We start from the raw sequence: 72,089 nt of genomic DNA, 5'->3' as shown, positions 1-72,089 counted from the left end.
TTTGATTTAAATTACCCCCTAATACAATTTGTCATTTTCATTTCTTCATGCATAGGTGGATTTTTAAGTTGAAATTTTACAAGATGATAACACATATCATAACACATGTTAGAAAAAATATATCATAATTTGTTATTATTATTTTGATAGGTTAAGATATTTAATAATGTATTAATCATTGGAGTTCAAAATTATATGAAAAATAATGATAAAAAATTATAACAAATTTTTGAATATACATTGTGATGTCCACTACTCTTCTACAAAATTTGAAATTAAAATTCAAATTGTGTATGGAGAAACAAAAAATACAAATTGTATTATAGGGGTAAAATGAACTAAATAGCATAATTTAGGGAATAAATTGAACCAAATTATAGTTTAGGAGGTGATTCAGACTTTGGCTATACTTGACGAGAGTAAATTGAATTTTTTCCAATAGCAAATTTACCGGATGGAATCCGGATGCCGGAAACAAACACTGGAGAGCAGCAGGCCAGAGCCAAGCACAAGCAGAAAGGGTGGTGCAGCCGTGCAGGTGATTGGTCATATCTCCTTCCATCCATGCCCTGTCTGTCGGTCCTGCTTCACCTTCTGGCCTTCTGTGCTGGGCGCTCATCATTGCAAGGCCCACAGGCAGCGACAGAAAGCTTCCCTTCCCTCCGCCGCCAGCCCACGCATCGGCGCACGCCCCGTCCATCCGCAACGGGCCCCACCTGCCAGGACCCTGGACGCCCGCGCCGCGACGGCCCATGCGCGCACCGTCGCCTGGGCCCTGGGCCCTCGACCCGTAGCCGCACGCCGCGGGCCCACGCGCAGCTCAGCGGCTCGTCCTCTCGGGGCTCTCTGGCAGGTGAGGAGGTCGTAGCTTCTCAGTTTTCACCTCGGAGATTTTTTTTGAAGAAATTTGCAGGAGAACTGCACTGTCATTTAAGGAGAGAGAAGCAAGCAGAATGTTTCACAAAGTTGATATTACATAAAAGATCTGAAACTCGAACACCGAAATAAAAGTAGAAAACAAGTAATTAAACATTAAAAGAACTAGATAACTCTGGCCTTCCGCAGGCCAATCTTATTGCCTCCACTTCATTCTTAATCTCGTGTAGCACGTTAGCTGGTGTTCCTTGTTTGTTCTCGAATATTCCAGGCACTGTACATCATGAACGCAGCCTTTGTTCTTCTTATTTTTTTTGGTAGATGTGTTAGTTCTTTTTGCCACCAATCATTGATTTGTAGCCCTCCCTGCGGTGGATGCACCAGCTCTCTTGTCCAATCTTCCATTTGCTCCCACACCAAACGTGCAAAGGGGCAATGTAGTATGAGGTGTGCTGCCGTTTCTTGCTCATGGTTGCACAGCACGCAAACTGGGTTGCAGGGCCATTGCCTGTCCATCAATTTATCTGCTGTCAGTATTTTGCATTGTACCAGTAGCCATGCAAAAAATTTATGTTTGCCTTTGGATTCTGCCTTCCAAATAGAGTTTGCATTGAAATCACTGAAAGAACCCAAGAATTGTGTGTTGTAAGACGATTTTGCAGTGTAGACTCCATCTGCAGTCCACCTCCATGTAATCTTATCGGGCTCATTACTGAGTTGCACATCGTGTACTAGGTCCCAGAGCTTCACAAAGTTTGCCATCTCTTCGATTGTCTGCATCTTCCACAATCCTCTTGTCCAGTTTAGGTTGACTAATTCTTCTTGAACTCTTTTATTTTTGCGCCATGCTAGCTTGAACAGATCAGGAAAGAGATCCATTGGCGCCTGCCCTTGTAGCCATGAAGATTGCCAAAAGCTGGCCTTAGCTCCATCTCCTAGGGTCACTATAGTGCTTGCTCGGAAGAGTTGTCTATCAATAGCGTTTACTGGTGGTTCAGTGCCTACCCACGGCCTATCTGGTGAAGTCCATTCATACCAAAGCCAATGCAGAGCTCTACTGAATAAGTCCAGGTCCAAAATCCCCAGCCCTCCAAAACACTTTGGTCTCATTGTTTTGCTCCACTTAACCAGGCAGTGACCTCCATTTGTTTCTGCTGACCCTTTCCAAAGAAAGCTTCGTCTCAGTTTGTCTATCTTCTTGATTGCCCACTTCTGTAATCTGAATATTGTCAAAAAAAATATGTAGGTATTGTTGTTAAAACTGAATTGATCATTCTTAGTCTTCCTGCTCGGTTGAGTAGTCTTCCCTTCCAAGTTTGCAGTCTTTTCCCCACTTTGTCGATCAAAGGTTGTATATCTACTCTTCTGATATTTTTCACATGCAAAGGCAAACCCAGATAGGTGCATGGAAAAGATTTAATTGGGCACTGGAAAGGTTCCATGATATGTTGCAGATCAAGCCCTTCACACTGGACTGGGTAAACTGCACTCTTGTTTGTATTTGTGATCAAACCTGAAACACTTGCAAAGGCATTGAGAATGTTCTTCACTACTTCCACCTCTGCAGTTATTGGGTTAAGGAAAATTGCTGCATCATTGGCAAATAAACTGATTCTGAACTTGGCTTTTCTATTGCAGATTGGTGTTAGCTTCCCTTCTTCTGTAGCTTTGTTAAGCATTAGCTGTAATGGTTCCATGGCTAAAATGAAAAGCATTGGAGATAAAGGATCTCCCTGCCTTAACCCTGTCATGTGCTTGAACCATTTGCCCCTTGCTCCATTTAGAAGAATTGATGAAATTGAAGTTGCTAGCAAAGTTGTCACCCAAGCTCTCCATCTGTGTCCAAACCCATATTGTTGTAGCACTTCTTGTAGATTCTTCGGATGTTTTTGACAGTTTGGGGTCAATCAGTACCAAATTTACCTTATGGCTGTGCAGACTACTAGAGAGCAGCAGTGCAGGGCGCGGCCAGGGCCTCGCCGCTATGGTTTTTCACTGTGCGAGCCTGACGAAAACAGGCAGACAGCAAGTTCATTCAGTGGTAAAAACAGTGATTGGGTACACTATACGGATAGAAGGAAGACCGGGGATTTTTCAAGCTCTGAACATTGTGATGTGCTAATTTAGTTCTTTTCAGGAAAAAAAATCGAAAGGAATTGACAGTTGTCGATCTAGAACATACAATCGGCAAACTTAGTATATATTGATTGGTGGGGTCAGCAATTTGATTGCACAATATAATCTTGCCCCTCCATCTCCATATACATGTGTTCCTGCAAGTCTGCAATAATTGAACTATATGATATGCATGCATTGAGCTAAGAGCTACTAGAGTCTACTAGATCCTAAACATGCAGTATGCTATGCCACCTGCCACAGTGCTCCACTAGTGCACTGCTCTCAGGCTCAGGGTGTGACAAGATGCATCCACCCCACGCGCGGAACCAGCAGGCCTCGGACACACACGCGCGCGCACAGACATCCATCGCCATCAGAGATCGCAGGCCGAGGACTGTTCAGGGGTAAGCGAGGCGGCCTGCCCGGCTGGCCATTGTCAACTGCTTGCCGCAGCTGGTGCGCAAGAGAGGCAAGACCACACGCAAAGCGCAGCGCAGCGCGCGCGGCCGCGGCAGGCCGGGAAAAGAACAATCACTGGGAACGGCATGCGGCGCGGGGCTATTTAAGGAAACCCCCTTGACCTCGCCGGCGTGTTGCCGCGCTGGGGTTGGTGGTGGTGGTGGTGGTGAAAGTGGAGCGCTCCGATCTATCATCTCCCGTCGCCTGGGCTGCTGGCCGGGCCTTTGCTTGGCCGGGGACTGGACGAGGTGGTAGGGCACGCAGTGTTTACAGCGAAGAAAGGAGGGAGCCAGCAGCCGGTGCTGCAAAGGGAGCTGCCAAGTACTGGTACTGTGATTTGAGGCTTCAGGGTTCTTTGGCACCCCTCCAGCAGCAGCTTTCGCCGGGCCACCTTTTCAATCAGTTTTCTTTTCGTTCAGAAAGCTGTGCTCTCTCCCACTCTCCCATAAGATAAACTGTAATAATAATTAGTAGAGTAGTGAACAGACACAGTAAGAATGAAATAAGAACATGAGCAATTCGTAGTAGATATGGCACTGCAAGTATTTTGTGTTTTTTTTTCAAAAAAAAGGAAGTCCTTTGAAAATTCCAGGGCCATATGGAATCTTGAGTAATCTAGCTTAGTCAGTCCATGCGTTATCAAGTGACATTGTAGATATTATGAAAATTAAAGGAGCATGAACTACCCTTACATAAACTGTTTAAGTGAACCTACCTTTAGTGGTAAAATTGTACTACATGTGTCCCAAAATAAGTTCAAGAAGGAGGCAGTAAAAATTAGCAGTAAACAAATATATAAATAAGGGAAAACAGCAGCAGTAGTAATATACAAACATGCTGCAAGTACCGTGTGTTTTTATTAAAAAAATGACTCGTAAAAATTTTGATTCAGTATATGTGAAATATTGAGTAATCTAGCCATGCATTATCAAGTAACATTGGTTGAGAAAAAGGAGCATGGACACTGCCTTTACAAAAACATTGATTTCTTTGAACTTAGAGGAATTTGTGAATGCTTGTTGGTCCTTGTGGTCTAATTGCTCCACCTCTCCCTGCTTGGTTCAGCTAGTCTGCGGTGGCGTGATTTTCCCGGAGCTCGTTAAGATGTGACTTTTCAATGAAATGCCCAATGGGAGAATCTTAAAGTAGAACTGACATTTACTACCTCCCTCCTGGAATAGAGCTGTTTTTAGGTTTTCTCCAAGTCAAATCCTTTAAACTTTGACTGTAGATGGTAAAAAACTATAAAGATTGACAACATAAAAGTGATATCGGTTTATTCAGAAATCAACTATCACAACATGTAACATTCTCTATTTGAAAGTAATTATTTTTTAAGATGTTATTGATCAAAGATGAAAATATTTGGCTTTGACCAAGTCTAAAGAGTTGTTATATTTTTTGAATGGAGGTAGTAGTTTCTTTTCCTTTTTTTATTTTTTTATTTGGTTATAAACACCTTCTTCCTGTCTTAAATAATGACAAGCAAGTCTCATACTAGTTCGAGGTTTCCAAAACAAAACTGTCACTGCTCCCAATAAGTAAGAGAAAAATAATCATTGGAGAAAAATAAACAGAAGAACATGAACGTACTTCTCATTACTCTATTGGCATGAACATGAATTAACAAAGCAGAACTTCATAGAGGAAAAACGCCATTATCAAACGAACACGAATAAACTGAAAAACTGCTAGTTCCCCCCTACAAAAAGATGAAGAAGAAACATCAAAAGCATGGAGGAAAGCAAGCCATGGCAGGAGAGTACACATGAAACTAGATCTTGCCTATCACCGAATTGGAGAGACACACAAGACACATCTCCATCGGTGCGTAAACCTTCCCATGCAAGAGGCAGAGAGCTTATATTCTCTCCGGGCACCATGCGTCTGCAAGCGGCTGAAGAGTGCTCCACCAGGCATGCTGCGCAATTGGCCTCTCTCTGCAGTTTCCCACAGCTTTATTGAACTGCACGTGTTCATGCAAGTAGAAGGCGCATCCCTTTTGCAGATGCAGTTCAAGAAAGCTGTGGAAGATCACAGAGGAGGCCATTCAGTCAGTGCGAAAGAGAGGAGGAAGAAGCAACACTGCTTCTTGTAGAGTGTCAAGTGGGTGGAGGAGGAAGAGGGCCGGGGAGAGCAAGGGCTATTTATACAGGAAGAAAGCTGGTGAGAGAAAGGAGGGGGGCAACTGGTGAGAGCAAGAGCAGGCCGGGGTTTGGTTGGGTTGGTGCGGGAGGCTAAGGACCCCAATCCCAAGAAGAATATAGAACCTGAACACTACTCCAAGCCAGCCACGCTGTGCGTGGACCCAGGAGCTGAGGGAGACTTTTGGGGGCAGATCAATCCAAGGAGCTTTGTTCATGGTAGGGGAGACAAAGGGCAAATTCTTTAATTCACACTTGTAGCAAACGCACCAGTGTGTGTGTGTGTGTGTTTAGGCTTTACTGTTGGTGGTGGCTTCGCGTTTTTTCACATACAAAAACATGCTTGTTCTGCGGTTAGGGACGATGCCGAAAGCGGTGGAACGAAAGACGGGGCTTTTATTCCAAATCCCCGGTGGCCGATCATCGGCGGCGGCAGCAGCGGCGAGTGGGATACAGTTCAGCTGCGTGGAGTGACCCGATCGACGGGACAGCGTTTCCACGGGCAATTCTGAAGCGCGAGATTTCTGCATGGGGCCTCGGCCGATCCTGCTGGGCCAGAGAGGGACCGTGTGAGGCCTTGTTTGGTTAGCCCCGTTCCGGGTTATTGCAGGCTTGGAACAGTTCCACACTGGTATAGGTTAGACCTTGTTCGGTTAAACATAGATTTATTTATTACATGCTGGAAATAATAGGAACGATAAGAGAGGCGTGGAAACAATTTCGGTCTCTTGTATCTATTAGTATGAGTTATTTTGTTGCAATTAGCAGTTCCCAATGCGGAATAAATTCTCACCTAAAATGATTTTTTATTATACCAATTATTTTCGATTGGGAATAAATTCTACAAAATTGAACAATCTCGGAAAGCTCTCTCTCCTCCCGGAATGTCTGTGGCTTGGCTTGGCTTGGCTGGTTCGTTTCCGGCAACGGGGAGGACTGTGGGGATGGCCGGCCGGTGGGTGGGTTGATCAGCTTGTTTCCCGGAAAAGGTCGCGAAGAGACGCCCGCTGCCGGCCACATCGATCCTCCTCCTCGGGGCCTGCCAACCTCAAAAGCAGCAGGCTCTTGGTGATCTGCCACCAACGCGAATCGCCAAGATCGCGATCGATCGCGATCTTCATCTCCGGGGACTGGCATCCGAGAAGCTGAACAGCTAGTTTCCTTGGCTCTCTTTGATGTGTTGTTGTCCTGGGTGGACCAGGCCAGCATGCGGACGAGAATAGCACCAGGATGCAAGCGGACGCGCCGCGCCGGTCCAACCGTGCTGCCGCGGCGCGCTCGGTGGACGCCGCGCCCGCGAAACTTGGCTACTCTCGCGGCATCGATCAGAGCGCGGCGAGCTCGTCCGGCTGCATGGCGCCGCGCGTGCGCGGTCAAGCTAGCTTCTTCCTCCCCGTTCCGAGGCCGGCCGGTGGCAGCACGGTGTCAGTCAGAGCCGGCGGGGCGTTCGGGCTCGGGCGGGCGGCCGGCGGCCTCGATCGGGAAGGCAGCGCGCGGACCGGCGTGCCCGGACGGAGGGCCACGCCGCGCGCGCGCGCCCGGATCAGACGCCGGCCGGCGCGGCGCCTCATCTCGCCGCGCGGGCTGTCAGGTGGCCTGTCAGCTAACTTACGTTGTTTGGAAGCAAGTTAGCCGGACAGTCGTGTCAGGCCCCCGCCATCGTCGTCCGTGCGAGCGTGCATGGCCACTGACACGCAGCGTTTGCTTCTAGTACACCGCAGGCCGGCCGGCTGCAGCAGAGGCGTCGTTTGTTTACTCCAACCAATTACACATCGCTCGGGCTCCAAGCGTGTCAGCTTAATAATCGGACGATACTTGATACGTGCCGCCCATGGAGTTTGTACCCGTGACGGGGTGCGGCGCGGTACACGGTTCCGCGGCGACGCGGGCCACATGGGCCCGGCGCGCGGTGCTGCGCGGGCATGCCCACCCAAAGTCCGCGTGATGTGATTGGGCAACCGAAAAAGGTGTGGATCTCGTTTCGTCCGTGTCCGACGCGAGGGAGTAGAGTAGTCGACGCCTGGAGGGATGGACTGGGCGGCGGGCGCGCGGGCAGCAGGGATCGCGGTGGGTGGGGGAGCAGGCCGACCCCGCCCGCCCGTGCGACCAATCTTGGACGCTTGCGGGGGGCGTTGCCTGCCGCGGCGGGTGTCCAGCGTGGCGTACTGGCATGGCATGGAGCAAGCGCGCGAGTGCGATATCTGGCGCGGCCGCTCGCGTCGCGCCCCCCGGCATGGCGCGCACGGGCGCCTGCTCCTCCGATCGGGGGCACACGGTCGCCGCGGGGAATCAGTGATCCCGGAACGTGTCTACGGCGGCCAGGGCAGATCCCCGATCCTGGGTGCTCTGCTCATCCACAAACAAAACCGGCTGCATCGCCAGAATTTGCTAGGAAGGATGGAAGGAATCGCCAGAATTTCCCCGTGTTGGGACGGTGAGCGAGCGTGCAGAAACAATCCTCTGTTGCGGCTCGCGGGCTCGAAGCTGCACGTATAGAGGACAGGAAAAAAAAAATGGGTCAGTTGGATCCATGCCACTCCAATTTCTTAAAATTGGATCTCATGTTGAAAATCACGTCATTGAGTGGCGTGATTTTCAACATGACACCCAATTTCACGGAGTTGTGGTGGCATGAATCGAATTTTCCCAAAAAAAATCGCTAGAACGTCCTAACGGAGACGGGCCCAATACATTCGTAAACCCAAATGAAACCACTATCGGGCCCAATACGGCCGCCGCTGCTCCGGCGTTTTTTTATTTTTATATTTTTTAAAATCGTTTTTTACAGAAATATATTTTCGGATTCATAATTTACAGTTTTGTACCCCTACCGCCCGGCTGCGGGGCGGCCGGCCCCCTGCCACCCTGCTGCCGGGCGGTAGGGACCTGAATGTAAATAAAATTTATTTTAATTGCATTTTGGCCCCTGGGGAGGCCGCCGGGCGGCCGGTACCCGGCACCGGCAGGGGGCGGCAGCCCCCCCTCTATATAAAAGGCTGAGCTCTCCCCTCATTTGCTTCCCACGACATCCAGAGAGGAGGGGGTGAGGGAGGGAGTTGCAGCGGCGAAGCCTTGTCGGATTTTGGATCCGAACAGCAGGTAATAAATATTTCTCAACTTTCTTATTCTAAATTTTTTATATGTTTAATTCTATAATTAATGTATGCAGCAGTAATGATATTTTAGCGATTTAAGTACTGTTTTTATTATAATTTATGTAGAATTAGGATTAGTTTTTAGAAAAACCATTTAGGTTTACCAACCAATTTTGTGGTATTGATTAGTTGTTTAATGCGAGAAATTTTTTTAAAAAATGCTCAGAAATTGTAGAAAATGCTAGAAAAGTATATGAAAAATTCAGATAAATTGTAGAAAATACAGAAAAATTGTAGAAAATATCAGAAAAATTTATTTATATAAATTTATTGTACAAAAATTGTAGGAAATGCTAGAAAAGTTTATGAAAATTTCAGATAAATTGTAGAAAATGCAGAAAACTTATATTTTTTGTGTTAGGTATGGTGGAAGATACGCCAGCTCTACTTGACCGAGTCATAGACTCGTCGCACCGGTCCTTCCTTGCAGTGGTTCGGCGTGTGAAACTTAACGTGCTGCGTCCACGTCCACCAGCGGAGTTGATTCCTGTTGACCCACGATGGGTGCCCAGGTGATATGTCGTCGGATTATGTTTCTGAGAATGCGTTTGTTTCGTATACGTTTCCTACATAATGTACTTACCTTTGATTGTTCTACTTTTCAGGTTGAGTGATGCTGATCTTCTTACTATAGGCTGTCTTGCTGAGAGTGGTTTGGCAAATCTGGACAGGTCCCTACTGACGGCACTAGTTGATAGATGGACGCCTGAGACACACACATTCCATCTCCCTTGTGGGGAGATGGCACCGACCCTACAGGACGTTGCGATGCTGCTGGGTCTTCCCATCAGTGGGGATGCCGTAGGGCCTCGCGTTGTCTCGTCTACGTGGTTGGACGATGTAGAAGAGCGTTTTGCAAATATTGACATCGCGATTGATGTAGAGGAGCACCCAAAACCAACAGGGCCTGCCAAGTCATGGATTCTGCAGTTCCAGGTACATACCTCGTTTTGTTATGAGTAATGTTAGAGTTATGCTTTTGACTAGTGCAGTTATGGTTTTATTTTATAATTGATCTTGTACTCATAAATATTCATCTTTTCTATGCAGTCCGACAATTTGGCACATGATGCTGATGAGGATAGCGTCTGTGGCAGCCCCGCCTAAATTAATCCGTCTTAAGTGCGCTAACCATCACCGAAACAGTAACTAGGGTTAACACACACTTAAAATGGAGTAATCCGGCAGTGCTGTCGGGTAAAATCCCGATTAAACTACTTGAAACAGGATCGACAAAGCAGTCCAGAGAATGTAACATTCCGCAAATTTTACAGCACAGAGTATAAAATTGAATTATTATTACAAACCGAGTTTGAATTTATAAAAGGCAACAGAGTTCAAGAGTGACGGAAAACGAACGATAGTCTAGCGACGAAACAAGACGTCATGATGAAGCCCGTACATGACGTCAGCCACATCCTCAGATGTACCACCTGAAAAACAAAGTCACAAGCAAGGCTTACCCGACTAAGGGTATACTTAGCCCTTTATCTAGACATGCAAGGCTTTTGGCTCGAGGGGTTTGTTTTGCCGAAAAGCAGTAAAGAGTAGATCCTTAATTTCAGGTTTTAGGTTTTAGGTTCTAGTTCAATTAACCATTCTAGGTGAGCATCTATCCAATAGCATACATGGTGGAAACAATTATCTTTCATCATCCAACCAGCCAAATTCATCATCATCATCTTTCACTTCTTTCTCTATGTAGCAGAAGGGTTAAGCAGTCCCAAACCGTGAGAAGCGGACGATTCGAATCGAATTTGTTAACCTGGCCAGGCAGACCTAACACACACGTATGGGAACCAAGTCACCCACACGACTTTTCCCCTTTCTTTCCGGGTTATGGATCAGGGACACCGTCCTCGACTACAGAGTACGACGACTCTGCACCCGCATGTGCGCGCATGAGAAACGACGTTCAAAGAAGGTGAGAGTAAAGTCCACTTGCCGGGCCAATCAGGTACTTAAGCTTACCGATTACCATATTTCTCGGCATGTGGTTAGTACGTTCAAAAGCTTAATCACCACTACCACACACTACGGCCTTAACCATTTTCACTAAACAGACGGGGCATCACAAGTACCACAACCCCGCCCGTGAGCCTTATAGTTGCAGTATGTAGTAGACATTCAACTCCTATAATTCTCGCGAGTGACAGGAAATCACTCGACTTCTACCGAACCAATAGCCTAGCCATCTAGCGACCTACACATACTAGTGTTCAAGCATAGGTACCTAGGAATTATGCAGCTAAGGTTCCAAGCAACTCCTTTAAACTTAAATGCGCAAGTAGATATGAGTAATAAGTTGCATAAATTTAAAATAGATAGGTCATGCTCCGGGGCTTGCCTGAGAATAACACTAGGTCAGTGTTAGTTAGAGGCTGCTGGAGTCGGGTTCGAATTCTCAACGGCGTCTGCGAAATTCACTTGAGCTTCTCCGGGACCAGCTTCGGCTTCAGACACCAACTTGTATGTACCGTCGGCGAGAGTAGTCGTGTCTACATGAAATGCACATGCATGAGTGGATGATGATCACAAGTTAAGATTAAGACATTATAGAGTTGTAATCCAACAACTCAGGTTAAGTGGTACAACATCATACTCTCTGTTTCATTGGGCAACCATTTATAGAGTAGAATCTAACATTTCTAACTACACAAGGCATCATGATCAACGGCACAAAAGATGCTTACTAACTTTATAAACAAATGGTAGTTATTTCCGAAAGCAAGTAAATCATGGTTTGTTAATAAATTAACAACTCAGATGAAAAACAGTAATAAATTTAGAAAAAATTACATTAAATAGAATACGAACAGAACAAGCTATCCTATAAATTTCATGCCAAAACATGTAGCTATTTAATCAAAACAATTCATTCATTTAGACAACACCTAGAAAAAGATTGAATTATATAGATTAAACCAGAGCATAACAGAAGCTCAAAATTTAACAGTAGACTTACACAGGGATGAATTAGCTAATGTGAATTTTCAAGATTTTATCTACACAAAATTAATTCTTAGAAAACAAACAAAACAGACATCAGATTAACAAGATTCATTTTTATTTCCTGTTCTAGTTACGAACTGGGTCTCAAACTTTATGTAGAAGATAAAATATTCAAAAATATCACTCATAAATATTTTCATAATTTATCATCAATACAAACTATTTATCATAATTAAAGTCTACTAAACAAGGATTAAATCAAAGAAATAGCTACTCATGAGAACTGACGACGAAATTTTTATAGTAACACTAGAGTCACATGAGCACCTCACCATCAAAATTTCACAGCAAGACATGGCTTCAAACAATAGTTAAGGAAAAGATAAAACAATTAGTCTTTATGTACCTAGTGACACAAATCAATTTGTACAACAAAAACTTTCAACAAACACCCATCATATTTTGATTCTACTGCATAGAGCCTTTCATAAGGATTCAAGAACAACTAGATTTGCTATTTTAAGAATTTTCTACGAATTTACATTGAATTTCAAAGTTTACAGCTAGAAATAACAAAGAGGTCCTTAAAGCACTATTCATCTGAGTCATAGGCTATTCAAACAACCCCTTGGATTTTCTTAAATTTCAACCCGAGGTCCCTGGCCGGTTTTGGTAAAACAGAGGACCGGCGGCGGCCGGATTTCCGGCGTGTTTGCTCGCCGGCGGCGAGGGTTAGGATGGGGAAAAGGTAAAGGGGACTGAGCCGCACCTCTGGGTGCCCTTGGTTCGCGGGGAGGAGGTCCGAGGCGGTGGCTCCACAGGCGCCGGCGGTCGGCGGCGACGCTTCACGGCGGAGGCGGCGCTCCGGCGGCCGATTCGGGGCAGGCTCGAGCCTAGGAGGACCAGTGTGGACCGGTGGAGCTCACTAGGGGTTTGGATTTGGCGGAGGAAGACCGGAGCTAGGGGCTCCATGACGACCTAGGGGCGGCGGCGGCGCTCCGAAGGGTTAGGACGGCGAAGAGCGGGCTTGGGAGGATCAGTGAGCCGAGAGGGACTCGTTCCCGGGGGTGGCTCGGGTCGAGGGAGGACAGAGGAGGGGCTCCGCGTGGAGGCCGTGGGCGGCGGCGCTCATGGCGGGCGACGGCGAGCTCGTCCGCGAGCAACTGGGGGCAGGGACCGGGTTGCCGTGTCGAGGGAGAGGAGGAGAGCGAGATGGGGACGCAAGCAAGCCGAGAAGGTACTAGGCGGGTCGTGGACGAGGTGCCCGGGTTGAGCGGCGCGTGGCTGGCCATCCTCGGCGTCGTGGCCAGCAGAGGGTGGTGGGGCGCGTGGCGAGCGTGGGAGGGTGCCAGGGCGAGCGGTTTCGAGCTAAACCAGGGGCGCGAAGGCGGGTTTGGTCGGGGGCGCGACGCCTGGGGCAGCCGGCGGCAGTACCGGCGTGACGGCGGCGGCGACGGCGATGAATGGCGTGAGCAGAGAAGGGAGATGGAGTGAGGGTAGTTTAGTAAATAAAGCGAAGTTCAAAACTCCAGTTTGAAAACTCAAATTTTCTCCTTCTACATGACCTCAAATGAAAAACTTTTGAATACCAAACTTGCTTAAAATTTCGAGATCTACAACTTTCGTTTTAGGCAAAAGTTCATTTGAAGCTTCGTTTGAAAGATAAAATTTAAAACTTGAGTGCATTTGAAAAGGTTCTATACGCTTTGAAATTTAAAATTTTCTCCCATTTTTGTGTGGCGACTCAAAAAACTTTGAACACAAAAGTTGTTCGTATTTTGAAAACCTACAACTTTAGTTTTGGACAAAAATTCATTTGAGCTATATTTTAAAAATTATTTTCAAAGCATATTTGTTTAAAATTTGAAAGATTGTTTAAAACATCGAATACTATGGTTCATTTGACCTGTCATTTTATGTGCAAAATTTCATATACACATAAACACACACACACACATACACATGCATATTCATACATACACATATATTATTTTCCCAAAAGAAATACATAATTTGAGTTTTTCTTGTTTATTAAGCATGAAATCATATTTAATATTTCTTGCTTAGCATCTTAAAACTCTGGGATGTCAGAGCCTACCCCCCTTAAAAAGAATCTCGTCCCGAGATTCCGATGAAAGGGTACCTTAAAATTGGCATAAGTGAGGTCCGGTTCTACTAATATTTCCGTTTGTTCAACGATCTCGGTGGAAATCATCAATGTGAGGTACTCAAATGAATAACTACACCGACAAATGCATAGCATGGAAAGTGGTAGGATCAAATTTACTACAACAGGAGATTTTTCTTTTCTAGGCTTTAGACCTTAATCTTTGGCACAACAAAGTTTTCTCAAGATATTCTTGCTCAAGATTGCTTTTATTTGAAGAAGTTGGTATTTGAAAGATGCACACTTGTTCAATGCCATGATGTATTATGGAAATGCATTCGTGTCACGAGACTGAGGATGTAATGTAACGACTTATGGTGCAGATGTGTTGTTGCATTTAGTTAACGCACCAAATGAGATGTATATCTGCGATGATGGAATACGCAGATGAGATGACCCATGCATTGATAAATGATGCATATGGCGTGATGCATTTGTCATGATGCCCGTTGAATAATGATAATGCACATGGTTATATGTATGATGTGCATATGGGCATATGGTGCACATGTTGCAATGCAGGTTAGTGACCCAAAAGGATATACCAAAAACTCACGGTTTTTGTTGGCCGAATAAGAACCCCAAGTCAACACAATATTCAGGTCGCGAAAAATGGATTGTCGTGGTATTTCTTACACGTACCAAGATACCAGCGCACTCCTAGTGGCACAAACGTATGGCTGCAGCACACACGAGGCCCTAGGTCCCGTCGCGGCACCATTGGTCAGTGACAGACACCACGACAAGATAAAAATATAGCAACCTAATAATGTGCATGGCTAGAAGGAAAGACGGAGGGCTAGGTGATAAACACAAAACCTTTCCTAGATGCATATGATGTTAATTCTAATTGAGCCCCATGATGCACAGGTTTAAGTAATGGCCATGCAACAACCATGCAAGTAGTGATCCTGCGTGTTATTCTAGTATTCTTGATTGCTGCTCTTTTTAGTTTTTAAGGAGAGTTATACGAGTAAGGAGGGTAATGAGATTTCCCTTTGATATGCAAAGTATGGGCTAGACGGTTTGGGAATAGAGAATATACCCGTCATATCCGGTGCACCTTTAGGAAAATCGGCAAGTGGGGTGCCTCCAACCCTTCCTTGTAAACTAGCATGTCTCTTGCCCTTATTTTTGTTGTTCTGTACAGAATCTTGACCCTGTTTTGGTTGTCTAGGCTAGGAGCAGTCTCGAGCGAAGTGGTTAGGATTCCCACAATTGAAGCAATGTTTTATTTTACCTGAACCACCGGGCGGTTTAATAACTAAGGGTGCAATGACTGGCACACCTACTGAACCTTTCGTGGGTGTAGTGCATCTACCAGGGTTCATCAGTTCCCGGACAGGCGAGCGAGTTCTTGCTCGTAAGACTGTATTGACATTGATAGTTTTGCTAGTCTGCCCTCTATCACGTGGGACGAATTCTGTGCAGGTAATTTCCCATCCAGTCAAGTCTATGTCGCTTGAGCCATGCTTGAGAGTCCGACTCTTTGCTTGGTGAGCCTTGAGTTTCATCGGAGGTTGTGATGGTGGCGTTAGGGAGTCTAAGTAAACATCCCTCGTCTCCTTTATTTCTTCATTGAGCTCTTGATATTCTGCAACCAGAGGTTGGGGAACATTATACCCATCCCCTAGCTGGTGTTGCTGCTGTAGGAGTTGATAAATCTCTTGCTGTCTCTGAGCAAGTTGCTGGAGTAGTTCGGTCTGGGCAGCCACGAGATCAGCCAGGTTGGACAGTAGTGGCTGTCCGCTATCACTAGCAGTTCCCAACCCTGCAGGAGCATTGTGTGTCCCTTGCACCATCTGCAATGTGTAATTCTTTCATTAACTAGGGAAATTTAATAGCAGCTAGAAAACACATTTTCGAACAAAACTTTCCACAGGATCAACTATAGATCAGGTCACATACTAGGCCAATAAATTTTGTTTTTCCCAGATACAACAGAAAGGCAGATTTCTGGATAGATGTTAGGCGATCAAATGGACAGTGCTCTTGTGTAACCCTAGAATTTCCAACTATTCGTACTCAATTTTTGGTTTAGTTTCAGTTTATGATCATGATGCATGCACGTCCTATACGTCCTTACAAAACAAAACAACTGCCAAATAGCTTTGGACTCGCGGGGTTAGCGCCGGTGGCTTGGCACAAATTACGTCTCTCCCTATATATATTTAGCCGAATTCTATTCGTTCTTAACCTATCAAAATCGGGGTTAGCGTACCTGCAGGAAATGAACAGCATAAATATATATAAGTATTCACGATTGGACCCTTCGTGCCAGCACTCACGAACGGCCCCCATGTGTCCTACGCCACATGGGTAACACATATGCAGTTGCCCACATATTCACCCATACATTACCTGTCCTACGCCACATGGGTAACACATATGCAGTTGCCCACATATTCACCCATACATTACCGTTCACTATAGAAACGGCAGCCATACAATTTCCGCCGTATGGCCAAAGTTAACATACACCACTGAGGTAGCGTATTCACGAGTTTCTTTACTCCCAATATAATCGACTGATGGTCGGTATATTGGTAGCAGCTCAAATAGGCCACTGCTTGAGCACAGCGTTCGGTTCGCATCACCGACGGAAAGGTCAGACTCCCTCAGCTGACTGAGTATACTTTACTCCCAATATAGTCAACCGATAGTTGGTATATTGGCAGTACCTAAAGTAAGCCACTGCTTGAGGGCAGCATTCGGCTCGCATCACCGACAGGAAGGTCAGACTCTCTCAGCTGACTGAGGATCCTTACCTTCTTACCTTAGCGTAGGTGCGTCGTTACATAATTTAAAGGTTGATTGTGCACAAAAATAAAGTTTGACAGAAATGTAAAATGCTGGGAGTCAGATATAAATAACCATAAGTAGATAGCCACCTAGTAAAACTCTCATAATTTCCCCTAGGGCTTTACGAACTATGCACAATCCTTAACGGACCAACACATTTGCAAACGTGATTTTTTTTAGTTTTAAGAAAACAGGTTTTTAAGGTTTGTTACACTCTCCGAAGTATGCTTTGCAGCTCTGATACCAGCTGTGGCAGCCCTGCCTAAATTAATCCGGCTTAAGTGCGCTAACCATCACCGAAACAGTAACTAGGGTTAACACGCACTTAAAACGGAGTAATCAGGCAGTGCTGTCGGGTAAAATCCCGATTAAACCACTTGAAACAGGATCGACAAAGCAGTCCAGAGAATGTAACATTCCACAAATTTTACAGCACAAAGTATAAAATTGAATTATTATTACAAACCGAGTTTGAATTTATAAAAGGCAACAGAGTTCAAGAGTGACGGAAAACGAACGATAGTCTAGCGACGAAACAAGACGTCATGATGAAGCCCGTACATGACGTCAGCCACATCCTCAGATGTACCACCTGAAAAACAAAGCCACAAGCAAGGCTGAGTATACTAATACTCAGCAAGGCTTACCCGACTAAGGGTATACTTAGCCCTTTATCTAGACATGCAAGGCTTTTGGCTCGAGGGGTTTGTTTTGCCGAAAAGCAGTAAAGAGTAGATCCTTAATTTTAGGTTTTAGGTTTCAGGTTCTAGTTCAATTAACCATTCTAGGTGAGCATCTATCCAATAGCATACATAGTGGAAACAATTATCTTTCATCATCCAACCAGCCAAATTCATCATCATCATCTTTCACTTCTTACTCTATGTAGCAGAAGGGTTAAGCAGTCCCAAACCGTGAGAAGCGGACGATTCGAATCGAATTTGTTAACCTGGCCAGGCAGACCTAACACACACGTATGGGAACCAAGTCACCCCCACGACTTTTCCCCTTTCTTTCTGGGTTGTGGATCAGGGTCACCGTCCTCGACTACAGAGTACGACGACTCTGCACCCGCATGTGCGCGCATGAGAGACGACGTTCAAAGAAGGTGAGAGTAAAGTCCACTTGCCGGGCCAATCAGGTACTTAAACTTACCGATTACCATATTTCTCAGCATGTGGTTAGTACGTTCAAACGCTTAACCACCACTACCACACACTGCGGCCTTAACCATTTTCACTAAACAGACGGGGCATCACAAGTACCACAACCCCGCCCGTGAGCCTTATAGTTGCAGTATGTAGTAGACATTCAACTCCTATAATTATCGCGAGTGACAGGAAATCACTCGACTTCTACCGAACCAATAGCCTAGCCATCTAGCGACCTACACATACTAGTGTTCAAGCATAGGTACCTAGGAATTATGCAGCTAAGATTCCAAGCAACTCCTTTAAACTTAAATGCGCAAGTAGATAGGAGTAATAAGTGGCATAAATTTAAAATAGATAGGTCATGCTCCGGGGCTTGCCTGAGAATAACACTAGGTCAGTGTTAGTTAGAGGCTGCTGGAGTCGGGTTCGGATTCTCAACGGCGTCTGCGAAATTCACTTGAGCTTCTCCAGGACCTGCTTCGGCTGCAGACAGCAACTTGTACGTACCGTCGGCGAGAGTAGTCGTGTCTACATGAAATGCACATGCATGAGTGGATGATGATCATAAGTTAAGATTAAGACATTATAGAGTTGTAATCCAACAACTCAGGTTAAGTGGTACAGCATCATACTCTCTGTTTCATTGGGCAACCATTTATAGAGTAGAATCTAACATTTCTAACTACACAAAGCATCATGATCAACGGCACAAAAGAAGCTTACTAACTTTATAAACAAATGGTAGTTGTTTTCGAAAGCAAGTAAATCATGGTTTGTTAATAAATTAACAACTCAGAGAACAAACAGTAATAAATTTAGAAAAAAATTACACTAAACAGAATATGAACAGAGTAAGCTATCCTATAAATTTCATGCCAAAACATGTAGCTATTTAATCAAAACAATTCATTCATTTAGACAACACCTAGAAAAAGATTGAATTATATAGATTAAACCAAAGCAAAACAGAAGCTCAAAATTTAACAGTAGGCTTACACAGGGATGAATTAGCTAATGTGAATTTTAAATATTTTATCTACAAAGAATTAATTCTTAGAAAACAAACAAAACAGACATCAGATTAACAAGATTCATTTTTATCTCTTGTTCTAGTCATGAACTGGAGCTCAAACTTTATGTATAAGATAAACTATTTAAAAAGATCACTCAGAAATATTTTCATAATTTATCATCAGTACAAACTATTTATCATAATTAAAGTCTACTAAACAAGGATTAAATCAAAGAAATAGCTACTCATGAGAACTGACCACAACATTTTTATAGTAATATTAGAGTCACATGAACATATCACCATAAAAATTTCACAGCAAGACATGGCTTCAAACAATAGTTATGGAAAAGATAAAACAATTAGTCTTTATGTACCTAGTGACACAAATCAATTTGTACAGCAAAAACTTTCAACAAACACCCATCATATTTTGATTCTACTGCATAGAGCTTTTCATAAGGATTCAAGAACAATTAGATTTGCTATTTTACGAATTTTGTACGAATTTACATTGAATTTCAAAGTTTACAGCTAGAAATAACAAAGAGGTCCTTAAAGCACTATTCATCTGAGTCATAGGCTATTCAAACAGCCCCCTGGATTTTCCTAAATTTCAACCCGAGGTCCCTGGCCGGTTTGGGCAAAACAGAGGACCGGCGGCGGCCGGATTTCCGGCGTGTTTGCTCGCCGGCGGCGAGGGTTAGGATGGGGCAACGGTAAAGGGGACTGAGCCGCACCTCTGGGTGCCCTTGGTTCGCGGGGAGGAGGTCCGAGGTGGCGGCTCCACAGGCGCCGGCGGTCGGCGGCGACGCTTCACGGCGGAGGCGGCCCTCCGGCGGCCGATTCGGGGCGGGCTCGAGCCTAGGAGGACCAGTGTGGACCGGTGGAGCTCGCTAGGGGTTTGGATTTGGCGGAGGAAGGCCGGAGCTAGGGGCTCCACGATGACCTAGGGGCGGCGGCGACGGCAAACCGCGGCGGCGGCGCTCCGAAGGGTTTGGATGGCGATGAGCGGGCTTGGGAGGATCATTGAGCCGAGAGGGACTCGTTCCCGGGGGTGGCTCGGGTCGAGGGAGGACAGAGGAGGGGCTCCGCGTGGAGGCCATGGGCGGCGGCGCTCATGGCGGGCGACGGCGAGCTCGTCCGCGAGCAACTGGGGGCAGGGACCGGGTTGGCGTGTCGAGGGAGAGGAGAGCGAGATGGGGACGCAAGCAAGCCGAGAAGGTACTGGGCGGGTCGTGGACGAGGTGCCCGAGTCGAGCGGCGCGTGGCCGGCCATCCTCGGCATCGTGGCGAGCAGAGGGTGGCGGGGCGCGTGGCGAGCGCGGGAGGGTGCCAGGACGAGCGGTTTCAAGCTAAACCAGGGGCGCGAAAGCGGGTTTGGTCGGGGGCGCGACGCTTGGGGCAGCCGGTGGCAGTACTGGCGTGACGACGGCGGCGACGGCGATGAACGGCGTGAGCAGAGAAGGGAGATGGAGTGAGGGTAGTTTAGTAAATAAAGCGAAGTTCAAAACTCCAGTTTGAAAACTCAAATTTTCTCCTTCTACATGACCTCAGATGAAAAACTTTTGAATACCAAACTTGCTTAAAATTTCGAGATCTACAACTTTTGTTTTAGGCAAAAGTTCATTTAAAGCTTCGTTTGAAAGATAAAATTTAAAACTTGAGTGCATTTGAAAAGGTTCTATACGCTTTGAAATTTAAATTTTTCTCCCATTTTTATGTGGCGACTCGAAAAACTTTGAACACAAAAGTTGTTCGTCTTTTGAAAACCTACAACTTTGGTTTTGGACAAAAATTCATTTGAGCTATATTTTAAAAATTATTTTCAAAGCATATTTGTTTAAAATTTGAAAGATTGTTTAAAACCTCGAATATTATGGTTCATTTGACCTGTCATTTTATGTGCAAAATTTCATATACACATAAACACACACACATGCATATTCATACATACACATATATTATTTTCCCAAAAGAAATACATAATTTGAGTTTTTCTTATTTATTAAGCATGAAATGATATTTAATATTTCTTGCTTAGCATCTTAAAACTCTGGGATGTCATAGCGTCACTCGATCCCTTGAGGCATACCTGTTGTGGTTGTTTGGATACATAATGTTCAACAACTCACACGGGGCCTATGTGGATACGGTGCTTGTGCCTTACGCATAGGAGATCGCAGAGGCAGCTGTGGAGGAAATGCCTCAATACAGTTGGGGTTCAGCGGTACTTGCAGCCACGTACCGTGGCCTCTGCAAGGCATCGGTGCAAAATAAGCACAATGCAATTCTTACAGGATGTTCAATTCTGCTATAGCTTTGGTCGTACGAGAGGATAGCAATTGGTCGTCCGATTATCGACCACTCACCGTATGAGCCGGATATGTACGGTGACACCGAGGATGATAGGCCCACCATGGGGACTCTCTAGTATGCTCGTCAGGTACGGAAATGACTGCTACTCGTACTATTCTGTTGGCAATTCTGTTGCTTTGTTTGACCATCTTTGTATTTCTTATTGGTATATATTATTAATTTCATGCAAAAGAGTTGGGCCCACGTACAGTCTCGGCGGTCCTATCCAGAGTTTGTAGCTGAGTTTGATCGGTTGACACCTGAAGATGTTGTGTGGGAGCCCTACTCCCAGTTGGCTATAAACACTCGTGCACCGTTCGGGATATCTTCGGTTTGCTCTCAGGACCAGGGCCTTTGGATGACAACTACAGCGTTGGTGTACGACGTTTACATTGAGGCTCACTGCCCGGGCAGAGTCAGGAGGTAGTTCGGTCAAAGGCAGTTGTATCCTGTGCTGTCATCATTGGATTGGGTCCAACATCATGACCACAGGTAACGATTAATATGTCATTTCAGTGATAATGCATTGCTGCTTTAACTAATTAATATTTAGTTTGTCGAGGCCTAGTCAACCCTTCTCGAATATGTGGTTGACATGGGTGCAGCCTTGGGTCGATGGCTGGGACCAGGCAGAGGAGAACGTGGCGCTTCCGACCCCTGCACACACGAAGGCTTCGTACAGGGCGTACCTGAGCTGGTACCAGCCTAAGACTCATTGCCGCTTGCTATATGCTGACATGCATCCACAGCCGCATGTTGCGACCCCACAGGATGGCTATGCACGACATAGGGATGAGGCATTAGCTAGGGCGGTGAGTCAAAGTTATCATCACTTTTCAAATACTTTGGATTAGAGTGTTAATGTCTTTCTTTTTCTTGCATGCAGTTTGAAATGTGCAGGTTGATGGACGTAGATGTCTGGGCAAATTTGATGAGGATTCGAGCGGGATCTATGATGGATAGGAATGAGCAAGAGTCGGCCTGGACCCGAGTTTCACAAAGAGCCCATTCCATGCTTGAAGCCTTTGGTAGCCGGACATCGTACGAGGACTCCTACGGTTCGTCTCAAGTCACGGCCTCATTTCCTTGTGGTCCCACACATCAGCAGCCTTCCCCAGCACCTTATTGGTCTCAGCAGCATTATCCAGGTACATGAGGATACTTACTGACTTACTACTTTGATAACAACAATTAATTCTCAGTCCATACAGGTGATGGACACCCACCTTATCAACCTCACGGAGGGACCCAGTTTAATACCATGGCACCAGCTGCAGGGATTTCATTGCAACCAACACAGGCACCACCACGACATTTCGGTAAACATATAATCCATATCTTAATTTCAATTAATTTTGGTATGAAGTCTGTCGGTACCCTGCAACTGGGGTACCCACTCCTACTGTGCCAAGACTCGCGTAGTTATCCGTAACTACGCCCTAAGGAGCTGAGCAGCCGGACCCCTGGGGTCCGACTCCATCTCACCGGACCAACAGTCCCGGACCCGCTTCCCGCTCGGGGACGGGTCCGGTGTCACCACGTGTCCTAGAGGTGGAAATGCTCAGTACCTGTGGCCGCGGACCCGGACCCCCGCAGGTGGGTCCGGGACCTCCACGTGCCATCCAGACTCCCGCAGATGGGTCCTGGACCTCCACGTGCCTATCCGGACCCCCGTGAGCTCTCGGCTCAGCTAGCTGCTCGGGAGGGGTCTGGAGCCGCCACGTGTCACGCGGGCGCGGGCGCAAGCCTTCCGCTGGAAGCTCCCTCACCCACCCGCATTAAGTGCGAGTGGTTGAGGTGGGCTCTGCTGCCTCTGGGCACGGGGCAGCTTTTGTCAGTCCACACTTTGGATCGCCAATTACCGACGCGGCTCATCATTTACCAAGACAAGCATTAAAGACTCAGCGCCGTGCGCATGCGCGATGAGTCATGATGACCAGCTACTGACTGGAGCAACAGTGCACACTGCTACAGTGGACTGAGTCAGTAGTTCGGCGCTTCATCATGACCTCGACGCGCGGCTGCAGAGGCTAGACTCTACTCTGACAGGACAGCTCAAGACCATCCTTGGTCAGAAGCTACGCACGGAAGCCGACGACAAGATCTCCGGATCTGAGGCATTGAAGGCCAAAGTGTAGTTTATAATACATCGCCAGGTCCACATGTCGGGGCCCCGCTCAGTGTACGTGCTCCCCTTGGACATATAAAAGGGAGAGCACACCCGCTAGAACACAGATCCTCAGACTCTCTCAAGACTCAGCTAGAGAGCGCAAGCAATACAACACACAGTGGACGTAGGGTATTACGCTCCGGCGGCCCGAACCACTCTAAACCAGCTGTGTTCATTGCGTTCTTGAGTGAGATCGAACTAAGACTAGCTAACCCCCGAGTTCACACCCTCTGGGCTAGGGCGGGTGCCTTCCGCCACCCGGCTGTGGTTTGCAGCACCACGACATTTGGCGCGCCAGGTAGGGGTGCTTTAGCTAGTTTTAGTTCATCTCTTGCTCATCTCCATGGCTCGGATGGTTGAGCACTCCCACCACGACGACATTTGGAGATGACGGAGGGTGTGGCGTCATCCGCACCACACGCCTCTCGCCTTCCTGCGCCAGGTGCAACCGTGCCCGTGGAGCAGCCACCGTCGGCAGCGGCGCGCGCTGCACGTCGGCAAGAGTCAGGGCGTCCGTCAAGGGCCCCCTCACAAGCTGCGAGTGGCGGAGCGACAAATCCCAGCTTGCAGCATACCTCACTCATGTGAGGAAGCCCGCTCCGGCGGAAAGCCAACTCCGGTCGCACCAAGCCCGCTCCGGCGGAAAGCCGACTCCGGCCGCACCAAGCCGCTCCGGCGGAAAGCCGACTCCGGTCGCACCAAGCCCGCTCCGGCGGAAAGCCGGCTCTGGTGGCTCTCTCCGGCGGAAAGCCGACTCCGGTCGTACCCCCGACTCTACATCTCTGTAAGTCCTACTCTTAGAGGCCCAGCAGGGAATAAAACCTTTTCTTTTGTAACTATGTAGTACTTCCGTGTGGTCCAGTCCGGTGAGCCTCCCCCGTGGAGGGGTCCGGACCTCTGCGAACCAGGTTCAGGGAAGCGTATTCACCCTCCGGGGAGGTCCGGAGCCGTGTAGCCGCTTAGCCTGGTTCCGTACCCTAAGCCTGCATGCTCTACCTCCCTAGGGTGAGTACCGTAGTACCTAAGACTGAGGGCCCGGAGGTCCGGACAGCTCCGACCTCATAAACCCATGTTCTGGCTTACATCGCACATCTCATGTACATCTAGTTATAAAGGAAAAGTTTATTCTCAGTTCGCCTCTAAGGATGTTACATTCCAATTTCGATCTACGCATTCTGTTTGCGCTAACCCCCACGTGGCTTCTTACTCTTGTGCGGTGATTGTGGTCCGAATTGAGTTGGCTAGTTAGTGACTTGGCTCGAGACCCCTCATGGAAGAGAGGGGTTCGGACCCCTGGGAACCTGCAGGTTCAGGGAAGCGCACTCATTCTCCGGGGAGGTCCGGAGCCGTGTAGCCGCTTAGCCTGGTTCCGTACCCTAAGCCTGCACGCACCACCTCCTGTGAATGAGTGCCGTAGTACCTAGGACTGGGAACCTGGAGGTCCGGACTTTCTCTTAACCTAAAGGCCGGCCCCTTGAGCTCCGTTCACTGAACCTAGCTGTCTATCTCAAAGGATTACAGCCAACAGGATTTGGGACCCGTGGGCACGCTACTAAGCATCTACCTTGAGTCATGTGCAGGTCCAAACGTGATGATGCAGCAGGTGACCCAAAGGATGGACGACGCGGGGCAAGACCCTTGCGGCGCGCACCGCTGGGCGCCAGAAGCAGCTAAGTTGCTCACAGTAGTGGCCCCACCTGCGGGTTCGTTGCCTCTCCCGAGGCGGGCCCGGGGGCCTCTGTCGGTACCCTGCAACTGGAGTACCCACTCCTACTGTGCCAAGACTCGCGTAGTTATCCGTAACTACGCCCTAAGGAGCTGAGCAGCCGGACCCCTGGGGTCCGACTCCATCTCACCGGACCAACGGTCCCGGACCCGCTTCCCGCTCGGGGACGGGTCCGGTGTCACCACATGTCCTAGAGGTGGAAATGCTCAGTACCTGTGGCCGCGGACCCGGACCCCCGCAGGTGGGTCCGGGACCTCCACGTGCCATCCGGACCCCCGCAGGTGGGTCCGGGACCTCCACGTGCCATCCGGACTCCCGCAGATGGGTCCTGGACCTCCACGTGCCTATCCGGACCCCCGTGAGCTCTCGGCTCAGCTAGCTACTCGGGAGGGGTCCGGAGCCGCCACGTGTCACGCGGGCGCGGGCGCAAGCCTTCCGCTGGAAGCTCCCTCACCCACCCGCATTAAGTGCGAGTGGTTGAGGTGGGCTCTGCTGCCTCTGGGCACGGGGCGGCTTTTGTCAGTCCACACTATGGATCGCCAATTACCGACGCGGCTCATCATTTACCAAGACAAGCATTAAAGACTCAGCGCCGTGCGCATGCGCGACGAGTCATGATGACCAGCTACTGACTGGAGCAACAGTGCACACTGCTACAGTGGACTGAGTCAGTAGTTCGGCGCTTCATCATGACCTCGACGCGCGGCTGCAGAGGCTAGACTCTACTCTGACAGGACAGCTCAAGACCATCCTTGGTCAGAAGCTACGCACGGAAGCCGACGACAAGATCTCCGGATCTGAGGCATTGAAGGCCAAAGTGTAGTTTATAATACATCGCCGGGTCCACATGTCGGGGCCCCGCTCAGTGTACGTGCTCCCCTTGGACATATAAAAGGGAGAGCACACCCGCTAGAACACAGATCCTCAGACTCTCTCAAGACTCAGCTAGAGAGCGCAAGCAATACAACACACAGTGGACGTAGGGTATTACGCTCCGGCGGCCCGAACCACTCTAAACCAGCTGTGTTCATCGCGTTCTTGAGTGAGATCGAACTAAGACTAGCTAACCCCCGAGTTCACACCCTCTGGGCTAGGGCGGGTGCCTTCCGCAACCCGGCTGTGGTTTGCAGCACCACGACAAAGTCTAATTCCTTTTGCATTTACATATAGGATCACAACACTTATATGATGCGGGACTTTCTTCGTATTACCCTATGGCGACAGCAGAAGGAACGCAAGGTAAATATCTAATCCGTAACCCGAATTTATCATGTTCTTCTTATTTCTATGAATATTTTAAATAATTTGAACGGTTTACAGGATCGCACCACCAGCTTCCTGATATGGGTCCTTCTTCGTATCCATCACCAACTTGTACGTATGATGAATATATACACAAATAGATGACTTATAAGACGATGATTAAGATATCTTAATTGCTACTGCATAGGGGCCACACAAGATATCTTGGAGGCGAACTTCGAAGACTGGAGTCGGTTATTTTCTACACCTAACCAGCAGGCCGATCCTACCTTCCAGACACGTGTGGCCACCGGACGTCCAGGTAGAGACGTAGGGCCTCCAGACCGACACACATACCCTATAGACCACGTCCACGCACAGCGTAAAAGAGGTCGACATGGCCGGGGTGGTTAGGAGGTGCTTCTAGTTGTTTCTGTATTTTTATTATGAACATGTCGTCATGTTATACTTATTTCGTTCTTATGCATCACCTATTTCGTTCTAAGTTATACTTTTCATATTCATCTACTTTACTAACGGTTTTTATTTCTATCCAAAATATCTAAAACCACATCTAATGCCGCACTGACGTTCAAGGTTTAACTTGGGAGGAGGGGCCTGCCGCCCCCTGCCGGGCGACTGCCTGGCCTACCGCCCCGCCACCGGGCGGCGGGTACCGGCCGCCCGGCTGTCGGGCGGCGGCCTCCCCCAGGGGCCAAAATGCGATTAAAAATAAATTTTATTTACATTCAGGTCCTTACCGCCCGGCAGCAAGGCGGTAGGGGTACAAAACTGTAAATTATGAAACCGAAAATATATTTCTATAAAAAACAATTTTGAAAAATATAAAAATTAAAAAAAACGCCTGCTACCTCCCCCCCGCTCAAACAAGATCGCCAGATGTGAGAAATAAGTTGTTGTTATTCAGAACTATTCAGATGTATGATGGCTCTAGTAAACTACTGTGCCAGAAGTTTTGCGCCTCAGTATAATATGGTGTTTTGAGATACACAGTGGATTGTATGTATTTCAGTAGGGCAATAGAACATGCCTGCGTCAGTCTGGCAAGGCGAATGAAGTTTTTTTTTTCATCGACAGGCTAAGTTCCCGCAGGATTCAAGAACAAGAGCATTGTGACAGGTAAATCCAGGACACCTATCTAAAAGAGAGCACATTAGCTTGATTTCTTCCTGATTCGATCTAGGAACTTGAAAAGCTTCAACAACTCAACGAAAAAGCAGCTTTCATTAGAACTGGAATAGAGTGCAACGCTATATACAGTGACAGTGAGTGCCACAACTAGTTCATTGTACGTACCTGCATGCAAGACTGAAAATAAACTGCGGTGCTTAATTTCAAAAGACTTCATGCCACCAGAAATTAAGTAAAACCATGCTATTCATGATGCTGCTGAATGGAAATTGCAATGCGTTGAGTACATAGACAAGCACCAGGCTAAGGCCCTGCTTGGATCCAAGTGCTAATGGGCTAGCTTCTTCAAACGGGAGTGCTAATGGGGTGGGCTGCAGTTTAGTCATAATAAAAAACTCGAAAACTTTAGCATGTGCAAAAGTGCTAAAGTTTAGCACTCAAGTTTAGCCCCTCCAAACAGACCCTAAGAGAAGGATTACAGAAAGGCAAATGGAATGGCACCTATAACAACCACCTTCATATTATTCACATTTCACACTGTTTACTGCCAGAGTAAAATTTACACTGTACAACTAATCTTTTTTTAGTCGCTCAAATTGCATTCTTCGCCTCATAACACAACCGGGTTAGGGATTGCGCACACTGATCAGTGATCACTTCAAACTCAGACCAGAAGGTTTGCAATGCTACTTGAGCAACTGGCCATTTCGTCAATAAAGAGGAGTGGAGTGATAAAACACAAGTAAGCGGACTCACTTTCAACTCTTACAGCTAGATAAGTTTAATCGATAGCAGAATCAAATTTCCAATAGCTGACAAGGAGCAAAACGATGCTCATACCCAAAAAAACATTTCCTGATTAGAAGAACTTGTTTGCAATACTATGGCGCCCAATTTCAAATGACACAAGAGGAAGCTGCCTCAGCATATAACAACGAATCCGCGTCACTCCGCGCTGTCTCTCGACTTTTCCTCTCGCTACAGTAGAAGAGGGTGAATTCGAGGCGACTTCCCCTCCGGCACCGGATCCAGAGTCTCTCCACCGCGTCAGGCTGCCTCTTAGGCGCCGGAGGTGATGGAGAGCGGCAGATCCGGTGGCCGGTGTACATATTTCTTCTATCTAGTCTCATCCTAGGTAGGGTAGGACGGTTTTTCCCTCCGGCATCGGTGTCGGATTGGGGCTTTTGCTCGCCGGGACTCAATTATGGCGGGGATTTCGAGTTCGTCGAGTTTCGTGCTGCGGTGGAGGCCAGGTGCGTCTGCTCTACTCTAATAGTGGGGGAATCGACAGTTGTTCTCTTCCCCTGGTTAGAGTTTGCCTTGAGTTGGGTCGCCGGATGTTCTTCGGGGATGTTCTTTGGCGACGCCATCTCTGTGGTCTATCTTCTTGCGAAGGGGATGGATCTAATTTGCTCCCCCGTGAGCTTTTCCTTCTGCGTTGGCGGCTCTGTCGTTGGCGCCAGACTCCTGTTCCGGTCACTGGTGTCTTCATCGGTGATGGCGGATCGCTTGCTGCTCTTCCTCGACCTCGACGATGATGGCCGATGTGCTTGGGAGGCCGTTTACTCAGCATCGATGCCTGGCAGTAAGTCCTCCTCTGTGGTTTCTTCCAAAAGCTGGGGGTCTCGTCGGGTGGCTTGGGCGAGCTGCTCTTTTGGACGGTGTGCTTCTTCCCTGACGCCGGCGGATTCTGAAGAGGTGCAATGTCCAGGAGCTATGCGTGAAGATCCAAGGACTTTATTCTTAAATTTGAATGGTTTGAGGGTCTTATACGCAAATTTGCATCTCTGGAGGATGGGGATGACAGACTTTATTGTAAATTTCTTTTCCTCAAGGGTGCTCGTTGTAAAAACCGGGCTTTTATAAAATGGGATCCAGGCCCCTTCGGAAAAAAAAAAGAGGAAGCTGCCTCATGTCATTTATAATACAGCTGAGGGAAGGATGGAATGCACAAGCAACAAGCTAGACAAGAATAAATAATCAAGCAAGAAAAAACGCTAATTTCGCAAGCCAACATTCCAATTACATTTCACACTGATAGGCAGTCATAAGTTGTTTTTACACCCTAGACCAAAACTTCACCAGAACCATAAATTCAACAGAATAGATTACTGGGCCTAGTACAAAAGGGGGTACAAAAGCATCGAACCATATGGAAACTCCACCTATATGTCACTGATTGACAGCCACATGTGTTTTTGACACTGTAGAACAGGACTACGCCTTGTTTAAATGCAAAATTTAAAATTCCAAATCCAAAATTTAAAATTCCAAATCTATCCCATCGAAAGATAATCTTATATGCATGGAATATTAAATCTAAACGAAATAAAAAATAAATTGTATAATTTTCTTGTAAATTGCGAGACAAATCTAATGAGCCAAATAAGGATATGATTAGACACTAAATTATTACAGTACACATGCTTTAATGATGAATTAATTAGACCCATTAGATTTGTTTCGTAGTTTACAGACGAGTTCTGTAATTAGTTTTGTGATTAATCTATGTTTAATACTTCAAATGTGTAAAGATTCCATTTCAAAAAAATTTCGAATGCAACTAAACAAGGCCTACAATGGGACAACAGTTTAAACAGAATAGTACTACCTCCGTCCCAAAATATAAATATTTATTGACTTTTGCTGATCATGTTTGACCATTCGTCTTATTCAAAAAATTTATGAAAATATTATTTATTTTGTTATGATATATTTTATCATCGTATATATTTGAAGTATATCTTAATTATTTTTATTTTTTCTCAAATTTTTTAAATAAGACGATTCATCAAACATGATGAGCAAAAATCAATAAATGTTTATATTTTGGGACGGAGGCAGTAGTAGCCTCGGTTTCCCCATTACCAGGACAAGTTCAGAAATACAGAACAATTTGGCAACTGCAGCATTTCATACTTAGATCAGGGTGCTTCGAAAACGCCTAAGACACAGGATGCTTCGAAAACGCCTAAGACAAACGGCCGTTTGCCCCTTTCCAATCAAAGAGAGGAATTATCGAAGTAATGACATGTACAAAACTAATACTAGGTAGAATTAAACTGATGATTCACAAAGAAACATGAAAAAGCAGAGTGGCACATCCACATACCAAAACGCGCAGCCACAAGCACAATAAAGTTATGGGCTCATATCATCACATCTCAAACTCTTAAACGGGGTAAACATACCATCTCAAGTTCCCATCACATCACATGAACAACGAAACTGAAACTACAAAAGGTTCTTCCTTTGCTTGCACAACGAAACTACTACCAACAAGAGCATAAGCATACTGAGAACGGAAAGGAGGAACCGGAGCGGGGCGAGCCGGCGGCTGCGCGGCGCGGCGCCTACTTCTCGGATGAGTTGGGCCCGCGCTTCTTGCCGAAGCCGACGACGGCGGTGACGAATCGGCGGTTGTACTGCATCCTCTTGTACGCGCGGCCGCGGGGCTTCTTCTTCTTGTCCTGCTTCGCCACCTTGGGCGTCTGGCCGCGGACCTTCCCGGCACGGGCCAACGATCCGTGCACCTTACCTGCGCACAGCCACACCAAAATCCCGATCAGCACGCCACTACGCGAGGAAGCAACAGCCGGAGAAGAGGGGGCGAGGGGAAGAGATGGCGGTTACCCATGGCTGAGGAAGCGGCGGCGGCGACGGAGGCGCGGAGGCTGGGAGAGGCGGCGGCGGCTGTAGGGAGGGAAGAGGAAACCCTAGCTGAGGGGGCTGGCCTTTATAGGCGTGAGGAATTTTTTTGCGAGCGGAGTGGGGCTGACGGGTGGGCCGTGAGGAGATTAATGGGCCTTTCCACTCTAGGCCGTCAGACTGGACCGGACCATAAGGACTTAAGGAGAGACACTGGACCTAAAAAGTCCCCACGGCCTGTTTTCTTCTTAGTAGGCCTCACCGTTTCTGTGGGCTGTATTATTTTAGTCGTATGTCGTATGGGCCTAGTTGCATTCGGCCCCCTCCAGGAATTTTTTTTCATTTTTATATTTTTTAAAAATAAAAATTTCAAAAATATATGTCCGTTTTCAAATATTTCAAAAATATCCCCCGGTCGCCCCCCATAGGGCGACAGGCCCTAAGTGTAATTTTTTTCTTCAAATTTGCAACAATGTACCTGGAAAAAAAGGGGGCCTGTCGCCCCCCCTCGGGCGACCGCTGGGCCCGGCCCGCGAGCGCGGCAGGGGGCCTGTCGCCCCCCACGGGTGACCGGGGTAACCCCCCTATATAAGCTCCGACCCCCCTTCCCTCCTCATTTGAGCCCGAAAATTCCACCAAAAATTCAGAAAAAAAGAGAGAGGTGAGGAGAAGGGAAGCGGCGAAGCCCTGCCGGATTCAGCACTTGTGATCTGCAGGTTAGTACATTTAGTTTATATAATTTTTTATTTAAGTTTTACGCATTTAAGTAGGAGTAATTTAAGTAGGGGTGAGTAATTTAATTTAATTAGTGCTATAGTAGAACCATTTAAGTAGGAGTTTAATGATACTTTAGTTTGTAGTTACGTAGTACTAAATTAGTTTAGAAAATTAGTACTGCGCATTTATTATTACAATTGCAGTACTATTAGAGACGTGTTTATAAATTAATTATGATTTAGAATAGAATTTGGCATATGCAGTATAGAATTTGAGTGTCATCACGTAGTTATGAATACTTATACGTTGTAGTTGAATTTCATACTTAGTTTTTACGGATTATTGAATAAAGTAGTGAAGTAAATAGTATAACTCGATAAGTATTATGTGATATACAGATATGTCGAGAAAGATGCAGTTTCAAGTATTTTATGGTGACTACAATGTTATGTATGCGCCAAATGGAGTAGATCTTTCTGCCTTTAAGTGCACATCTAGCGCCATAGATAAACCTCTGGAAAGGAGTTTTGGTTCCGTATGTAAGTGGCTGCAGCGTGGGTTCCGTGTTGATCCGTTGACACATGTGATCACCGTCCAATCTCTTGTTAATTGGGAGGTAGAAAGTGAATTATGGGAATTGATGATGATACACAGTACTGATGACTGACAGAAGTACATGCAAGCAGCTCTAGAGCGTGGATGGCCTCTGGCCATTCTTGTTCAAATCTGGGAGAAGACACAAAATGAAATCCAACATTGTGCAGATCAAGGAACTCCGAGTATTCGAAGAGAGACCAATTATGTTGAGCAAGATGAGTCAGAAGAGACAGAGAACCAAAACATGGGACCACATGGCCTTGTTGATGAGGGAGAGATGATACATAGCATTATCGACGAAATGGAGGCAGAAGACCAAACCGCAATAGAGATGGAAGAATATGAGGGCTCATCTGATGACGAGCAATACTCATTGCCAAAAGAGTGGAAGGATCATGGTTTTGACAGTCATGTCGCAGAAGATGTACGAAATCAGGAGTGGGAGTACAGAGGGAATGAGGTAGTGCAAGGTGCAACATATCCAAACATTGAATCCGTAAAAGATGCTGTGAGACTATGGGCAATATCATTGAAACGAGAATTCAGAGTCGTAAAGTCTGGCAGTAAAGAATATGAGGTGAAGTGTGTGAATGATGGATGTCCATGGCGAGTACATGCATTCAATGGAAAAATGTAAGTCAAACTGGAAATGTTCCATTGTGACAGACCACACTTGTTTGCTGTCAGAAGTTCTTTCCTCGCATCACAATATATCTTGCGACTTTGTTGCAAAGCAAATGTATGGGTTTATTATGGACAACCTAAATTATGAGCCAAAAATAATTGTTCGACACATTGAGCAGACTTACCAGTACACCATCAGTTATTTGAAGGCATGACGGGCTAAACAAAGGGTGTTCGAGATGCGGTTCGGCACATACGAGGCATCATATGATAACCTACCTCGTATGTTATCCCAGGTTGCTGCTAGAAATCCTGGAAGCTTTTATGACACATACCTCGTACCAGCCGTGACTAGGGGACAAAGAATTATGCAACCAGCCTTCTTTTGCATAGGTGCTTGTGTTAGAGCATTTCAGTTTTGTCTTCCGGTGATCTGCATTGATGGCACATTTTTGACTGGAAGGTATAAATGTCATATACTCACCGCAATCGGTGTAGATTGCAACAACCAAATAGTTCCGCTCGCATTTGCATTTGTTGAGAATGAGAACATAGACAGTTGGTATTGGTTTCTTGAACGACTGAAGATTCATGTTGTTGTTGTACGTCTAGATGTGTGCCTTATTAGTGATAGGCATGCAGGTCTGCTGTAATCAATACTGAAATTGCAACGTGGAACTGCGACAACGCCTCCATTGTGGTCCAATGTCCAAAACAGGTGGTGCATTAGGCATATGGGTGCAAACTTCTATGACCACTTCAAGAATATGGATCTTAAGAACCTGTTTAAGAGGTTGTGCACCCAAAATCAACAAAGAAAATTCAATGCATTATGGCAGATGCTTGATTAGTTGACTGCAGAGCTAGTGAAGGTAAAGGCATCAGGAGCAGGCACGAGTCAGGCAGCAGAGGCTAGGGATTCAATTGAGAAGCCATTTTCACATTGAATTCGAGGTGCACCTAAGGAGAAATGATCATTCCTGTATGATACCAATGGAATACGGTATGATATTCAGACAACGAACCATGCAGAGTGTTTCAATATGATTATGCGTTCTTGTCGTGCCTTTCCTCTTGTGGGAATTGTTGAGTTCATCATGTATGGGTGCATGAAGTATTTCAGAGAGCGTTACACGGCTGCAAGCATAAACATCAGCAACCTCCAAATTCAGTTTTGCAAAAGAGTGACACAATATATGCAAGAGAAGATTGAAAAGGTCAAACTGCACCGCGTCATATCGACAGGTACAATGGAGCATAGATTTGAGGTTCTATGCAAGGATAGAAGTGGTCGTGGTATCCGTAGAGATAGGGTGGTACAGGAGAGTTTGATTACAGTAGATGGCAAAGCCTTCTGCTCCTGCATGAAGCCTAAGTTATTCCATTTGCCATGCCCCCATCTCATTGCGGCATGTGCAGAGTCTGTGTTGCAGCCAGGAGTATTTGTTTCACCTTACTTTAGCAAGGAAGCAGCTGTATCCACTTGGGGACATGAGGTATACGGGATTGGAATTGTGGGGCCTTTCACTCAGGATAATGAGAATAAGATGTTTATTCCTGATCCAGCCACTAAGAAAGGCAAAGACCGCCGTCAGACACGTCGTATCCGGAATGGTATGAACGAGTCGGAAGCAAGCAAGGCACAAAAGCGTTGCAGCCAATGTGGAGCATTGTGTCACAACTACAAGAAGTGTCCTCAGAATGCACTTCACGATGCTGCTGACGTCGGTCCTTCCGGAAATCCCAAAGATGGAGCACCTCCTACGTTCAGATGAGCATCGGCAAGAATTGCTCGTGGAAGGCATTCAGTGTCATGATCCACAATTGTATTTCATTATTTGTAATATGTAGTAATGAAATATTACAGGTATGTAATGAAATATTATTGTACCTATGTGTCCAGTTTGTATGAAACATATATGTACCTATGTGTTCTCATATATTTTTGAAAATGCAGGTATGGAGATGGACTCCTTCCTAGACCCAGTTATCGACTCGAGCCACAGGTCTTACTTTGCAGCTGTTGAGCACCGAGCCCTAGAGGTGCTACGTCCTCGTCCACCCGGGGAGGCGATCTCTATACACCACGATTGGTGTGACAGGTATGTAATGAAATATTATTGTTTATCACTTATGTATTCGTCGGTATTCCTTTATTTAGACAATTTTGTTTATTGCAGGTTACGTGAGGCCGGTCTACTGACTCTGAGCCGTCTTGTCGAGGTTGGGCCTATTCAGCTCGACCGATCCCTCCTGACGGCGCTCGTTGACAGATGGAGGCCGGAGATACACACGTTCCACCTCCCGTGTGGGGAGATGACTCCTACGCTGCAGGACGTGGTCTACCTCCTCGGCCTCCCTATCGTCGGGGAGGCTGTAGGTCCGCGTGTGGTGGCGGCCTCGTGGAAGGATGACCTGGAGGCCCGTTTTGCCCTGGTTGACCGCGTGGAAGAAGCAGGTCCGATCAACCCGCACCCGCGAGCAGTAGGTCCTTCGAAGACCTGGTTCCTACAGTTTACAGTACGTATTCATTACATATATAAATTTAATTGTTACAATTACCATGTTCCATAGTTAGTTGAAACCATTAATCTTAATTATTTATGCAGCCTGCCCTGTTGGCTGCGGATGCCGACGAGTACAGTGTGACCAGATCGTTGGAGGCGTACCTATTTTGGTTGTTTGGTTACATCATGTTCAACAACACTCATGGCAACTCGGTCGATAGGATTCTCCTTCCGTATGCACGGGAGATTGCGGATGGGGACGAGAACGTACCGCCCTACAGCTGGGGTGAGGCGGTACTTGCAGCCACTTACCGTGGACTCTGCGACGGGTTCTGCCATGCCACTGCATGTGTGATGTTTGTTTCATTATCGTTGTATTATGATGTAAAATTTGATGGTTCACATTATGTAATGCATTTCTTAGTTCTTATTTCTTATCGTTATATTAATTAAATGTGTGCTTTATAGTATTCTAATCACATGAAAAGCTCCGAGGGCCATGTCCGTGCCCAGCAGAGGGCTAAGAGGGTCCGACGCCCTAGTGCTTTTTATACACTTCAACGTTCGCCTCTGATCACTCTCGTATTTTCCATTACATACAATAGATGGTATGTTTATACTTCGATGCTCCATTACGACTAAGTACGATTCAAACTCAACATTATGTACATGTCCAGTGAATGCAAGTTTGGTACGAGACATACATACAAGCATAATACAACATTAACAATACTAAATGCGAATACATCTTAAACCGATGAATATCATATGTTATAGATCATGGCATGAAATCATCTAGGTCGTCATCCCAGTTGACAGATGGTGGTGCTGCAGGTGGTGTACTATGGCTCGACGAACCTCTTGGCTTTCTCTTTCTCTCTTTTCTGGATCTACGTTCATGTACAGGGGAGGAACATCATGTGTTGGAGGCCATGGTTTGGGGGGCATGAAGTCATCCATGTCGTCATCCCAGTTAACACAAGTTTGTGCTGCAGGTGGTGCAACATGACTTGACGAACCTCTTGCCTTTCCCTTTATCTCCTTTCTGATTCGGTTCATGTACAGGGGGAGGAACATCATGTGTTGGAGGCCATGGTTTGGGGGGCATGAAGTCATCCATGTCGTCATCCCAGTTAACACAAGTTGGTGGTTGAGGTGTTGAAGCATGACTCGACGAACCTCCGGGCATCTGTTCTTGTGCAGGCCAAGTACTATCACCCGAAGATCTTATCCGCCTCCTTCGTTTAGTTTGCGGCATAAGTCCACCGAAGATACATACCAATTTACGGAAATTTGGTATCGTTTTGTTAATCAACTCCGTGTCCTCGGGGTAATCCTAGCATATAATTAAAAAACAATGTTACTGTTTCATAAATATGGATTCGAAATGACGGACGGGATTACAACTGAATGAGAGTTACCTTAATGTGCATCTCATACACCTCTGGCCGCATCCATATCTTACAAGAACTTTGTAAGAATCCAATGATATTAGAATGATTCGCTAGTTCACATACTCTCATGTATATCTTCCGACGTTCTAGCAGGTGTCCTTTAACATCTTGCGTCGTAATACCTCGAAATAATGTGAAATCTTTAAACTCTACTACTTTGGACAACACCATCTCTATCGTACCATCCGCTAACGGATCCAACTTCTTACTGATAACAAGATGGGTCATGATATCAAGTATTATATTAGATTTTTCTTCGGTCCATGAAAATCCTCCACAATTGGAGGCAGCCATTGCCTTATGCTGCAATATCAATAAGGTACTTTCATAATTCTATTCTAATTCATAATTAATTTAAAAACAAGTATGTAATAGTACTAAAATTGTAATATTAAACGAGTGTTCTAAAGCACCAAATCTAATTCAGCTAATCCGCTAATTAAATTTAATTGTTATACAATATCAATGGATTCATACGGAAGTTACCGGTAGATCACAAGTACGCAATTCGACAGAGATTCGCCATTTTTCTTCTCCTCACCCCTCTCTTTTTTCCTGAATTTTTTGGCTCAAATGACAAAGGAAATGACGGCATATGGCGGCCAGGGACCCTGTCGCCCCACCAACGGGCGACAGGCCCTGTCGCCTCAGGGGTGGGCGACAGGGGGCGACAGGCCCTTTTTTTCCAGGGACCTCGTTGCGAATTTGAAGAAAAAAAATTTTACACTTAAGGCCTGTCGCCCTATGGGGGGCGACCGGGGGGTATTTTTGAAATATTTCAAAACGGACATATATTTTTGAAATTTTTATTTTTTAAAAATATAAAAAAGAAAAAAGCGCCCCCTCCATCCATTGAGGTGAGCATTCAGACTCGTTCCACTGACTACCCACCCCGTCTTAAGGTTTTCAGCACAGATTCAGAGTGGATCAGATAGAACTGACTACCCACAATCTCCATCCGCGAGGGAAGAACAAAGCTTACAGTTCCTGCTCCGATCGGCCCGTTCCCCCTCGTCGTCAGCGACTCAACGCAAACATGAAGCACCCGGCACTTGGCAGGCTATAAGGAACGCCAGTTCCTGCTCCAATCGATCCGTTCCACCAGAAATCATCAGCTTCCAACGAGGGGAGTCACAGTGAAGCTAGCACGGTACAGACTGTCAGGACATCAGCTGATTCAGATAATCAGATGCCATGTCGATGTTCACTGCACACAGTCTCGTACTCTCATCTGACGGACAGCATGGAACTGGAAATCTGTGCGCACAGAAGAACAGCTTGTCCCAGGAAGACATCACAAGCAGATGTCACCCGACAACATCTTCGCCCTCCATCTCCTCTCCAATCAACTGATGCCCCCAACGATCCCTATCCCCACCCCCACTGATGCAATCGCATCCCTAACGAGCACTTCTTTTCTCTTCTCTTCTGTGTCTTTCCTTGACGGCTCAGGATGGGATCGAACCATTGCTCCCTCCACTTGCCTTGGAATCCAGCATCGCGTGCGGCGGAGATGCGCTCCTCTGTCCCCGTGGCTACCACTCTGATGATGCGCCCGTTTCGCGATTGATGCCGAGCACATGCCCGATGCTTCTCCTGTGTCGCACTCGCACGCCCGTCGCGAATCTCGCTGCTCCTCCACGATTGCTTTCGCCATGTCGATCGGCTGCTCCAGTCTCAGAAAATGCTGCGGGGCTTTAGTTATTTCAGGCTTACTCCATCCATCGCAAGATTGCCTAACATCGCCTAACATCAGTAACTGTCCGCTAGTGAATTTAGCTAAGGAGTAGAGTAGAAAACCCAGCAATTTCTACCACATCACTGATCCATTTGTCAAGGCACCAGCTAGTTACAAACAAATGACAATGGAGCATCACGCGTCCAGTTGCATCGTCCACGGTGTGCGATAGGACAATGCTTCGGCTAGTGACGCCACATGGACACCAGAGCGGCAGAGCGGTAAGCGGCGACTTCGGTTGGTGTCATGATCTTGTCATCTTCAGACATGGACGGCTTGTACTTATTGTGCATCTGCGTGTGATCGCATGGCCCGGATCCAAGAACGGGATTCTTAAACTGTGCGGATATCTGAAGATGGAGTAAAAACAAGTTTCAGTGCCATTACAAAATGCCATCTTCATTGACCTGGCGCAGTGTAACGGGTCTGGGTTCAGAACGAGACAAGGCTGAGGTTTCTGAAAATTGTAGTGTCGGTCTCCTCGCGCCATGGTTTACTACTCTGACTGACTTCTGATACTGGAAGGATGGCGTATGGTCTATGGACCTTGCAAGTTGCAGGGACAAGCCAACTGCTGCATACAAATATTCAGACTTCAGAGCAACAGCAATGCGCTAACCCCAACCCTGCAACTAGACCGTCAGTTTTCAAAAAAAAAAAAACTTTTCTTGGAATGTTCATTCAGCAAAAGTTTATTTCAGAAGGGAACCAAAGGAAATTTTTGCTCCACAGGAATTTCTTTACTGTCATTTGAAAGTTACTCCTTGGAAATTCAGGAGTTCTCTGACCAGGTAAAAGTAGGACTAGCACGTCAAAGACAACATCGAATCTTTGTCCGCTGAATTCGTCAAGGTAAAAAACATCACACAGCACGAATTGGAACACGTATGAACTCACGCCACGAAAATCCGCACGACCTGCTCAGTCTTTGGGTCTTCAGGAACGGTGCAAAAAAGACACACCTTGTCCCCAAAGGCAAGAACTTTCTCTTCATGAAACGTTACAATACGTCAATACCAACCAGAACAGAGTTGAACTGTCAAAGTTCTTTTAAAAAAAAACTGTCAAAGTTTGGTCGCAGAAAGCGTGGCACAAGAATTGTTCGATTGCACGTCAGTAATTGACAAACGAATTTGGTTAAAAAAGGAATCTCAAACACAAAACACAAAATGAACAAAGTCATTCGTTGGGATTTCCATTCATCCTGTTGTTCTTTTTCCACAGATCAACCTGACAGCGAGCAAGAACTAATATTTACATACATGTCTGATGCTTGTCAGTCAAAACAGTAACCAGAACTAAGGAGAAGTATGAAATAATTAGACTGGAAAGGAGGAGGAGGAGGAGGAAGTGATGAAGATTCAAGAACAGGGGAGAAACACAGAGCGAGAAGCTACTTGATCCAGCTTTCAACTCCCCATAAACAAATACGAGCTCCTTGTGTTAATTGATCGCGCTTCTACTAACAACACGATGAAACTGTTCCGATCCAAGAACAAAATAACGTTACTTGCCTTTGCAAATAAATCCGCTCCAGGTTTTGGTTATACTCCGTATTTGATCTGTGAGGAGAAGAGGAGGAGCTTAGGCCTTGACGACGGTCATCATGCGCTTGAACTCCTCGAAGCTGACCATGCCGTCGCCGTCGCTGTCGACGAGGCGTATCATGTCGCGGCACTCGGCGACGGCGGGCCTGCCGGCGCCGGCGCGGCGCAGGCCGAGGGAGCCCAGCACGGTGCCGAGCTCCTCAGCGGAGATGAGCCCGTCCTTGTTGCCGTCGAAGACGTCGAACGCCTCCCGCAGGTCCCTCTCCTCCTCCTCCTCCTCCCCGGCCTCTTCTTCCTCGGCGTCCTCCACGGGCACCTCCCTACTCGCCGCGCCGAGATCGGCGGCGGGGTGCTGGTGCTTCCGCTTCTTGGGTATGGAGTCGTAGAGCTCCCGGAACTCGTGGATGTCGATGAGCCCGTCGCTGTTGGCGTCGACGCGCGCCACCATGGCGGCGGCCTCGTCGGCGGACATGGCGATGCCGAGCCGGCGCAGCGACTCCTCCAGCTCGACCGCCGTGATGAAGCCGTCGCCGTCGTGGTCGAACGTGGAGAAGACGATGCCCAGGTCCGCCTCCGGGTCGGGCCGCGCCTGCTTCCTCGCCCCGTCCCCCCGCGCCGCCGCCTCCCCCTCGCTGCCGTCCTTGCCGGCGCCTGCGCTCTTGACGTCGCCGCACTTCTTGGCGCCGGCGCGCGAGGAGGTGGTGAGCGAGAAGAGGGCGCAGAGGCCGCCGAGGATGAAGAGCAGGAGCAGAGGCGCCATGGGTGTGTGTGCTTTGCCTGCGCTTGCACACGCTCTTCACGAGTGTGTGTGAACGGGCCGGGGGAGAGGGAGATCTGGAGGCTGGAGGAGGAAAGGCAGAGGGGGGGGCGGCTGGTGGAGTCGGAGTATATGAGGGGAGAGCAGGAGGCCCCGACGGCGGCGGGCGGAGCGTGGGGGTGGTGGTGGTGCCGGGGGAGGAGGCGGTTGCGTTGCCCGATCGCGGAAGCGGTGACCTGGTGGATCGTGGGTGGTTAAGATCGATCCATTTCCTTTTAAAACTAAAAATAAGTTTGCACTTGCACCCCTCAACAGATCCGATACTCACGGAATTGCGCGTGGGGACGTTGGGGAGATAGTAAGGGCGTCGGCAGGATTTCGGGGGTGTTTCTGGGCGCGCGCGTAAAAGGGCGCATCACTGGCCTCGGTTGCGGGGCAGGGTGGCATTAAAAGAGAGCGCGATGGCGGTGGTGATGTGGTGGAAGCGCGTCGGGCGCCACCGAAAACCGCGTCAAGCCCCCCGCGCCCGGCCACATAAACAAAGTACACGCCGGACGGGTGGGCGGGGCCGCCCTGCGGCACGGCTGCACGGGGCTCCCCGGCCTCCTGCCGCGCAGGCACGCAACGCACGATTCGCAGGCCGGTTTTTTAAAAGGCCGGCGGCAACTAACGGTTGGGCGCGCAGGCCGCGCGCCGCGTCGGACGCCGGCGACGAGCTGCCGGCTGCCGCTGCCGCTGGCGTGCCTCCGACCGGTTGTCCATGCGAGCTGACGAGGTGCCGATGGGGGCGCGCGCGCGAGCGGCTTTGGCGCCGCTCCAGCCAGGGCGCGTCGTGTTGTCTGACTCTGGACAGGCGTCGGCGGGTGCCGCGGCGGCGAGGCGCGTGGGAGGACGAGCTCTTGGCCATAAAGCGGGTCGGAAGAACCGAAGCCTTGGTTAAAGCCAAAAAAAAAAAGTCCCCTGGTTCTCGCTGGACCAGTCGTCGTGTGGCGTCTGGCCTCGACTCCCGGTCGTCGCTCGCGCACAAGGTACGAGCAGCCTCGACCTCGAAGCAGGGACAGAAAAAAAACCAGCAGCTCCTGTAGAACATTCCTGTGGCCTGTCTGAACGCCAAGCAACAGGCCGGCGTCTCTAGCCCGTCTGGTCTGGTTGGGACTGTCGGACAAATAGACGCCGGACAGCGACAGCGTCACGGCGACCCCTGCTGCGGCCGGGTCTCATGCGTTCACGCTCTCCGACCGTTTCTCGGGGGCCGTTTAGTTGCAAACACAAAAATTTTTGGTTGTCACGTCAACCGTTTGACCAGATGTTGGGAGGGCTTTTCGGATACTATTTAGAAAACTAATTTCAGAACTCATTTGGAAATCACGAGACGAATCTTTTGAGGCCTTTGACGCATCATTAGCACATGTGGGTTACTGTAGCACTTATGGCTAATCATACACTAATTAGGCTTAAAAGATTCGTCTCGTCATGTACATCCAAACTGTGTAATTAATTTTATTATTTAATTATATTTAGTGCTTTATACATGTGTTTAAAGGGGAGGTGAAAATTTTTGAGCGAAAATTTTTAGGAGCTAAACGGGCTCTTGGACTCGAAGCCGCTATGCAATGCGGTTTCCGATCTTCTGGGAGGAGACCGGGCCGCAAGACTAAGGCCTTGTTTGGTTCCAGGACTTTTTTCAGAAGTCTCTATCACATCAAAAGAAATCTTACTATTTTATAATATTAAATAAAATCTGTTTATAAATATTTTTTGACAGCTGAGTGCTTTTTCGCGAGACGAATCTAATGAGCCTAATTAATTCATAATTTGCTACAGTGATGCTACAGTAACCATTCACTAATCATAGATTAAGATATCTCATTAGATTCGTCTCGCAGTTTAGCCCCAGGGTTCTGCAGTTAGTTTTATAATTAATATTTATTTAATACTTCTAAATACTAAAAAGTCCCTAAGACTTTTTTGAAGTCCCTGTTTCTAAACACCCCCTAAGATTCAAACGTTGACAGGCAGGGGTGTTATGGTCTTCCAAACATTCTCGAGAGTATTCATTAAACAGTTTTTAGAGAATTTCTTATTTAACACTATTTAACTTTCATCTCAAAATTGACAATCCGTCCGTTTTCCATCCATCCACTGTTAAATAGCATTCGAAAAGACCATTTTGTCTAGGCCCGCGCGCTGGCGCTTGCCCCCGAAGATTATGACGACACTCAGCCATGGGTAGCCCGGCACCACGACGGCCGCCAGCCGGTCCAAAGCGAACGGTGGCGCGCGCGACGGCGCCGGCGACGAGGCCACCGTGTTCGCCTCAGCGTCAGCACCTGATCCTGTTGCAGCGTGGGGCTGTGGACACGGTGGATGGCAGTGTCGGGGACCTCCCTAGTGAGCGTGTAGTAGCGGCGCTCCACGGTCTCCTTGTACTCGGACATCATCCACTGCCGTAACGCTTGGAAGTCGAGCATGATGCCCATCACTGTCTCAACAATGGGACACCGCTATAGTGGGACCCACCTACTTCAAAGGGGCAAAAATGTTTTCGCATGCCATTTAACGATGGATGGACTGTTAAATCTCTTACTAGGATTCTTGCACCAAAAGAGCCCATCTCATTGGGCCACGTCACCTGCATTTTCCTCGAGCGTTGGATGAGCAACTGACGTCGTCAATCACTTCAACGTGGCTCCTAGAGTTGGGCGGTTCCAAAGCCTTCCTGAAGCCTCGGGCAATTTCCACGCTGAAGAAAGAGCTTTTTCACAGTCTGTTTTCCGGCGGCTACGCGGCATCCTTCTGCGGCAACTCAGCATCTGCGACCAACGCCGCCGAGGACAAGGAGGCTGGCGGGCGCACGAAGGCCGCAGCGACGCGAGGGGCAGCAGAGGGCCGGTGGAGCGCCGAGCGCGGAGGCCGCAGCGGCGGCGTACAGTCCCTCGGTAGCAGAGGCTGCGGGGGTAGCGCAAGGAGCTGCAGGAGCAGAGCGGAGAGCTGGTGCACGGGAACAAGTAGTGAAGCGCGGCGGGGTCGTCGTGCGGTCTGCTGGCGGATGAGCGGCGGCCAAGCGACAACTATGGAAACGACACTGGCGTTACAGCAGCGGCTGATGCCACTCCTCCCAGGCTCCCACCGCACGAACTCTGCTTGGTACTGGACTGGCTAAGCTAGCTGGCAGTCTGGGCTGCTGGATGACGAGCTCTAGCTCAGCATCGTTCATGTACACTGCCCGTTATCACCATCTCCTTCCTCCAATTATGCTGCCTTCATCCTTTTTTCTCATGCCTGCAGATCTTGCTTCCTGATCCACCATATCATGCACAACCCTCTAGTTCCAAAATGTGGCCTGTACCAATCTGCAGCAAATTTAGACGACACAATCTGCAATTTTGGTCAGAGATTTGGTACTAAATTATTTTATTGCATTTTCTTTCTCAAACATCAATGACTGACTACAGGCATAGAGCCTACATACATACTATATGTTATTTAGTACCTCCAGTCAGATTACTATATGTGGTGCTATGTCAATTTCCATTGCTTCAATTTAAATACTACTCATTCTAACAAAAAATTATCATATATTTTTAGGAACTAGCACCAAGAACTTATCACAAACAAGTAAAAAGCAGGAGTAAAAAAAATACGTAATATCAACTAAATGATACTCCATTCTTTACACATTAATATTACCATAACTTATTCTATATTTTCCTTGTTTAGCTACAAATATTAGAAAGGTACATAAAAAACTTTTTCCTGCATACATATATCTAAACATATACACACAAAAACTATATACCTACACACATCTATACAAATATATCAGTACACACACACATCTTACATGTATATAAATATGTACCTAAATGCACATATTTAAGCTTCCAGATATTATCTGAAATATTTACATACTCTATAGGCGAGCGCACACACACATAGATAGATAGATAGTAAATACATAGTCCTCATATGGTTCGTACAAAAAGAAAAGACAAACCTATTGATCCTATAGACATTCAACAACATTCTAATTAAGAAGATTAGGTAGGAAAAATGTCATCACTCCAAAGAAAAAAAAAGAAGACACAATAGGTGTCATGATCTGCATTCCGCGTTGCAGTATTGTAGTTGATGCATCACTACAACACGGAACACGAATTCCCGCGGCCTTTGCCGCGGGCCTTTCTAGTTTGGGATGAAAGTTGAAACCGTGGCCACAGGAACCAAAATTTTTAGAGGGCCAAGAAAGGAACACATAACTTTAGTGATTTCAAATAAGGAATTCTCTCAACATTCTTGCACAAACTTGCTTGCCTTTTCTTTTCCAAAAAAAAAACACTTGCTTGCTTTCCAGGTTACTGTAGCTACCTCCTCGTGAGGGCAGAGGGTTGTGAACTGTGGGTGACTACTTTTGGTTCCTTTCCTTTTCCTACTTTTCTAGGGATTAAGAATACTGAAATGATATACATAATGGTCATTTTTTAGCTACTACTTTTGTTGCCTGTGCAAGGAAAAGTTGGAGCTGTTGCCGATACCATGATTTGTGATACCATCATCGTTGTACTTGGTCTTTTTGGAGCAATCGCTGAGCCACCAGCCCTTATCAACGGCTGCGAGCATCAGGACGTACTAACATAAAATTAATAATTGTTTAAGAGTCCTTTTAGCCTAACTAATCTTTGGCTGTTGAGCTAAAATAATGTACCTGCTCACTGACATAAAAGTCGCTGAAAAAGACGGCACAGCTAGTAGTGGAACACAACTGATTCGCTTATACTGAACTGAAACCTTCAGTAGACTGACCTTTCAGCTGATTGGGTTTAGCTACTGTAGCACATTTCATTGTTATTTAATAATTAATGTTCAATCATGGATTGATTAGTATCATTAGATTCATCTCGTATGAATCAGTTAGACTATATAATTAGTTATTTTTTAACTGTATTTAATGTTTCATGCATGTGTCCAAAAATTCAACGTGACAAGTACTGCGCAAACTTTTTTGGAAACTAAACGCCCCCTTAGTGTTCATTCCACCAAGGAAAAAAAGATCTACCAAATCTAACTTGGAATCGCATGAGATTAAAGTGAGCTTGACCAGGGGAGAAAGAGAGATATTTTTTTAAAAAAACTGACAGCAACTAAGGCCAGTCTCAATAAAGTTTTATGGAGGATTTCATGGTATTAAATATCATTATTTTTGTTGACATGATAAAGAGAAAGAAAGATGGAGTTTCATGGAATACAAAAAGAGTTTCATCATCATGAAATTCATCTAATACAGTTATCTAATTTCTAATCTAGATAACTGTGCCATAAAAATGTGCACTGAGACTGACATAACAGCAGTGCTACAAGTCAAGTGTTCCGTCAGAATCTCTAGCTTCCCTTCCCAGCAAGAAAGGGAAACAGGGTGGATCAGATGCTAGCGCGGAGAACATATGGCTCGGCCGCCTTTGCGTTTGCTTCCAGCAACAGCCGGGTCTCCGCCGCGACCCTATCTTCTCCGGGAAGTCACGGACGGAAAGCGACAAACGCAGTGGACTGACTGACTGAGGAGGCCCGCCGGCGAACGCCGGGAAAGAAGGAAATGTTCGGCGCCCTGCGTTTGCCTGCTGCTGCGTCCAAAACTCCAAATGGAGGTCTCGGCTCCAAGCCTCACCGTTGATCATAGGCATGGTCCAGTCCAAGTCACGGTTAGGGATTCCTCCACAAATCATTGGACCATCCCATCCACTCCGTCCAAGAACATTTCTCACACAGGGCCGTGTTTGGTTAGGGGGTGTAAAGGTTTTTATGAAAACTTTTTGTTTTTTTACCATTAATTAGAGATATTAGATGAAGTCTAATTATGAAATAATCTTCACAATTATGGTACATTAGCATGTACTGTAGCTAATAAGATCTTTGACCGCATAATTAGAGAATGATTTGGGGGTAGTTACTGTACCATAATTGTAGCCAATCATGGTGGAACTTGGCTTGTTAGATTCGTCTCGAAAAGTTACACCCATCCATAAAAATGTTTCGCAAATAAATTTCGTTTAGTACTCCATGCGTGCATTCGTCTTTTTGTGTAAAATTTTACCAAACACGTATTCCACTATACAATCTGGCGTATTCTTCTCACTTTTTTTTTGAACTCACAAAGCTCTTCCATTAGACTTCACCTCCAGCCAAGTCATTGAAGACCAGGCTGGAAATAATATAGGGACTTGCTCATGAACATCATAACATAGAGGAGCCCGAGGTAACCATGCTAGCCTCGTACATTGCAAGACAATCGCTGCGTTCAGCAGGCTGGAGCTGGAGGCTGGAGCTGGAGGGATGTGAGAGGGAAATACTATAGCGCTGGAGGCTAAACCACCAGCCGAACGCAGTGAATATGCCACCTTACTGTACTCGGACAATGCCGGATGTCACAGAAAGCAAATGATGAGTCCATAAAATCTATCTTCTCGAGAATGATGTCATCCACACTGTGATGGAGATCTTCAAATGTTAAACCCCGCACAAACTCTGTTGAGGCCCTGTTTAGATCCATAAGGCTAAAATACAAATTTTTTATAAATCGCTTGTATAGTGTACTAAATGTAATCGAAAAATAAATCGCATTACACAAATGGACTGTAAATCGCGAAACGAATCTAATGAGCCTAATTATGACATGATTAGACACTAAATTACTACAATGATGCTACAGTATATATATGCTCTAATGATAAATTAAATAGGCTCATTAGATTCGTCTCGTAATTTACAGACGAGATCTATAATTAGTTTTGTAATTAGTCTACATTTAATACTTCAAATGTGCAAGATTCCCTTTCAAAAATCCAAAGTGAACTAAACCAGGCCTCACTATGTAAGAACCACCCTATAGTGACGCGTACATAGGTGACTCGACTATATCACATGTCACTCTAATGAAAGGTGACCTGCATAGATGAGACGCGCCACCTTTCATTCTCCTAAGACCCCCGCTTATACCTCGCAAAAAGTAGCCCCTCACCTTTGATAGAGGAAAGGTGACGCGGCTCATGAAGTCTATCACCTATAATATAGGTAACGGGCTATATGTGTAGCCTGTCATTTATATTCAAATCACCTATAATCCGTATTTTGATGGGACAAACTATCCCAAGTGGACCTTTGATATTAAAATACACCTCTATGGGCTTGACCTTTCGGTTTGGAAGGTTGTGTGTGTAGGTGTGACTCCATCCGTCAGCAGTGTACCTACGACCAAACAAGCACAAGATATATAACAAGGCAGAAGCTAGTTCATACATACATACATATATGAACCTGCATAAAAATTACGATATTACATAGTCATGACAGCTCCCTTACAACTTTCGGCACCCTAAAGATGGCCCCATAGACAAACTACACGCCAGACGGGGGGACGGGGCTGCCCTGCGGCACGGCTGCACGGGGCTCCCCGGCCTCCTGCAGCGCAGGCCGTGCACGCAACGCACCCTGCCGCAGGCCGGTTTTTTAAAAAGCCGGCGGCACCTAAACGGTTGGGCGCGCGAGCAGGCCACGCCGCGCCCGCGGCCAACGCACTGGCCCTGTTCGGGACATTGAGGCTCTGGCTCTGGTCAATATAGCATCCACGAATCCACGATCAACCACCATGTCAACCAAAGTTTTCTGCTTGATCTTCCAGACAGTCCTGTTGCAGTAATTCATACACTTTTATACACTCCAAACAGTAGCTGTATTCACTAGAAAATAATGATATAAAGGTTGAACTGCATACTTGTAGATTGCTTTAAGATCATCTGGGATTTCTGTCATCTTTTGGACAGAACCATATTCATGTATTATCTGGTTTTTCAGAGTAGGGGTCCAAATACCCATTTCAGTCAGATCATGAAGATGATGTTTGTTAACCACAACAAACTCCCAACTGGAAGAAAAACAGAAACATCAATCATATGCACATGTAAACAAGAATACAAGCACTCTAAGGAGTATACTTCCAGACCTTAGGACCCATCGACTGTATATGTTAGACGTGTAGGGTTCAAAGCACTCGTTATTGCCAAGAATCTGACTAGTGGAAGCAGTGGGCATTGGAGCCACAAGAAGAGAATTTCTGATCCCAACTTTAGAAATAGTCTCCCTTAGAGATGGCCAATCCCATGTGTTAGATGGGACTACATTCCACATGTCAGGTTGAAGAATGCCCTACAAAGGAAGAGGGATAGACGGTGCTTGATTTACTTTTAAGAACAACAATAGAAATGGGCTTCGGACTATTAATTTTTTTCCTTTTTTAGGATAACACTAAACATAAAACTACACCAAAATAAGAAGCAAAACATAATTGAAACAGGGAATTTTGAGAACAAAACCTTGCTGACAGGACTGCCTTCATATGTTTCATAAGGACCTTCTTTAGCAGCAAGTTCAGCAGAAGCTTTAAGAGCATGATAGTAAATTTTTCAAAAATATCCTTATTCAACTACTGAGCCTGAAAAAGATATTATTTGTTACATACCAGCTAAGTACAGAGAGATAGAGTTCCAGCGGAGCTAGGGGGAAAGTACCTCAGGTGAATCAAATGGCATGCCAAGTAATATGAAAGTATCCGCCAAACCTTGAACACCTATGGGCCTGATTGGTTGCCTGGATATGGCTCAGCCAGGCTCTGCAGATACAACCTACGCATGATTGGTTGCCTGAACCAACCGCTGGGCTTGGCCTGTGCGGTGCAAAAAGCCCCTCTCAGCCTGGCTCGGTAGATACGGGAGAAAAGGTCGTTTCCGTGCAGCCTGGCTCGGGCGAGCGCAGCGAGCACACCAATCACCATGCATATTCAAGCAACCAATCACCATCTCCCTTTAACTTGTCTCGAACAAACCTTCAACCAATCACACTCACCATGCATGCGCCGGGACTGGCTAATCGGGGCCTGGCTCCCTCGTGCGAGCCTGGCTCGGCAGGGAAACCAACCAAACAGGCCCTATGCCAATTGGCCTGTGCCGCATATTTGATCTCTTTGCGGTCTCAACAGGATAGTAATTGATATCAATAATTTTGTTGAGATTATAAGTAACTGTTGAGGTAACCTGCCAAAATCAACAAGGTATCAAAACATTTGTTGACATAGGTGAGAATCGAGGATCTAAGACAAAGAGGATCTGAACAAACCTCAGCAAGCTTGTCAAAGTCAAAATATCTATTTTTCGAATCAGTGCTGCCCACAAGCTTGGATGGATGGGACTCTAAAGGAACACCCTGTGAAACAAGTTTGTCATACAGCACATCAGAATACAACCTTCATGATTGAATTCAGTTGAAGCACTGAAAAGATATACCTTTTCCCTTACGAAGCGTGGTAAAGCAATAGATGCAAGGTTGCAGACAGCAGTTTCAGTAGGGCTTGTGCATTCAATTATCTCAGTGCACAAATTTGACGATTTTATTGTGCCCAGATTCTGCTGGTTACTCTTCCTATTGCACGTATCCTGCAGACAGTTAATAACCATTAAAAAGATGTTTAGAGCCCAATAGTAAAAGCAGGCAAAAATTGCCAAAAGAATCGCGAGTCCATATGCAGGAACACCTATTCGTATAGTTGGTACTTGGTAGATGCCAAAAGTATACCTTGTAAAGCATATATGGTGTACCAGTTTCTATCTGTGCCTTCAAAATGTCAAACCAGAGGGTCTGTGCTGGAACAACTTTCTTTGCCTTGCCCTGAAACCAGAAAAGCAAGGTTACTAAAGTAGTTCCAATTTCAATCTATTATATCCAGCAATAGAATTTCCAGCTTACTTCTCTTTCATATTTCTTGTACAAATTCTCAAACTCATCGCCCCAGCAATCAGCCAACCCTGGAGCTTCATTAGGGCAAAACAATGACCATTCTCCGTTATTCTGGACCCTTTGCATGAATAGATCGGGAACCCATAATGCGTAGAAAAGATCCCTTGCACGATGTTCCTCCTGTCAAATTACCATCCAGAATAACAAGTTTTTTAGATTTTTGCACCACTCAGAATTTAGAAGGAATCAATTCAATATTATTAGAGACCTAAATAGAAGACAAAACATGTGCATATATTGCTTAACCACAGGTAGGGAACCAAAATATTGGGTATATATATCATGAGGATATGGACTAGAGCACTATTTCCATAAGACACTAGCTTCAACCAGAAATTAAGAATTGAACAACTATCTTTAAGGGCTGCTGGCACAGCTAAAAAATAAATTTTAGGTGATGGAATCAAGGTGGCAGTAAACATATATACAGTTAGCTTATCATTGCAGTTATTACAGAAGACTGATAGATTACTGCTTTCATATTCAAAAGTGATTAAAAACACCAACGATAGTATTACCTTCCCATGGTTCTTTCTCAGATCAAGGAACTCAAAAATATCAGCATGCCAAGGCTCCAAGTATACAGCAAATGCACCTCAGACTGCAGCATGCCCGTGGAGGCGCGTGCGAAATGTGCCATAATATGATAGCATAGGATATCATGAAAAATATGGCAAACCTTATCATAAGATTTTTTTTGATGTTATCATAAGAATTGATTGGCAAGTAATGCTCAAAATACCAAGCAAATATCTGGTAAAAGGTCATCACTAGACACAGAAATATAGAAGCTGACCGAGTATTACAAAATTGTCAATACAGTTATTCTGGTCTAGTAAGAAGCAAACCAAATGATAACATTTTCTCACACAGCCTTTCAGCAGTTATAGTGAACTAGAAACATCAACATATTGAACTCCTTCAACAGAAGATATTCCAGCACATGTAATAACAAGCACGGATGCATCGACTGACAGCGCGAGTACCCTGGATCGCATAGTTCTTGTTTGCTTCTACAATGATCCAGGAAATGAAATGAAAAACACTGTATATCACAAGGAAATCTTGCAAATGTCCTCATATTCGACAGCCCTGAGAACCTTCCCATCATAGAGGCCTTTCTCAACCTGCACTTTTGCACAGAATTTCTCTGTATCCACTGAGAGCAATCTGGCATTTGAACCCCGATAAGCCCCATTCACAATCCGCACCAACCCACCAATCTGGGGGATCACAGTCTCAAGCTCATCTTGGTCGACTCTTAGAACATGCTTGCTCTCCAACATCTCAATCTCCCCAACATATTTATCAATCACTTTCTTCACCATCCCTTTCTGCTTGTAGTAACCCTTCTGTGCCAATGATTTACTCATCACCTTGACCACAATCCCGGGACACAGCCAGTAGTCCTTTCTATTGCTCCTCTCCTTGGCCTTCTCCTCATCCTTCATCAGCTCATCCAATGCTGACTTTCTTGCCTCCGCTGCTTTCACATCCTTCCCCTTCTTATTGGCCACCTCATCCTTCTCCTTCTCTCGGACACCAGAGTCTTCTTCATCGAAACCAAGATTCACCTTTGGCTTATCCTCGAAAGGATTAACCTTCGGCCCTGGTGCAGACTTCTGAAGAGCAATCGCAATCTTCCCGGTTGCCTTGTTGGCCTCTTTTGAGCCATCCTCCCTGTCGGTACCCTGTAACAGGGATACCCACTTCTACTGCAGCAAGGCAAGACCCGCGTAGTTATCCGCAACCACGCGGTAAAGGGCGGAGCAGCCGGGCCCCACTGGTCAGGCCCTTACCTCACCGGGCCAACGGCCCCGGACCCGCTCCCCGCTTGGGAACGGGTCCGGAGACACCACGTGTCCCTGAGGAAGGGAAGCTCCGAGCTGACAGCCGAGGCCTCGGACCCCCCATAGGGGTCCCGGACCTCCCACGTCCATCCGGACCTCCCACGCGGTAGAACCAGCATACCACCGGGGGGTCCGGAGCCGCCACGTGTCCCGCAGGCGCGGGCGCAGGCTTGAGCGCGAGTCTTCCGCTGGAAGACTCGCCCACCCACCGTATTCAATGCGGGTGGTTGAGGCGCGCTCTGCCGCCGCGGCACGCGTGCCAGCCTTTGTCAGGCCTCACTGTAGACCGTGTATTACCAAGGTACACAGTGCAGCCGCCTGTGCCGCACCCGCGCAGAGCCCATCTGCCGCATTAATTGGATATGACGGCTCGACACTTTTCCATCATGCCACCTACACCGCAAGCTACGCGGCCCGTTCAGCTACGTGGCAGGCGACGCCGCTAGCTACGCCTGGCGCTGCTCCGACAAGACAGCGCCTGGACATGCCGAACGGGGGATTCCAGGAGCAGGCAAGGAAATCCAGGAGTATGATCTCATTCCCCTGCAGCGCCATAATGTATGAACAGTATGATATTTTGTACTACATCGATAGACCCATCTGTCGGGGACCCAACGGCCATGTATGCGCCTCCCTTGAGATATAAAAGGGAAGTGCTCGCTGTGCACAACAAGGACACACTAGACTACACACAGTCACACATGGGGACACAAGCTCTCGCAAACTCTCTCGAGGCAATACTACACACAGTGGACGTAGGGTATTACGCTCCGGCGGCCCGAACCACTCTAAACCGGCTGTGTTCATCGTGTTCTTGAGCGAGATCGAACTAATCGCTAGCTAACCCCCGAGTACTCACCCTCTGGGCTTAGGCGGGTGCATTCCGCCACCCGGCTGTGGTTTGCCACACCACGACATTTGGCGCACCAGGTAGGGGCAGTGTTTAGCTGGTTTTCAGTTCATCTCTTTCTCGTTTCCATGGTTCGAGTGGACGACATGGAGGTGACGGAGGGTGTGGCGTCCTCCACGCCACACGTCTCGCGCGTTCCTGCTACAGGGGCAACCGTGCCCGTGGAACAGCCACCACCGGCGGTGGCGCGTGCTGCTCGCCGGCAAGAGTCAGGGCGCCCGTCAAGGGCCCCCTCACAAGCTGCGAGCGGCGGAGCGTTGGCGGCGGCTCGAGAGTTGCTTCGCAACCCTCCGGCCGCTGCAGCCTCACCGGACGCCCTGAGGCAGTGGCGGGACGACGTTGACCATCTCCTCCATCTGGCTCAGGCCTCCCCCAGTTCTACAAGGACTGTGCAACGACCTCCGCCAGGCAATGCGGTGGTGCCTTACCACCAGCTCCAGGGCGGAGCGTCGTCATCTGTGCGCTCCCCCACAGTGAGGGGTGCACGAACAGAAGACCTGCGGGCGGAGCTCAACCGCAAGCGCGCGGGTGAGGACGCCCACATCTCCGTGGAAAGGGCGCGCGAGCGCCGTCTCAACATTGAGGGCCGCAACCTCAACGCCGACTTGGACGTGGTGGCACCCAAGCCTCCAGTGAACGCCCGGATACAGTCGGGCACCCCGGTGGCCGGGGTGGGCTGTGCTACGCTGGCGGAACACCTCCGCGCGGTGGCATGGCCGTCCAAGTTCCGCCCCCACCTGCCGGAAAAGTACGACGGTACCACTAACCCGTCAGAGTTCCTGTAGGTGTACGTTACCGCCATCACAGCAATTGGCGGTAACGACGCCGTCATGGCGAGCTACTTTCATGTAGCCTTGTCTGGGCCAGCCCGGACCTGGCTCATGAACCTTACTCCTGGGACGATCCAGTCCTGGGAGGAGCTCTGTACGAGATTCACTGCGAACTTCGCCAGTGCATACCAGCAGCATGGTGTGGAGGCCCACCTCCACGCCGTGAGGCAGAAACCCGGAGAGACGCTCCGGGCATTTATCTCGCGCTTCACCAAGGTACGGGGTACCATTCCTCGTATCTCCGATGTATCTATTATCACTGCTTTCCGACAGGGGGTACGTGACGAGAAGATGCTCGAGAAGCTGGCGACGCACGAGGTGGAAAGCGTTACCACGCTTTTCTCCCTGGCAGACAAGTGTGCCAGGGCCACTGAGGGCCGCGCATGGCACTCAGCCCCCCAAGACGGAGACACCAAAGCTGGTGGCTCCGATGCTACCGCCCAAGGCGGTGGCAAGAAGAAGAAGAACAAGAACTGGAGTCGCGGGGAGCCGCAACCCTGCGGCCCAGCCGTTGCAGCAGCGGCACCAGCCGCTGCGGCAGCGCTTGGGGCCAGAACGCACATGGCAAGCGTCCGCGCCCGCAGGGTGGTAGCGGAGATTCATGCCCGGTGCATCCCACCGCACGCCACAGCGCCGCGGACTGCCGCGAGATCGAGAAGCTCGCCAAGCGGGTCAATGGGCGGCGTGAGCAGTCCTCCAAGGACGGCTCACCCCCTCCTCGACAATGGCCTGGCAAGGAGAAGGCCTCCGACAGCGGGGCCGTGGCCGGGGAGAAGGAGCTGGGGTACCAATCCCCCGCTCGGGAGCTGAAGGGCGTGTACCACGACGACAACTCCGACTCCGACAACGACGACCGCCGTAAGAAGCTGTACGTAATGTACGGCGGAAGCTGGGAGCTTGTCTCCCGGCGAGACGTGAAGACCCTTCGCCGAGAGGTTCTTTCGGTGAAGCCGGGGCTCTCGAAGGCGGCGCCGCACCAAAGGTGGATGAACACCACCATCTCTTTCGGGCCATCCGACTGCCTGGAGAATATGGCTGGGGCCGGTGTACTACCTCTAGTCACCGTCCCTGTCATATCCAACGTGAGGCTCTATCACGTGCTGATCGACGGTGGGGCTGGCCTCAACGTCATCAGCTATGCAGCGTTCAAGCAGCTGCAGATCCCGGAGTCCAAGCTGACTCCCTCTCGCCCATTCTCTGGAGTGGGCCCACATCCGGTGTTCCCTCTGGGGAGCATCACACTGCCGGTCACGTTCGGGACTGAGGAGAACTTCCGCACAGAGAGCGTTCAGTTCGATGTTGCGGAGGTGAACCTCCCGTTCAACGCCATCATTGGCCGGCCGACTCTCTACTGCTTCATGGCCATTGCCCATTGCGGGTATTTGGTCCTGAAGATGCCTTCCCCTGCCGGTGTCCTCACCGTATGGGGTGACCGCACTGCTGCCGTCGCTGCAGTTGAGAGACTGCATGCTCTGGCGGCAGAGGTTGCACGATCCGAGGAGGACCCATCCACCTCGCAACCCAGGGCGCCTGCAAAATCACCTAAGGTTCAGCCATCTGATCCGAACGATATTTCCGTGAAGACGGTGCAGATCGGAGCAGACTCCACCAGGACCACTCGCATCGCGGGGAACTTGGAGGAGAAATAGGAAGACGCGCTCAACGCTTTCCTTCGGGCAAATGTGGACGTGTTCGCCTGGGAACCGTCACAAATGCCCGGGATCCCCAGAGAAGTGATCGAGCACAATCTGAGGATCTACCCTGACGCCACGCCGGTGCACCAGAAGCCTCGAAAGCAGTCTGTCGAACGGCAGAACTTCATCCGCGAAGAAATCCGCAAGCTCCTACACGCTGGCTTCATCGAGGAGGTCCACCACCCCGAGTGGTTGGCCAATCCGGTCGTCGTCCCAAAGGCCAATGGGAAACTTCGGATGTGCATCGACTACACCAGCCTCAACAAGGCATGTCCTAGAGACCCCTATCCTCTTCCACGTATCGATCAGATCGTGGACTCCACCTCCGGGTGCGACCTTTTGTCTTTCCTAGATGCATACTTTGATTTCCACCAGATTCAGATGTCTAGAGAGGATAGGAAGCATACTATTTTTGTAACAGTAGATGGGCTTTATTGCTATATTGTTATGCCATATGGTCTAAGGAATGCCTTACCCACGTTTGTACGAGCTTTGAACAAAACCTTCTGTAATCTAATTAGAGATATTATTGAGGTGTATGTTGATGACATTATGGTCAAGACCAAGGTGGGGTCAACACTAGTTGAGGACCTATCTCTCGTCTTCGATCGGCTGTGCGTCACGCGCACGAAGCTTAATCCCGAGAAGTGTATCTTTGGTGTCTCGGCAGGAAAGCTGCTGGGTTTCCTGGTCTCACATCGAGTCATTGAGGCAAACCCAGCCAAGATCAAGGCGATCGAAGCAATGAGGCCTCCTGGCCGCATCACGGATGTCCAGAAGCCTACTGGATCTCTCGCCGCTCTCAGTCGCTTCATATCGAGGCTGGCTGAGAGGGCCCTCCCCTTCTTCAAGCTATTGAGGAGGACCTGTCCATTATCTTGGACCGAAGAGGCTGAACAAGCCTTCCAGGAACTGAAGCAACATCTCACATCACCGCCAGTATTGGTGGCTCCAGAGCCGGGTGAGACGTTGTTTCTGTATCTTGCTGCGTCTGCGGAGGCGGTCAGCATGGTGCTGGTCGCCGAGAGAATGGAACAAGCTCGCCAGGGGGACGCCAGGGTCTCCCCGGCCAAGGATGGTGAGCAGGACCCCGGACACGGGGACCCGTCAGCCTCACCTCTGCCTGAAGGTCCGGACCCCAGACAAGGGGGTCCGGAGGAGCCTCGTCCCAGTGGGAACCCAGAACCGCTTGGGGCCCAAGGACCTGATATGGTGGATAAGGGCGAGCCGGACCCGGTCACCAGGGCCCGGACTATCCAAAAGCCAGTCTACTACGTCAGCGAAGTCCTCCATGAGGCGAAGGCCAGGTATCTTGAGACGCATAAGCTTATCTATGCGATACTTATTGTGTCTAGGAAACTGCGCCACTATTTTCAGGTACACCGAGTTGTCGTAGTGACCTCTTACCCGTTAAGAGCGATCTTACACAACTCCAACGCCACGGGCAACATCGCCAAGTGGGCAGCAGAATTGGCTGAGTTCCAACTAGACTTCCAGCCTCGCCATGCGGTCAAGAGCCAGGTCCTGGCTGATTTCATAGTAGAATGGACTCCTTCCCCAAGCAATTTTGGGGGTCCGGACTTTAACGCCGGACCCCCGGTGCCGGAAATCAGGACACCAGTCTTCACCGAGCCCCACTGGACACTTTTCTTCGACGAGTCCGCCCGCGAGAAGTGGGCCGGGGCTGGTGTGGTCCTCATTGACCCAAGTGGGGATCAGCTGAAGTACATGGTGCACCTTGAATTCAAGGCCACCAACAACATGGCGGAGTACGAAGCCCTGATCTTTGGCCTGACACAAGCCCTGTCTCTCGGGGTCCGGCAGCTTCTAGTGAAGGGGGACTCTCAGCTAATCATCAAGCAGGTCCGTGGAGATTGCAACTGCAACAATTCCCAGCTCGCGGCATACCTCATCCACGTGAGAAAGCTCGAGAAGGACTTCGACGCCTTGGAACTACAACATGTTCCCCGCGAACTCAACTCAGCAGCAGATGATCTCTCTGCGAGAGCATCTACCTGGGCATCCGTGCCCGAGGGCATCTTCGAAAGACGGTTGCTGAGACCTACCGCCCAGCCTGCCGAGCTGGGTGAAGGGGATCAAGCTAGCACCTCGAAGCTAGCGGTCCCAGCGGCATACCACCTGTGGTGCCCGCTCTGGGCTATGAGCTCTGTCGAGGATCCTAGAGACCTCGTGGAGTCACCCCCACCTGCTCAAGGAAGCCCTGATGCATGGATCTCCGAGATCCGGGGCTACCTGAAAGATAACATCCTCCCTGATGACGATGTGTCTGCTGAGCGCATAGTTCGATTAGCTAAACGCTACGTGGTGGTAGAAGGGGATCTCTACCGCCGTGGCGCCAATGGTATCCTCATGCGGTGCATTTCCCATGGAGAGGGCCGCGAGTTGCTCGCGGAGATCCATGGATGCGAGTGCGGAAGTCATTCCTCATCTCGCACGCTTGTTAGCAAGGCCTTTCGGCATGGCTTCTACTGGCCGACAGCACTCCAGGATGCGGCTGAGCTGGTAAAGTCCTGCAAAGTATGCCAGTTCCATGCAAAGCAAATACACACACCGGCTCAAGCTCCGCAAATGATCCCGCCCTTATGGCCGTTTGCCGTATGGGGCGTGGATATCCAGGGGCCATTCCCCCGGGCCGTCGGCGGGTACCGGTTCCTCTACGTCGCCATCGACAAGTTCACAAAGTGGCCGGAGGTTACCCCTGTGGTGAATATCACTAAAAAGTTATCAGTCACATTCCTCATGTCCATTGTGTGTAGATTTGGCGTCCCAAGTCGCATCATTGCGGACAACGGGACCCAATTCAAAAGCAGACTCTTCCAAGAGTACTGCGAGGACATTGGCATCCAGCTATGCTTTGCGTCCGTGGCACATCCCCGCAGCAATGGACAGGTTGAGAGAGTGAATGCAGAGATCCTCAGGGGACTCAAGACCCGCACCTACAACTTCTTGAAGAAGCATGGTGCCAAATGGGTTGATGAGCTTCCGTGCATACTATGGGGCAACCGGACTACACCCAACCGAGCCACCGGGGAGACTCCATTCTTCCTGGTCTACGGGGCTGAAGCATGCCTTCCCCCAGAAATTCACCTGGGCTCACCACGGGTCCAGGCTTTTAACGAGTCCATGCAGGAACAACTGCGGCGCAACGATGTGGACTTCGTGGACGAACGAAGGTGGCGAGCAGCAATCCGAAATGCACGCTACAACCAGGTGCTCAGGTGCTATCATCAACGGTTCGTGCAAAGTAGGAAGCTCCAGGCTGGCGACCTCGTCCTGAGGTGGATCCTGAACCGAGCAGGGCTCCACAAGCTCTCCCCCAGCTGGGAGGGGCCCTTCAAGGTTACAGAAGTTTGCCGGCCCGGATGTGTTCGCCTTGCCACAGAAGATGGAGTACCACTGCCCAACCCATGGAACATAGAGCATCTGCGTAAGTTTTACACTTAGGCAGAGCGGGAAAATGAATTTTTTCTTTTGTAATAAGATAGAGTCAGTGTGCGGCTCAGAGCGGTTGGGGTCCGCCCTCGTAAACCCGACCTCTGGCATCCATCGCACCATCGGCAAGCTTTAACGCGCGGCCCAGAGTGGTAGAGGTCCGCCCTCGTAAACCCGGCCTCTGGCACCCATCGCGCAAGGCATGTATATCAAGTTGCAAAGGAAAAATTTACCCCAGTTCTGTCTTTGTGTCAAAATTTAATTTCACATTTCAATTCTCGAGATTTTACTTCTCTAACCCCCGTGCGGACTTTCACTCTGGTCGCCACAACTAAGATCTGTATTGAGTTGCTAGACTCCCGAACAGGTCCGGACCCTCTTGCTGCTAGGAGAGGGGTCCGGACCCCTAGAGACCTGCTTTGGAGAGGGGGTACTTGTTCCCTGGGGTGGTCCGGAGTCCTGTGTAGCCGCTTAGCCGGTTCCGTACCCAAAGCTTACACACTCCACCACCCTGTAACGAGTGCTCTAGTACCCGGAGCCGGGTAATTAGGGGCCCGGACCTCGTTCTAGCTCAAGAGTTGGCTTCCTAAGACCTACACGGCATGTCCAGCTCCATATCTCAAAGGATCGAGTACGACAAAATGACCTCACCCACTGCTAGGAAGGGTCTGAAGCGTCGAAACCAGGTCCGGTAAATCGTGTTGTTTCCTGGAGTGGTCCGGAGCCCTGTGTAGTGCCTTAGCCTGGTTCCGCACCCTAAGCCTACACACTCCACCACTCTGTAACAAGCACTGAATTGCCTGGACCTGTGCATCTAGAGCTCCGGACGACGTACTAGCCTGGAGGCCAGTCCAGAATAGGTCCCGCGGGCCTGCTACTAAGCTGTAACTTTGAAGTGGTACACAGGTTGAGCCTTGACTGGTGGTAGCCAGCCTCAAACCATTGAGCCTACCTACCAGGGGGTCCCGGCATCCGCTTTAAAAAGGTTTCATGCAGATCGAAGTCTAGTCTTGGTGGTGGACAGACTCAAAACAACTGAGTCTATCTCCTAGGGGGCCGGAGCATTCGCTTTGACCCAGACATCACAGATCGATTCTGCATGCGTCAAACAGCTAAGCTGCGGTATCATTACTACCATATAAACGAGATTGATTCTCCTCTCTGTAGTTCTTTCTGCTACACAGGGAATAAGATGCTCGCTTGTCTTGCAATCTATGCTACACCTATGCCCAAGGACGCTTGCCCAGCCTCATATGGGGGTCCGGAGTGTCTCCTACGGCTCGAATGGCAGATAGGTCCACATAACTGAACCAATCCGCCAGGGGGCCAGGGCGCCGGGGTGCTGCATACTGCAAACTAGCAACTGACAAACAGCTAAGTTGAAATTTTCTTCTATTTCAAAATTTTCAACTAGTACAATGTTTGTTACATAACGCAAAAGAAAAACAAAGATACAATGCCCAGCTCAAGGGTCTGCAGGCTCCCGCTTGAAGTAGGCGGCGATGAAATCGACGACCTCCCGCATGCTGTCCCGAGCGGCGGCCTCCGTCTCCGCCACAGGACCATCAAGCATGGGGGCTAGCGAGATAGCCGGGTCGTGGCTCCGGAGGCAGGTCAGGATGTGCTCCGCCACTATCCGGATTAGCTCGCGGCCCTCGGTCTCAAGCTTACCAGTAAGGACCGGCTCCAGACGCCGGAGCGTATCCGAAGCAGAGTTTAACACTGGGAGGGCGTCAACAATCGAAGCTGGCGGCTCCGCCACTTGGATTGGGCTCAATCCAAGTGGCACCAGTGCTAAGCTTGCTTTGGTGGCCCAGTCAGCGATTCACTGGGCCCCACGCGCTGGTCCTCCTGGAGCTTCCGGACCGACTCCTGGACCGCCTCGTGCACCCGGGTGTCCAGAGCTGCCTTGGCCGCTTCCACCTCTCGGGACCTCTCCTCGAGCTCAGCCTTCCTCTTCTCCGCTGACTCCTTTTGGTTTTTGAGAGAGTCGCGCTAGCGCCCAAGCAGCTTCTCCATGTTAGCGGTGAGGGACTCCCACTTATCGAGGGACTTTCGGTCCTCCTCCAGGTCCGCCTCGGCAACAGCCAGCTTGCTGGCCCTCTCCTGTAGTTGCTCGCGCCATCCCTGCAGAGTTGCAGAGAGATTGTCGAGCTCCTTCCTCCGGATCTCGAGACCCTAGTTGCGAGTCTCAAGCTCGGACCGTTGGGCCGCGAGGCCAGTCTCAAGTTCGGACCTGAGCCGCAAAGCTGACAACCTCCACGGCAAAGGCCTCCTCCCGCTGCGCAAGGGATTTTTCCCGGCTCGATACTGTGAACTCCCGGTCAAACACCTTCCGAAAGTTGACTCGGTAGGCCTCTTGGTCGGCCTTGAGTTTGGACCGAGCTTCCGCAGCATGGGAGGCTTCAGCCTTCGTGTGCACTTCCAGGCGGGTGTGCCAGTTGGAGAGGCGCTGGCGTTCGTTCTCCATTGTAGCCCACTCCCGCCGGAAGGCCGCCTCGGCAGAAGAGGTTGCCTCCTCTATCGACCACCGGACCTGGACCAGCACCTGGGGGAGGGGAGTCGCTTCCTCCTCCAAAGGACCCTGCAGAAGCTGCCTGCCAAAGACCACCTCCAACTCCTCCTCCGCTACATGATCGGAGCTGGAGGTGGGAGCTTCTGGCGCAAGCATCGGGGCCTCGATAGCTGTTGTGTTCACCGCTGCAGCACTTGTCGCCGTCGCGCTCGCCGCCGCCGCCGCATCGGGTGCGGCTGCGCCCAGCGCTGGCGCATCCGCCGCCGCCGCGTCGGGTGCGGCTGCGCCCAGCGCTGGCGCTTCCTCCGCCGCCGCGTCGGGTGCGGCTGCGCCCAGCGCTGGCGCCTCCTCCGCCGCTGCGTTGGGTGCGGCTGCGCCCAGCCCTGGCGCCTCCACCGCCGCTGCGTTGGGTGCGGCGGCGCCCAGCCCTGGCGCCTCCACCGCCGCTGCGTCGGGTGCGGCCGCGCCCAGCACTGGCGCCTCCACCGCCGCTGCGTTGGGTGCGGCCGCGCCCAGCACTGGCGCCTCCACCGCCGCTGTGTCCGGTCCGGCTGCGCCCAGTACTGAAGCACCCGAGGTTCCCGCACCCGCTGACGCTCCCACTGTCGCTGCCGAGGCCCCGGTCGCCTGGGCACCGGCTGACGAGCTGGCGATGGTGGAAGAACCGCTTGGGCGAGAGGCCCTGGCAACGAAGAGAAGAAGCCTTCAGCAAAAAACAGGGCACCTAGAACAAGAGGAGTGAGCAGAATAACACTAACCCAGAGGCGCCGGGTATCCAGCGACCATGGAGGCTGGACGACTGCTTCTGTTGCTGCCGCTGCTCCCGTGGCGTCGACGGAGGCGCAACCCAGGACTGTTCCTGCTGCTGCTCCTGTTGTTGTTGTTGCTGCTGCTCCTGTGGCTGCTGCTGCCGGAGGGAACTATCCCTCGGCGGTGATGTGGCGGCGCGGTCGCCCCGGAGGACCCGTGAGGGCCGGAGGCCCGGGAGCTACCCTGACCCGCGCCCCCAGCGGTCCTCTGACGCTTCGCAGTGGGCTCCGTGACTAGGGTTCCGTCGCCCCTGAGTAACCTGCGCTGACCTGCATCTCCCGACGACGCGCCGGGACTTCTCCGGACCTGGCTGGGGCTGCTTGTGGTGGCGCTGCCAGGCACGGCCTGCTTCCCCTTCGTAGTGGGGCCGGACCCCACGGTGCTCGGAATCGCTTGATCCTCGGATGCACCGGGGATTCGGAGCCCACGGTTCGGGTCGCCTCCGGTCTGGCGTGGGGCCAGCCCACCGTCGTCAAGAGTTGGCAGGGTAGCCAGCACCGCCGTCCTCAGGCGTGAGTCCTCGCAGAGGCGGATGACGCCCTGGGGAGGGATCAGGTTCTCCGGGACAAAGACTTCTCCCGTCACCGCCCGCACCAGGACCTCCAGGGCTTCCTGGGTCAGGTCGCTCCCCTCTCCGCAGTGGGTCCTGCTGCAATCGTTGAGGCCGGTGAAGCTCCAAGCAGGGCGCGGCCGCTGCTTCAGGGGGGCTATCCGGCGCTTCAAGAAATCTCCGAGCACGTGCAGCGAGGTGAAGCCGCTCTCCGCTAGCGACCTGATCTTGCCCAGCACGGAGTCGAACTCCGGCTGCAGGGACGGCTTGGCCCTCCAGGATGCTCGGTCGGAGGCGGGTCCCTCGGTCGGCAGGACGAGGCGCTCATTGGCTTCGGTGGTGGCGATCACCCAATCCTTGCGCCACTCCTCCCACTTCCTGCTAGTGAGGTCGGGAATGTAAGGTGCCGGCAGGTCGCTCCTTGTTTGGAAGTAATATGCCCCCACCTCATCCTTCGCCCTCCCGGACTTCACCAGTATGAAGAAGTGGCGGAAGAGGATGACGCAGGGCCGCACTCCCACGAACATCTCACACAAATGGACGAAGATGGACGTCAGGAGGAGGGAGTGGGGCGTAAGGTGCTGAAGTTGGAGGCCGAAGTCTTCCAGCAGCAATAGCAGGAACGAAGAGATCGGCAGCCCCACGCCGGTGGAAATGTGCGAGGTGAATAGCACAAATTCCCCGCGCGCGGAGGTTGCCGAGGGGAACCGAGCCTGCTCGGATCCCCCAGCCAGTCTCCTGTGCACTCCACCCAAGCAGGCGGTGCACTGTGCTCAGCTCTTCCTCGGTCTGGAAGCGGCGGGGATGAACAAGGGATGCCATTTCGCTGTGGAAGTGTGGAGCAATCTACGCGAAAGAGCAAAAGGCAAGGGGTGCAAAGGTTGGAAGGAAGAAGGCGAATGCGGAAAGGTAACCGCGGTATGCGGTTCGTCCCTTTATAAAGCCTGACCCAACCGGCGCGCCCCGGAACCGTCGCTGCAACCCAAGCGACGCACACGCCTGGAGTTAGCCGCCCAATCCTTAACAAGGGGGCCCAGGCCCACCTGTCAGGGAGGGCGGGTAACCACAAAGGTGTGAAAGGGCGGGATCTGAACCGTCGTCCGCGCGCGAAGCGAGGCGAAAGTTGAGCTGACATGCGCGCCTGAAGCGCTGGCGTGACCGGGCTCTTCGGGAACTGCGCTGGTGGTAAATACCCCGTTTACTCCAGCCGCAACAATGCCGAGCAACACACGCGTGACTAGGAGAACCACAGTGCATGGGGGCCACAAGTCAGTAAGCCGTAGTGATGTGATGAGGTAGCAACCAACCCGATGGATGGTCAAGGCCGGTCAAGACCTCTGCAGTAAGAGGTTTCAAGTTATGCAGAGCCAAATCACAGTGGTGGCCCCACCTGCGGGCTCGTACCTCCCCCAAGGTGGGCCCGGGGGCCACTATCGGTACCCTGTAACAGGGATACCCACTTCTACTGCAGCAAGGCAAGGCCCGCGTAGTTATCCGCAACCACGCATTAAAGGGCGGAGCAGCCGGACCCCACGGGTCAGGCCCTTACCTCACCGGGCCAACGGCCCCGGACCCGCTCCCCGCTTGGGAACGGGTCCGGAGACGCCACGTGTCCCTGAGGAAGGGAAGCTCCGAGCTGACAGCCGAGGCCTCGGACCCCTCATAGGGGTCCCGGACCTCCCACGTCCATCCGGACATCCCACACGGTAGAACCAGCATACCACCGGGGGGGGGGGGTCCGGAGCCGCCACGTGTCCCGCAGGCGCGGGCGCGGGCGCAGGCGCAGGCTTGAGCGCGAGTCTTCCACTGGAAGACTCGACCACCCACCGCATTCAATGCGGGTGGTTGAGGCGCGCTCTGCCGCCGCGGCACGCGTGCCAGCCTTTGTCAGACCTCACTGTAGACCGTGTATTACCAAGGTACACAGTGCAGCCGCCTGCGCCGCACCCGCGCAGAGCCCGTCTGCCGCATTAATTGGATACGACGGCTCGGCACTTTTCCATTATGCCGCCTACACTGCAAGCTACGCGGCCCGTTCAGCTACGTGGCAGGCAACGCCGCTAGCTACGCCTGGCGCCGCTCCGACAAGACAGCGCCTGGACATGCTGAACGGGGGATTCCAGGAGCAGGCAAGAAAATCCAGGAGTATGATCTCCTTCCCCTGCAGCGCCATAATGTATGAACAGTACAATATTTTGTACTACATCGATGGGCCTATCCGTCGGGGACCCAACGGCCATGTCTGCGCCTCCCTTGAGATATAAAAGGGAAGCGCTCGCTGTGCACAACAAGGACACACTAGACTACACACAGTCACACACGGGGACACAAGCTCTCGCAAACTCTCTCGAGGCAATACTACACACAGTGGACGTAGGGTATTACGCTCCGGCGGCCCGAACCACTTTAAACCGGCTGTGTTCATTGTGTTCTTGAGCGAGATCGAACTAATCGCTAGCTAACCCCTGAGTACTCACCCTCTGGGCTTAGGCGGGTGCATTCCGCCACCCGGCTGTGGTTTGCCACACCACGACACTCCCGTTTCTCTCCACCATCATCTGAACCTGAATACTCTTCTTCACTGTCGAACTCAGACTCAAATTCGCCCTCGGCAACATTACCGTCATCGCCATCATTGGCTTTGGCTAGGGACTTCTGTGCACGCTCAATCTGGTGGGCGATCATGCGCTCCTGGCGCTTGTCCTCAGCCATGTCTGACTTGATCCTCTTGCGCTTGAGGCGCGCCTTGACGGCCTGCTCCGAGTCACGGTCAATGTAGGTCATGAACCACCCCTTGGGTGTATCCTCGACCTTGCAGTAGCCCTCGCGTCCTAGGAACTTGACGAACTCGGTGAGCGTGGCCCACCTGGTGGAGTTCATGTGGACGTGGTGCCGGTCGGCGATGTACTCGTTGAAGACGACGGTGGCGGCGACGCGGGAGTGGCGGTGCGCGCGGCGGATCAGGGCGAGGAACGACTCGAGGAACTCCTCGAAGAAGCCCTCCACGACGCGCTCGGGCGCCATGCCAAACACCTGCATCTGCCGCTGGTGCGACTCCGACATGCAGTGGCACTTGAACCCGTTCTCGTCGGGGCACTGCTTCTGGCACATCTAACAGTACCACCGCAGCTTCTGCAGGCCCTTGGCCTTGATCCGGTTCGCGATCGCCTTCGGCGTCAGGAACTCGTGCTTCCCCATCGCGCCGCGGCCGCCCCTGCCGACCAGTTGGGTGAAGGAGGTGGAGCTTTTTGCAGATCTATTTATTTCTGGTGGGGAGTGATGGAGAAGAGGGAGGCTTTTAGGACGGAAAGGCGGGGACTGCCGGAGAGGGAGGCGCGGCGCAGGCAGACCTCGACGGCAACGCTAGACGACGGGGTGGGGGAATCAGAGGAACGAGGCACCAGCCGTTCGGGCTGGGCTTTGCTGTGGAACGGGGCCGGACTTGCTTATCGAGCCAAACCAGCCCAGCCAGCCGCTTATCCAGCAAGCCGAACGGGGCCTCATTTCCTTTCTTTTTTTTTTTGAAAAAAGTCTATTTTGCCTCCCTTAACTATCACAAAAGTCTGACTTTCCTCTCTCAACTGCAAAATCGGATATCCAACCTCCCCCAACTATCAAAGCCGTTTGTTTTACCTCCCTCAATGATTTTATAGGTGGTTTTACATTTATTTTCATATATTTTTCCCCCTAATTTCTTTTTCCATTCAATTGAGGCAGCAAATGTGATTAAAAAATCATAAAAAATTGCATATTGATAGAGGAGAGTAGGAAGAACCCAATTTTGCAAAGTTAAATCTAAAACAATTTGAAACTTAAAATTTCAAAAAAATAAAGAATTGAAAATTTATTGAATTTTTAAGGCATCAAGATTAGCTCTATCTTGGACAAAATTTGAATTGTGTGACACATATTAGAGGTAAATAACTAGGGAATTTTTGTGAGTATAAGTTCTATAGCAAGGTTTATTATGAAGGGTCAAATTTGAGCCAAATTTTATAAATTTATTTATTATCACAAATTTAAAATATACTCAAGAATTTGCATATGTATAAATCAAATATGCAAATAAATAAAAAGGATTACATTTTGCTTAAATTTGACCCTTTCTAAGAAGCTTAAATTTTTCTACAAAACCTATACTCCCAAATTTTTTAATTATGCACCTCTAATATGTATCATACAATTCAAATTTTGTCAAAAATGGAGCTCATCTTGATGCTTTAAAACTTCAATGAAGTTTGGATTCTTTATTTCTTCAAAGTTTGAAATTTCAATTTTGTTTGAGTTCAACTTCAAAAGGTTACAAAATTGTGTTCTCTATACTCTTCTCTACCACTATGCCAATTAATATGATTTTTTATCCATTCTTGCTATCTCAATTGAGTGAAAAAAAGAGTGAAAAATTTATGAAAAAAATATAAAAACCGCTTGTAAAACCGCCGAGAGAGGTAAAACAAACGGTTTTGATAGTTCGGGGAGGCTGGATATCCGGTTTTGTAGTTGAAAGAGGAAAATCAGACTTTTGCGATAGTTGAAGGAGGTAAAGTAGATTTTTTCCTTTTTTTTTTGAAAGGAGTCCAAGAAGGCAAGAACATCTAGCCTTGCTGCGAATTATTTCTTAAAGAGGTATTCCACTGTACAATCTGGCAGCCTTTACATCTGGCCTTGCTGCAAATTATTTTTTTTTGAACAATTGCCTTGCTGTGAATTGGACGCCATGTATTTCAAAAGTGTATTGCAAGAAAGTGACCACCAATCTGCAAATAATCGTGCAACATCCACAAGTTTTTCATCTTCTGATTGAACAAAAGGTATCAGAATATGTCACATTACACTTGGAAAAAGCTCCTCCTCTTTTTACTACAGTGGATGGCTCACTACACGGGCTGCATTCTGTCAGGAATCTTGCAAGTAGCAGTTGTTTTGGGGAATTTTCAAGAAGTTGAACTATCCTCAAGGGCAGATCTCCTGCGTATGATCTGTGCACGCACGGTCTCATGGACACTAGCACTATAAATCTCCCCACAAAGCCAGGTATCAAGGTTTTCTGTCTGTGGTCATGATAACTCCCATCTATTTTAGGTGCCTCTCTGATTATGGGGCTCATAGTACAGCAATAGGGATCCCAGACAGTACCAGAAAGCAACAAGTGACTTTGAAAACGAGCTCTGCTCGCCTACTTGGCTACTTCAGCACAGTGCCAATCTGCCAACATCCGATGACTGGTTTTGGAACGAAGGAAACCCCATGAAATCGGGAAGGTGCAGAGTACATTAGAAAAACAAGAAATTTGAAAGGATTCAGGGTTCACAGTTTCATTTTAGAGATTTTCATGCAGTTATATTAACAGTATGGATCAGAATTCATACACATCATAGAGTTCATGAGACAAGTACCAGCAAGAGCAGCAAATGAACCGAGATGAGGCTACACAAAACCTGGACATATTGTCAGATATCTACCAGCAAGAGTGCAGAAGCAGGAATTATGGTGATGACTGATGAGGCTGCTCATCAATGAAACTGGCTTTGGGTTAGGTAGCTCACATGCACAGATGCGAGGCCAGAACAACACTGAATAATGGATGAACACATACAGTAGCACCGCATGATCAAAGAATCTCGATGAAATTTTGGGCAGGTGCAATTGATAGATGAGCTTACCAATGACTCATGTGTCTTAAATTATTAGTATATGTGTTTTGCAGTAGACATAAAGGCCAAGAGGATCCTCCGGCAACATTTTGCTTTCTGGTTAGTGGTTACTGTAGTCACCTCTGTCAGCGCATACAGCAAGCGATCAGAACGATTAACATCGAGGCTCTTCAGGCTCAGGCGGATCTCTGACGAACTGTTGATCCGGGATGCCAGAGGACGGCCTCCGCCGCCTCCATGGGGGGTGGGGGTGGGTGTGGAGGTCTGGACCTCGTTGCCATACGCACGCAGGTACGGAGAGGATCCAGCATGTGCCCGGCGATCCCGGACGTCTCGAACTCGTCGCCGATGGCCGCCGCGGAAGGAATCTCCGACTAGCGAGGGGAGGGAACGGAAGGCCTCGCCCCGCGGCGTCGTTTTCCACAGATGGTACGGAAGCCGTTTGTGGGGGTGCTCGCTGCGTGGAAGACAGCATCGGAAATCTATGGCCGGCGCGGCGGTGCCATCTCTCTCTCTTCTCATTCCGGCGTGGTAGGCTTCGGGGTGCCGGAAACGGCGCTCCGGCTGGCGGCTCAAGCGTGGAGTCCATCGAGCCCATGAGCCCAACCGCCCAAGAACCGGGGCGGCCGGGCGGGTGACTGGAGCCGCCATGGCGCGATCGCAGCCGACGGCCAGAGCCGTTCAACAGATTTTACGCAAAGCCCCCTCAAACGAATTTCTATTTTACACAAAATCCTCTAAATAGAACGCCGATTAATAATCACGATCCAATATTTTTACACAAAATTTCTTAACGTGTCGCGACTGTTTATGCGATAACCCAATATTTATTCAAAAACCCCCCTCCCTAGCTTCGTTCCGTCCTGAGAACAACTCCAGCAGACCCTCTGAACAGCTCCCTATCCTAAGTTTAGAGGGTTAAGCCAAAAAAATAGACTCCAGCAGACTCTCTACTTTACCCTCTATTTTAGGGAGGTCTCCAAAATCCCTCCTCCACCCTCCATTCCGAGGGGGTCTCTAGGGAGCCTTCTATTATATATTGGAATTGGGGGCTATTGCTGAAGTTGAAATAAATTTAGAAGCCCCTAAAAAATAAAGGCAGCCTTCATTTAACATTTAGAGGGTCTGATTTAGGGGCTATTGCTGGAGATGCTCTAGAGGCAGTGATGATGGTGGAGGCAACGCCGAACAAGAGATCAGAGGAGGATTCAATGGAAGCTGATAATTTTATTTTTTGAAAAAAAACTCCACTGATCAAAATATCTTTCTAATCGCCAAGATGATATGAGTAAAGTGGTGACATACTCATCTTAGGAGCGATTAGAAATTCTTAACATAAAGCGGAAGTAAGAGAAAATCAATTTCCTTGAACCAAATACAGGACGAAGCGGAAGCATAAAATTACTAAAGTATTGAAAAAGCTTGTCCAATCAAACTCGCAAAAGAGCTTTTTTCACTAGACATGCAGTGATTCAATAATAATTATCAAAGCTCAAAACCAAATGTAAGCGGTTTGAGTAAGATAGTAAGCAAAGAGCACAAGCTAATTAGCAAGCAACAAAATTAAGCTCAACACTCAACAGACAACAGATCATATACACGAGCTCCAATTCATTTTGTGAAAAACTAATCCATTTCTCAATCTACCCGACAAAGCAAGCAAATAGTAAATAAACAATGCTAAGGTAAAGGTTGTTCACTTTTGCATAAAAAAGACACTTAACGAATATAGCTGACCTATTTCAGTATTAAAAGCACCGACCATGCATGTACTGAATGTGTTGGAGTAATGGGCTTGGCCCATTTATTCTAAAGCAATAAAAGAATTTAAAGCCCACTATTAATGCTAGGGAATCAATGTTTAATTCCGTACCGGGAATTGAGGAGAATCTCAACCGACTTAAAAGGTGGACTTCTTGTACACCACTTGTGAAGCCGGTAAGAGGAGGACGGTGAACCACACGCGCGCGCTCGCTCGCCTCGCCGGGCCGGGCCGGGCCGTGGCCGAGGCCGAGGCCGAGGCGCGGCCGGGCGGTGCAGTGCGGTGCGGTGGGATGGGATGGGATGGCTATTTTGCCGTTGACAGCAATTAATCGTGCGATTAAACATGCAATTAAATCTGTAATTAATGGCCATAACCGCATCACCTAAATGACTCTGATGGTGTCCAGGTTCAACGATCCTGAGCACCTGAGTCACTATATAAGGAGTGCCATTCCCCTCATCCATCCTGCACCAGAGCACTGAGGCAACTCGGCTCCTCTCTTCTCCCTCTTCAGTTGCAACAACTGAGTTCCCCAACGCTAATTTCTGCGCGCACAGAATTAGCGTGAGCAGGCCTCCGAAACCTTGCTCGCCTTGAGATCCTGCACGGGATAGGCGGGCAATCAGGTTTTTGGGTAACGCTTTAGCGTGACTGCTCAAAAATACTAAGGCTTTGCCCGATTGTACGACTACTTCCTGGTGGACGAGCCGAACGACTACGTCGACTACATTCTGGTGGCCGAACGACTACGTCGACTACATCTTGGTGACCGTTCGTGGGACTGCACTGCGAACTTCTTCCTGCACCGATTTAGTTCGACTACTTCGACTGAGGCCAACCGAGTAGATGTCTACTCCAGTTGGTAACAGCGCAGCCAATGCCTCCGGCAACGGCCCCGCTTTAGGGTACTCCCTGAAACTTTGGTTATTTATATTGTTTATGCTTATATGTGTGATAAGTATAAACATGTTCACATGTTTTATTTTACTCCTTAAAGTCATAGAAATATTGCTAGTTTATACATTTAATTTTGGAATTAAAATATACCAAAAATTGCCTAGATTTCTAACAATCCAAAAACCTGATTATGTTAATAGGCTTTCGGTATCTAGCTTTGCTGCATCAATCAAACCATCACCTTT

General features: G+C 48.9%; 3 protein-coding genes across 3 annotated transcripts; all 3 read right to left on the bottom strand.

Annotated features, from left to right (window-relative positions):
• Positions 1 to 30,596: 30,596 nt before the first annotated feature.
• On the bottom strand, positions 30,597 to 31,279 carry LOC120670889 (40S ribosomal protein S30-like). The gene is made up of 2 exons (XM_039951070.1): positions 31,121 to 31,279; positions 30,597 to 31,025 (listed from the first exon to the last, which is right to left on the bottom strand). The coding sequence occupies exons 1-2, from the start codon at positions 31,122 to 31,124 to the stop codon at positions 30,841 to 30,843; spliced, it is 189 nt and encodes a 62-aa protein (XP_039807004.1). The 5' UTR covers positions 31,125 to 31,279; the 3' UTR covers positions 30,597 to 30,840.
• Positions 31,280 to 39,939: 8,660 nt separating this feature from the next.
• Positions 39,940 to 41,458, bottom strand: LOC120670819 (probable calcium-binding protein CML30). The gene has a single exon (XM_039950985.1). It carries the CDS (start codon positions 41,077 to 41,079, stop codon positions 40,357 to 40,359), a length of 723 nt encoding a protein of 240 aa, XP_039806919.1. The 5' UTR covers positions 41,080 to 41,458; the 3' UTR covers positions 39,940 to 40,356.
• Positions 41,459 to 48,579: 7,121 nt separating this feature from the next.
• LOC120669041 lies at positions 48,580 to 66,639 on the bottom strand. Its single transcript, XM_039948868.1, is given in 14 exon segments — positions 48,580 to 48,754; positions 48,842 to 48,991; positions 49,070 to 49,272; positions 49,440 to 49,528; positions 49,531 to 49,558; positions 49,635 to 49,693; positions 50,051 to 50,156; positions 50,239 to 50,325; positions 50,406 to 50,555; positions 50,695 to 50,787; positions 50,866 to 51,036; positions 51,435 to 51,511; positions 51,986 to 52,607; positions 66,052 to 66,639. Coding segments are annotated over 14 exon segments (2,583 nt in total). The 3' UTR covers positions 48,580 to 48,594.
• Between the last annotated feature and the right edge of the window lie 5,450 nt (positions 66,640 to 72,089).

This window comes from Panicum virgatum, chromosome 4N, assembly GCF_016808335.1.
Source record: "Panicum virgatum strain AP13 chromosome 4N, P.virgatum_v5, whole genome shotgun sequence".
NCBI lineage: Eukaryota > Viridiplantae > Streptophyta > Magnoliopsida > Poales > Poaceae > Panicum > Panicum virgatum.
This window is presented reverse-complemented; position numbering and strand designations above follow the sequence as displayed.

Excerpts from the sequence above, each read along its gene's own strand:
- LOC120670819 (XM_039950985.1), bottom strand. The coding sequence starts at position 41,079 with ATGGCGCCTCTGCTCCTGCTCTTCATCCTCGGCGGCCTCTGCGCCCTC.